This window comes from Canis lupus, chromosome 12 (genome assembly GCF_048164855.1).
Source record: "Canis lupus baileyi chromosome 12, mCanLup2.hap1, whole genome shotgun sequence".
NCBI classification, from domain to species: domain Eukaryota; kingdom Metazoa; phylum Chordata; class Mammalia; order Carnivora; family Canidae; genus Canis; species Canis lupus.
In genome coordinates this window covers 24,375,381-24,436,328 of record NC_132849.1, presented here as the reverse complement: position 1 = coordinate 24,436,328, position 60,948 = coordinate 24,375,381, and the positions used below count along the sequence as shown (strand labels likewise).

The 60,948-nt window shown below is 40.4% G+C and overlaps 1 long non-coding RNA gene across 1 annotated transcript; it reads left to right on the top strand.

Moving 5' to 3' along the window:
• Positions 1 to 4,931: 4,931 nt before the first annotated feature.
• LOC140600672 (uncharacterized) lies at positions 4,932 to 24,091 on the top strand. The gene is made up of 3 exons (XR_012003847.1): positions 4,932 to 5,159; positions 23,525 to 23,644; positions 23,741 to 24,091. It is a non-coding gene; the product is annotated as an uncharacterized lncRNA (long non-coding RNA).
• Positions 24,092 to 60,948: the final 36,857 nt, after the last annotated feature.

Sequence of the window (60,948 nt, the reverse complement as noted above, 5' to 3'; positions counted from 1 at the left end):
GATGATGACGATTATGACGATTATGAAGATGAAGAGGTTGGGCTCAATCCCAGGACCCTGGGATCATGACTTGAGTTGAAGGTAAACACTTAACTGTCAGAGCCACCGAGGCACCCCAAGATTTTTAAAAAATATTTTATTTATTTATTCATGAGAGACATAGACAGAGGGAGAAGCAGGCTCCCCATGGGGAGCCCAATGTGGGACTCAATCCCAGGACCCTGGGATCATAATCTGAGCTGAAGGTGGACGCTCAACCACTTATGCACCCAGGCATCCCCAAGATTTTTTTAAAGTCAAAGAACCATGTGGATCGAAGCCACCATACAAATAAGAATCATTCTTAGATATTTTATTGAGATGCCTTTTGATCCATATAGAGTTAGATTGAGAACCAGCAGGAGAGACAACGCTTATACTCATTTAGGAAAATTTCAGAGTGTCAATTATATGGGACAAATTTATCGAAGAGTTTCCACTCATTGGGGGGAAGAAACAGGAAATGGATTCTTTTTTTTTTTTCTAAACAAGTTACCAGCTCCGCACTCTCCAACCTTTCTGCTTGGTAGCAAGATTCTTTATGGCCTCAATCTGATTTCCTAATTTCTCAGACACTTTCTGTTAACAAAGCAGTCTCAAATCCATTGTGTGAGACTCAGTTTTGATTATTTTAAAACTTCATTCTCATGCTTCAATCAAAGCTATTGTCTCCCCAGTACTTGGAGTTGGATCAGGTGTATGAAGGAAAGAGGAGGCGGAGGTCCCTACCTCCACAGTGACATGACTCCCTTTCCTCTGTGCCCACCTTCACCTTTCATTTAGGTCTTTGCCTGTGGGCTAGTGTAATTATTGCCAGCAAGAGATCCAACACTCAAACTGCTCCTCATGCATAGATGGTCCCTTCTGGCTGACCCTCACCTGGAGGCTCCCCCAAGGAGTCCTCTGCTCAGAGTGCCTATTTGCATTGTGGCTGATTTCAGCGGGCACTTTGAAGAAATAGCTTCTCTCTCTCTCTCTCTTTTTTCTTTAAACTTAGCTGTATCCCTTAGTTGTCAAAACTAGGAAAATTGAGGAGAAACTAATTTCTCTGGAGTTTAATATATTTATTGTTATGTAAGTGTATAATATGTATACATTCATGTATGTATTAAACTTTAGCAAGATCTATCTATCATCATTTATCCTCTATCTACAGTCTTCAATCTTTTTTTTTAAGATTTTATTTATTTATTCATGACAGAGAGAGAGAAAGAGAGAGAGAGAGAGAGAGAGGCAGAGACACAGGCAGAGGGAGAAACAGGCTCTATGCCAGGAGCCCGACGCGGGACTCGATTCTGGGACTCCAGGATTGCGCCCTGGGCCAAAGGCAGGCGCTAAAGCGCTGAGCCAACCAGGGATCCCCTACAGTCTTCAATCTTTATCTAAATCCCAGCATAAGAAATCTTGAAACCCTTTCTCGAGTACAAGTCTTTTCAAACTTCTTTATTTTGAAAAGGGGCTCCCTTTCATTTTACAGAAAAAATCACTTTCATGATGCTATAGTTTCTCTTGTAAATTCAAACCTTTTTCCAGTGTTATTGAGATATAATTGACATCTAACATTGTATAAGTTTAAAGAGTACAGTGTAAAATTTAATATACATATATATTGCAAAATGGCTACTACTGTGAGTTAAGCCATCCATCACCCTGGCATTGGTGGTGGTAGGTTTTCCTGGTATCTAGAACTTAAATATTTTCTAAGCCTTCCTAAGGACCAGCCAGTGCTATTATCTCTTTCTGCTTCTTCTGCTTTTAGAAGCTTTGAGATGGGAAACTGAAGGGACCCCATGAAGGACTGCTTTTTCTTTTTTTTTTTTTGCTGGGACCTACACCCCCACCCCAAACATGGCTATTAGTACTGATAATGTATGTCCTCCTGTAAAGCTTAAAGAGTTAATGAGTACGTCCTCCTGTAAAGCTTAAAGAGTTAATGATTTCTTTGGAGTCTTCCAGCACAATAGATAGCATCTAAGGAGTGGATGGGCAAGATTGTCATACATGTTTTCCAAGACCAAGGACTCCAGATATCACTGGAACCAAGACCCCTGGCTCTGGAGTATAATGGACTAGCAGAGGACTTCTGGAGGACACCTGAGCACTTGTCTTTGCTGGACCAGTTCCTGGATGCCTCAGAAGACACGTACGCCAGACCACTGTCCTCAGTAAGAACCCCAAGACCTCAAGCAAAAATGAGACTCTCTCTCCTTTCCTTTTGGAGTCACCCAGATATTGTCTATTCCTGCATTCTCTATATACTTTCAATAACCTCTCCTCTTACTTCGTCGTGGCTCACATTTGACTTCTTTACCATGCTTAGCCACGGACTCTGTTGGCTGGTTCTGTGGGATTTCCTCTGGGTCCTTGGACCTGGCCTGCCTGCATCAGCTTGGCCTTCCAAAATGCAAGCACGGAAGCACTTTCCGTAAGATTGGCTCCAATTTTAGGCTCAGCTAAGACTTTTCCAAAAAATCTAGAAAAACTGCTTTGCTTTCCCAAGCCCTTAGCAAGGATCCCATTGTTGTGGACTGTCTCCTGCTGTCTCTCAGCAATGTCATTTTTTTCAGTTCAGAATGCCAGAGGCTCCCATTTAGGTGTGTAGCCAAATGTGCCCGACAGCTGCCTTCCCTAAATTGGGCTACAGAAGCTGAAAATCTGCCCAGAGTAGAACTGGGCAGATTTTTGGCTTTAGGGAAATCCTGGAGCAGCTCACAACTTTGCTTCCCCACATGTCTGCAACAGAAGGTGCATGGAATAATGATCAAGTGTTGCTTCCTAGGTGATTTTGTACCGTCTGGACCATGATTGGAGAGGGAGGTTTTCATGATGTTTCCAAAAACGTACATTGTTCTTCGTTTCTTGTAATGAACATCTTTCTGAGGAGAAGGAATCTTCCCAGAGGATGAAGAACCATGGCCTCTGGGCTTGGTTCCAAATATAATTGTGGAGCCACAGAGCAGATACAGCTTTATCATCTTTGGAAGCTCTAAATCTAAATCTGGTCCAAGTGGGCAGTCTCACCTTCTGACCCTAGGGCCAGGCCTCCAGATCGGTTTTTAAATTCCCCTAATGTTAATGATTTGCCTTCATAGTTACAAACTTCTGGGGATGATGGAATGTTCCATCTCTCTCTGCCTCTTAAGAAGGTAAAATGATGTTTTATTCTTTCTTATTAAAGAAGGTAGATACACAGTTCTGAAAATAGCATTTTCCTGCTAATGGCATCAAGATCGGTCTCTTTTCTTAAAATGTAATGATATTTTCTTAGGTGGGGATTCAGCATCAGGGATGGTTTTCAGCAGCCTTTTCCCTTTGATCATTATAATTGAATAATTATTATATACATTCAAATGTTCTATTTATGCTAATGCATTGGTTATAAAGAATGACACAACTATTCAGATTACGCTGGTTGCATTAAGAATGGAAAAAAGGCCGCATCGAGGTAATTTCATTTCATTATTTTTGTAATTATTTCTTCCTCATTAATGCTCTTTGAAATCTTCATATTCAAAGCTAGTGTTTATTGAACAAAATTGCCCTCGTTTAGGCTGCATCATTATTCACAAAGCCCATAAGCCTGGGAAACATTTGAGTATCCACCCTCTCTATGTTTATCAGTTGAGATTGATTTCTTCTCTTGGTAAAAGAGACCCAAACTAAAGAACTTAGAAATTTATTTCTGTCTGACATGGAAGTGTGGAGCATGAGGCAGTCTAAGGCTGGTGTTGTGCTCTATTCTACACCTTGTGAGCAATTCAGGCTCCTTCCAGCATGTTCATTCACTTTTTGTGCCTTATATTGTTAATGTCAATCAATGGCCCAAGATGGTTGCATTGGCTTCAGCTCTCTGGTTTACATTCCAACCTTACAGAAAGGAGGAAGGGCTGAGGCATGCTTTGTGGGTCTACTAGCCTTTAAGAAAGTTCCCTGGAGGTGCAACACATCATTCATTTTTGTTTAGATCTCATCAGCCAGATTTTAGGCATTTGGCCCCATTTAATGGCAAAGGAGCCTGAGAAACAACCCCCCCACCCCTCCCCCCCACCTTTTTTCTCTCTGAGCAGTCATGGACTAAGATAAAACAACAACAACAGCAACAAAAACAAACATAAAACTCAAAAAAAAAAAAAAATCCCCAGGATTCTATCACAATGGAAGACCAGAGAAAGTCTATTGGTAGTCAGCCAGTCGTCTCGGCCTCACTGTCCTCCAGCCTTTGAATGAGCCAGAGGGACGTGGTTGGAGCTTCCTTGAAAAGTAATCTAAATGAGGCCAATGGAGGGTCATTCATATTCTGTCCCCACTGCTGGCCTGATGGGCAGTTCGCCTTGGCTATCTGGGGAAAGACATTTCTTCCTCTCAGCCTGCATTTATTACGGGACCCGTTCATGCTCTTTAAGATGTTAAAGCTTTGAATAAAATGCAAATGTTCTCTGTGAATATTAATGGATTAGCTGGCATAATGTAGTACAAAGAACACAGATGTTAGAATTAGACAGAACCACATGTAATTCTGAGTCTGTCACTTAATAAATGAGTGAATATGGGAATAAATATGAATATCCTGGCCTCAGTTTTCTCATCTATAGAAAAAGTGCAATAATACTTTACTTGTTTTATGTATGCATAAATTATATCACGTTTACAAAGTGCACAGTTGGTGATTAAAAATGATCCCTCCTTTGCCTTTTCCTATTAGCCATGAACATAACAGCTCTAAGAAGATTCTTATATTACCACAGCATTAGGCTTCGAGCAGATGTAACTGATGATGGGTAAGTTTTGATAGGGGATGGCCAGAATTATTCTGGGGCCAAGGGGGAGCTTTCTGACAGAGCTACCTGAGTTGCTATGGTACAAGATTCTAATCAACATTAGGCAGGATTAGAACTCCCAATTGCATCCAGGAGGGTGTTTATTTTGACCTGTTGCTGTGATAGTCTAATTCAGTCATTTTAGCATGGGAGCATTTTGATATAATCTGAAATATAAACCACTCAACTTTCACCTGTTACAAATTGTCAGTCAGCAGGGGAAACCAGCATCCGGAGTGAACGTCAGGGGGTGTTTGAACAGTGGGGTGTGTGGTAAGAGTGAAGGTGAGACTCCAGCATGGGGTAAGGACCAGAGATAGCTCTTGCACATTTTTTCTTTTTTTAATAATAAGGAAAAATCTTGTCATTATTTTTTATCTTGGATACTGAAACACCCAAATCACCTTGTCAAATGAATCATGCCAAAATGTCCTCTTTCAAGTGCAATCTCAGTGCTGAATAAGCATAGCATATATCCTGCTTTGGAAAAAGACAGTCATTTAGGAGATGTGCAGTCTTTTAGAACTTCAGGAAATCATCAGGGAAAATGCAAGGACTTAAGATCCTTCAGAGGAACTTAGAGCAATCAGCATGCTGCACACCCACCATGTGTGCTGATAGTGTTTTTGAGCTTTTGAATTTGGGCATCGGCACGTGCTGTGGTCTAGGGTGGGGTTGGCCATGGGTGATTTTACTCCTCATAAATGACTGTTGTGAAGAATTGCTCCCTTCTTCCTCATTTACTGCGACCATCTCCATGCTGTATATGAGTTCAGTGAAGCAATAATGCACTAACGATGCCTTTCAGAGCTGTGTAAATCCTTTCCTTGATAAACTAGGAGCCTGTGGATGAGATAAATGCTGGAGAAGTGCGGAAGCTATCCAGAATCCTAAAGAAAAAGACTGATATGGGTCATAATAGGCACGTAGAGAAATTCCACTCAGAAGAGTATTTTTTAGGCCTCAGAGTTTTGTGTCATATTATGCTTTACTGTTTAAAAACATTTTGTCTGGCAATGCCTAAAAATTTAAGAGGAAAGAAAAAGAATCAGATAAATGTGACTGTATATCTTATCTTTGTTACAATGCAGTGGTGATTCTCTTTGTGTCAGCTTTGCTGTCCCTAAATAGGGATTTAAGGGGTAAAGTGAGGTAGCCATCATTCAAAGAAATATGGTATATTTTTAAAATTATTGATACATGACACTACACTTATGGAGTTATATCTGAGAAAGCAGTGAAGAGAGGATTTTGAAAAAGAAATACGTTAAACTGTCAGCTCTTACTTATAAGCGTTACAAATAGTTCCTGGATCAGATATATCAATGCCAGGGTCCTGTATCATAATTGTGAGGTGTAAATAAGACATTATGGTAGCAAAAAGTCATGTGACTTTTATGTAGAGAAATAAAAATGACCGATTGTCTACTATAAATTGGGGTGCGGGTATCATGTGAGGCAAATGTTAGGCCAAGAAATAAAATATGTGTAATATACGGTCATAATTTTCTAAGGTTTAAATCTCTCCATAAGGAAGTTGATCTTAAGTGAAACTGTGGATTGAATCTTGAATCCTTAAATTAACTATATGAATTTGCTGAATTTAAAAATGAACTCAAAATACATACTTTCATCCCAACAGAAATAAAACCTATTTTTCTTTTCTTTCTTTTTTCTTTTCTTTTCTTTTCTTTTCTTTTCTTTTCTTTCTTTCCTTTTCTTTCCTTTTCTTTTCTTTCTTTTTTCTTTTTTTCTTTCTTTTCTTTTCTTTTCTTCTTTTCTTTTCTTTCTTTTCTTTTCTTTTCTTTTCTTTTCTTTTCTTTTCTTTCCAACCAGGGAACCAGTTTGAACTGGATCAAGACTTAAATGTATTCAAAGTCCAAAGGTGTAAACAAAGATATGCCTGGGTCAAATAAAAATCCACTTTATCACCTCTTAAGAGGGTCAAACCATCAAAGTATTCTTATGAACAGATATCATTATTGGACAATAGGACAGGAAGAAGCAAGCCCCATCCCCTCCCTTTTATACATTCGACTCTGGTATACCTTGCAGCTTTAGATTTTTCATTCAGTCACATGGCACATTTTTCATTGTAAATATTTGCTTAATATATGACAGATTTCTCATTTCTCTAATATTTGATTTCATCTTGGGCTTTCTTGTTGGTTTTAATTGAAAGTTTCTTCAAGGAAATATGTTGGACTCCCAAGTCTAGATTCATCCATTCATGGAGGACACAGCTTGCTTGTGCCCTGAAATGCTGTGCTTATTGATTGACATGCTGAGGATTTAGACAGGTGTTCTTGCAGAGCGAGGATGCAGAAAGATAGTGGAAGAGAGAAATCTGGAAGCTGATAACGTGCCTCTCTTTACAAATGTTCACATGTGTTGAAGAAATTGATGACAAGCTCAGATTTTTTTTTTTTTTTTTTTAGTATGACTGATGTTCAGTTTAGTTTAGATAGAAGAAGAGCCATCTACTGTCTCTGATTAATCACCAAGGTGACTTGCAGTGAAAAACAGTCTCTGAGAAATTGCTGAGATTGAGAGAATGACAACAGGAGAGACACTTGAATGTCTTCAAAACCACTTTCCAAGCATTCAGACCTTGTCAGAGCCTGCCCTGGTTTTACACTGGGTGAACACTTCTTAGTACTTTCTCTCTCCCCAGCTAACATTCCCACATTTATTTACAGGCTACTTGGTGCTTACATTGGTGTGCCCAGGGTTTGGTATTTGGTGCTACATTATTTTTGTTTTATCTTCCCTTCAAATGCATTGAATTGAATTGAAAAATACTGCCATTAAGACACAGGCACGCACAGGAAAGGAAGGAGCAGGTCTGGCACCGTGAGGCAGGAATTGGGTTTGCTCTGCACTGGGGCTGGGTGTACCCGCAGAAGCGAGATCCAGCTTCTCCCAAAGGGGGTGGGAGCAGAAATGAAGAACATCTGAAATAAAGACTATGAACATTTTTTTAAAAAGGATTTTATTTATTTGAGAGAGAGGGAGAAAGAGAGAGAGAGCGAGCATGAGCAGGTGAGGGGGGTGAGGGCAGTGGGAGGAGCAGAGGGAGAGAGAGAAGCAGGCTCCTACTGAGCAGGAGCCTCACTAGGGCTCGATCCCAGGGTCCTGGGATCATGACCTGAGCTGAAGGCAGATGCTTAAGTGACTGAGCCACCCAGGTGCCCAAGACTATGAAAAGTTTTTAAAACTCCTGGATAAAAGATGCTTAATAAATCTACCACCTTAATTTTGTTTCTATTGGTTTCACTTTCATTTTGTTTTGTGTTTGGTGTGAATATCCCTAACATGTGTGGCTATTTTGATCAAATACTAAAGCTACCCTTTTGGACAAAGGACAGAGTCATGCTTACTCATCATTTTTCTTCCCCTGGTTATGTACCTTGGAATCAGAATGCTGGGCTGATGTGACCATGGGCTTAACCTAATGGCAAACTCTCATGGGCTGTGTTAGAGAGAAATTTGTATTTTGTTATCTTCGTGTTTCCTTGGAAGGAGATGTGTCCTTCCTCCCTGCAGGATGGCGGTGGCATTGGGGTGACCAGTGTGGCTCTCCCTGAGGCATCTTTACTCAGGCCTCTGCTGGGGAGGAGGAATGACTTATTTCATTGGTGAGATTGGTGAAAGGCTAATTTCTGTTGGACCTTATCACCTAGGCAACAAGGCTCAGCATTGAAAAGACAAGTGCCCATCACTTCTGCTCTTGGAGTCTCCATTTTAATGATTAAGCTTGTGAATGGGCTGTACCTTGCACTTTGGACTTTCGTTTAGAAGGTTGATGCTTTGATCTCCATCTTGTCAGTAGTCTTCATGTTTGTGTCTTTACCCTACTATAAGGAAGAGGAGGGGAGTAATTGGTCTTCTCAGTGCATCCTCTGACCAGGTGCTGGCCCAATGGCTGCCTAGGGCTTCCCACTGTTGAGACCTTTCCAGGACTGACCTGCTGTGGCTCCTCAACCATGTTGATTATCAGAATCATTTGGGATGCCCGTCAAGGATACATATTCTTTGTACCAACTCCAGAGCTAAAGAATCAACCCTTCATGGAGTAGGGTACAAAATTCCCTATTTCGAACAAGTTCTGCAGGTAAGTGTGGTGATTGGCCAAGTTTGAGAAGCATCTCCTGAGACTTTCCCCAATATCCTCCTCCATAATGAAAACTTCGCTTTATCTTGTCATATTCTTTCAGGTTGCTATTTAGGAACTGCTCAATGATTCAGGTAGGAACAATTGGCTTAATATATGACAGTTCCAAAAGAGGGTATCTGTGTGTGTCAACAAAGACCTTCTGTAAACAATGCTAGAACTGAAAGAGGGATGCCATTCCAGGCTCTGTGTCAGCCTGAGGCAGTGTACAGGGGTAGCGGTGATAGGAGCCCTCCGAGCATTGTGCAAATCACATCTTGCAGGCCACAGCTTCCTGTAGAACCCACACAGGCCCTCAGCGTGTATTTCAGGGTGACAGTCTTTTCTGCCCATGCTGCTGGACTTGGAATGAGAGAGTAGATGAAATGTAAATCCAAGCACATTTGGGAATGAGCAGTTCGTTCTTTTGAATAGATTGGCATGGAGTAGAAGATGCAGGTGACAGGCCAGGAGCTGGTGACATTCATAAATTATCAGATCCTAAAATTCACATTCTAACAGGATTATTTTAAAGAAGCTTAGCTCTCTTTGGGCGCATAATGTCTTATTCTTTCATCTTAAGCATTCATGTTTGATAAGAACGATCCCTCATGTAAATTCATTTATTGTAATTCAATCCTTCGTAAATTCCCTTGATATGGAGCTACAGAATGTTACTTTTCTTTTTCCTCTTGAGAAAGGTGCTAAAAATGCAATACTGCCTTATGGTATATGAATTCATCCAAAATCCTTGCAACAAATTCTATTGCCTTTTAGAAGCTCTGCCCCTCTCTAACTTGTTTTTCGTCTGCCAAATTATTGTCCACTTTTGAGATTTTATACGTATCTTTAAATTGTATACATATATATTAACTATATACATATACATATGTGAATTGGATTCAACCAAAGTTCTCCAATTGCTCAGTTTACTCCCTTCTCCTTTCCTGAGTAGTCTACCTTTCACTACTTTGATGCTTTTCAGCAATTTTGTTCCTCTCCACGGGATCGAATGCACCTTCAGAGTGACCATTCTAGTTAACCCCATGCCCCTGCCAACCAGAATCATAGTATTGGCAGGGCTGCCAAGAGATGATTGATGTGAGAATTGGTCACTGAACTTCCTGATGCTGACCTTAAGGCTATAAAGGTGTATTGTTTGTCTTTCTCTGGCAATCACAAGCTAAAATTAACATGATATGCCAGGTAGTATTAGTCTTGTGAGTATTTAGTTTATCGATTGAGTTAGTAGACGTCTGCCAGGCATTAAGAGTCTAAGAAAGAAGGGTTCTGGGTGCTTTGCTTTGCTGCAGATGAAGAAGCAGAGGGATTTAATCTGCATGTGAAGTAGTTCTTTCTGTTCTGTTGCACGATCAATGGGATTCGGTGTTCTACTTTGTAGATGGTTTATGCCTGGCAAATGGAGCTGCTCAGCCTTGGAGCCAGTGATGCTGTGTCTTACCAGTGATATGTCTGTAGGACATAGGTTTATTGAAATAGTAGTTGCTATGGGACAGTGAGTGAAGAATTCGGCTGCAAGAAGCAAGCAGAGCAGGAGGCCCTGTGTTTGCTCTGACCTCTGCAGTCTGATTTAGGACCAACGGAAAAATGCTTTGGTGTTCCAAATCCTAACCTCAGAAATTAATTTCTTTGAGATAATATACTTTACTTCCAGGAATTCTATGTGAACATGTTAAGTGTTTATGCTCCCTATGGTGTCAAGTTGTTATTTTTAGCCCTCTGAAATGCATCCTGATCACTCCCCAGGTACTAACAGCATTCTGAGAGCTGAGCCCAAAGATCAGGAAGTCTGAGAGCAGGTAAGAGTGGGATGCCACTGCTTACTTTCTCCTAAGAAAGGCACCTTGGTCCTTTGGCACAGTTGGCAGTAAGTTGCAATGGGCAGTGAGAGTAGTTGCCTGGTATTCAACCCAATAAGCAGATGCTTAAAATGGAGTCCTGAAACGTCTAAAGTCTGTGCTTGACTAATCGTTTTACAAGTCATTTTCTTGGTTCTTGAGAACCCTGTGCTCTCCTCTAATGCTTCCTAGGAAGGGAGTCCCATGGGAAGGCCCTCCTATCCTGGCTGCTTAGACTCATGTTTCTCCTGATGCAACTTCACTCAGGGATTTTTCATAGAGTTTTGGATATCACAATAAATTGCTGTCTGCCCATCCTTACTTAGGAATATGATTTAAATTTTAAAATATTTATACTCTTTTTTACATTGAGCATAAATACCTTTGATGCTGCTCCTTAAATCATAATCATTTTTAAGTAAAGGGAAAGATTAGCCAAAGAGATTGACTTTTAGGATGGACAGCTTACTGGTTTCGAAGGAAAAATGTATTTGTCAAACTACGTAAACATAGCCAGGAGGTATTAGTGACTAACACACTCCTTTACTTTCTACTGTCTTGTTTGTGGAAAGGGATGTGAGCCTTGCTCTTAGGCATGTGGGACAACGCATGGGGCAGTTTTCCACTTATTCTGAACCCCAGATCCTACTTTCAAAGCCCTTGGGTAATTGTATGCCTTGCCATTATGCTTAATGTTTTTTTTTTTTTTTTTTTTTTAAGATTTTATTTATGTATTCATGAGAGACACACAGAGAGACAGAGGCAGAGACACAGGTAGAGGGAGAAGCAGGTTCCATGCAGGGAACCCAATGCAGGACTCGATCCGGGGACTCCAGGAACACACCCTGGGCTGAAGGCAGGCGCTAAACCACTAAGCCACCCAGGCATCCCTGTGCTTAATGTTTTGTAATTTCATCCTTATAATTTCTATGAAAGGCAATCAGGGATTTTATCTTTCTTTTTATAAGTCGCACTGTAAACAGGAATAATGGGTCTTTTCCAGAGAAGGAAACAGAGCACAGATATATGGATTTATACGTGTGTGTGTGTGTGTGTGTGTGTGTAGTCAATTCTATGCTATACTATAAAAAAGGTAAAGGAGATGGAGAGGAGCAACACAGAGACTACAAATAGACAGTTTTGATATACAACTGAGAATGGCAAAGGCTCTAAAGACTGAAAATGTTTATATTCACAGTACATTATAAGAAACTGATAAAGTGGCTCCTACCCAGGACAAGTCAATTTTATTGAAATTAAATTCTCTATAGTCTGCACCTTGAGTTTATAAAACACAGCCATGTAGACTTTTGCAAATAAAATCATAACAAATTCTCCAAAGCAGAAATTATAAGCTTAGAATCATTAATATTACCCTGTATGTTAACTAACTGGGACTTAAATAAAAACTAAAAAAGAGAAAAAACATAAAATGCATTAACATTTGAAATAAAGGGGATCTTTGTCAATTCACCTAAAACAAAACAATACAAAACAAAAGCTTCTGAACATCATATGATTTAAAGATAAGTTAAGATGGAATTTATGCATTGCTTAATACAAAAGGGGAGTAAGGACCTTATATATAGAAACCTATGAAATCAAGTTGAATGTTACTCAAAGAAAAATTCATAGATTTTAATTCATTTATTAGAAACAAAGATTGAAAATCAGTGAGCTAAGTGGCACCTGGGTAGCTCAGTTGATTAAGCATATCTGCCTTTGGCTCAGATCATGATCCCCGGGTTCTAGGATCCAGTCCCCTCTCACCCTCTCTTTCTGCCCCTCCCCCTGTACATGCTCTCTCTCTCTTTCACTCTCTGTTTCAAATAAATAAATAAAATCTTTTTTTAAAGAAAGAAGAAAATAAGTGAGCTAAGATTTCAACTGAAGAAACTAAAAGAGGATAACAAAGTAAATCAAAAGAATCCAGAGGGAAATATTAATGCAGACAAAAGAAATCAGTATAGACAAATGCAGACATCACCAGAATAGAAAATAAAATGTAGAAAATGCTTAGTCCAAATAGAAACTTTTTCTTAGAAATAATCAATGAAATTGTTAAAACTCTGCCAATGTGATCAAGCCAAAAACAATAAACGAATGACAAAAAAAATTAAGAACAAAGAAAGAGGATTTACCTGAAGCTAAAGAAGACATTAAAAATATAGAAGGGCAGGATTTACTTTGGTATGAGAGCATGTGGAGCTCCATAATCACATTCCTCAGTAACAAAAGCAAAGCCAGGGAAAACTTTTTTTTTTTTTTTTTTTTTTTAAGTTTAATGTCTCTGTGCATAACCCGACAGGCAAATAACAAATGAAGAAATAGTTTATTCAAAAAAAATCTACTAAAACTTTATAAGGACTGTGAGAGTCTATGGCATTTGAACAATGGCCCTCTCCCTCATCAACCATACCCCAGCTCAGCTTGAGGAAAGCTCTGTCTTGGATGGTGGTAGCCCAGAAGATGGGGCATGCTCTTCCTTCAGCTTTCAATAAAAGCTTACCTGTCTCACTGAAAACGGCAAACAATGACTATTTCTCATTCCCTCTAACTCCAAATTGAAGAGGTCAAGATCCAGTTGAATGTGGTCTAGAAGTCAAGGGCTTGCTTTCTCCATCTAGCCCCTAACCATGGGATGGAGGCTGTATCCCCCGTGTAAAGAAATGACACCAGTTGGTCTCTCCAACCCACAGAAACAAGCAAAAAGAATGAGAAAAGGTGAATATAAAGGTATATAACAAAATATAAATATATAATTATTCTTCTTTCTTTTCTCAATGTCTCAGATATGAAATTGTATAAACTAAGAATTATAACAATATATTGATGGGTTTGTAATGTACATAGATACAATATGCAGAACAAGAATAGCACAAGAAAGGATAGAAGGGAATAGAGTTATATAGGAGTAACATTTTTATCTCATTGGAATTAAGTTAGTATAAATCTGAAGTCATTTGGTAAGTTAAAAGGACTGTGATAAGCCCTGGAACAGCCATTAAAAAAATGACTTGAAAAAAATCATTCAGGGAATTAAAATATTCCACAAGAACATACTCACTTGAGAAAGGATACAGTAAAGGAGAAAGGAAGGAGCAAAAAAAAAAAAAAAAATGACCTAAGTAAGATACATAGAAAACAAAAAGTAAAATGTCAACTATAAATCCAATTATGTCAATAATAACAATAAATATGGAGGAATTAAACAATATACTCGTAATGCAGAGATTACTAGCATGGATAAATAAAAATGATCCAACCATATGCTATCCACAACAGAAACACTTTAGATTCAGATATAAATAGATTTAAAGCAAAAGGATGGAAGAGAATGTATCATACAAGCAACAATTGTAAGTAAACTAGAGTGCCTATACTAATATCAGACAAAATAGAGTTTAAAATAAACAATGTTTTTAGAGATAAAGAGGAGCATCTTATAATGATAAAAGTTTCAAACTATCAGAAAATTATAATGATCATAAACATATATGCACCTAACAAAATATGTGAAGCAAAAGCTGATTGGATTGAGTGAAGAAGTAGAGAATTTAACAATTAGAGTCAGAGATTTCAATACTTTACTTCAATAATGAATAGAAAACAAGGCAGAAGTAGAAAGCCTGGCAACACTATATACAAGGTAGTCGATATCTCTAGTAGAGCACTCCACTCAGCCATATTAAAGTGCCTGTTATCTCAAGCACACATGGAACATTCTCTAGGATGGACCAACTGCTACACAATAAAACAAGTGCCAATATACTTAAAACGATTGTTATCATACAAAGTATGTTCTCTGATCACAATGGATTGAAATTTGAAATCATTAACAGAAAAAGACCAGGGAAATTCACAAATATGCGGAAATGAACACACTATTAAATAACCAATGGGTCAACAAAGAAATGGCAAGTTGAATTAGAGAACATGTTTGAAATGAAAGCACACGAAGACACAACACACCAAAACTTATGGGCTACAGCTAAATAAAATGGTGCTTAAAGGAAAATTTATAATGATACACATCTATATTGGAAAAGAAGAAAGATCTAAAACCAATAACCTAAACTTCCTTTTTAAGAAAGTAGACAAAGAAGAGAAAATAAAACTCAACTAAGCAGGAGAAAGAAAACAATGATGATCACAACAGAAATAAATGAAATGGAGAATAGAAAAAACAATAGAGAATATTAGCTTAGCCAGAAGTTGGCTTTTCAAAAAGAAGAATAAAAGACACAGATCTTTAGCTAGGCTGACCTAGACAAAAGTGAGAACAATCAAATTAGTAAAATAAAAAGTTAAAGAGGGAACACTACTGCCAAACTTACTGAAGTATGAAGAATGATAAGGGAGTGCTGTTAACAGCTGTATGCCAATGATTTGATGACTCCGACATAATGGACACGTTCCTAGAGAGAAAGATACTACCTAACTTGGCCAGTGAGAAATAGAGAGTCTGCATCTAGAAAAAGATTGAAATAATAATAAAGACTTTCTAGAAAAGAAAAACCTGGGACTGGATGACTTCACTGGTAAGAGCTCCCAAACATGTAAAGAAGAGTTAATACCAATTCTTCACAAACTCTACCAAAAAGTAGAAGAGGAGGAAACACTTTGACTCATTCCATGAAGTATTACCCTGATATCGAAATCAAACAAAAACACTGAAAGGAAACAATAAGGCAATATATCTTATGCAGACAAACATAAAAATCCTCAACAAAATACTAGCAACCGAGATTATGAGCCATGACCAAGTGGTCTAGAATATAGTCCGTGCTGGAGAAACAATAGACTATTGACCAAGAGTTTTATATCTAGTAAAACTATTGCTCACAAATGAATAAGAAATTGGTATTTTGATATTAAAAAAACTTAGAGAATTCTTCAAGGGCTGACCTGCCTTACAAAAAATACTAAAGGAAATCTCAGGCTGAAATGAAAAAAAAAAAAAAACTAGAGGGTAGCTTGAATCCATATGAAGAGATAAGCAGTACGTGGTGTCATCCCCAGCTGCATTCAGATCCCAGGTCAATCATTTTTGACGATGACAGTCACACAATGACTTACCCTCTCTCACCTATCCCTTCATGGACAAAGAATGGTTAATCACACATGCAAACATGGAAATCAACACAGGTAAAGCTCCTGGCAAAATGCTTGGCACATGGTAGGTGTCCAGGAACAAGTGGCTGTGTCTTGCATTTGTTTTTCCATCCTCATGGTGTTTGTTAGCGAGGGTATTTTTTTTTTTTAATTTTTTATTTATTTATGATAGTCACAGAGAGAGGGAGAGAAAGAGAGACAGGCAGAGGGAGAAGCAGGCTCCATGCCGGGAGCCCGATGTGGGATTCGATCCCGGGTCTCCAGGATCGCGCCCTGGGCCAAAGGCAGGCGCCAAACCGCTGTGCCACCCAGGGATCCCTAGCGAGGGTATTTTTCTCCAAGTTCTTGACTTTTCTCTTCTTCCTGAAGGGCAGGAAAGCTTTCCAGCCCTTGGGCATGTAATGTTTAATTTATTTATTCCAGAGCCGAGGAGATCTTTGGAGGATTGCGCTCTAGGCAGTGCCACTGGGGTCCTTCTTTGTCCTTTGCATGAGACAGGTACTCACAGCTGCTGCACCACCCTGCCCCCCAGCCCAGCTGGTGTCAGCCAGAGGCCAGAGGCCAAGAAGCTGCAGCTGCTGTAGTTGATCGCTGCTCCCCCCACTCAGTAGGAGTGGCCTCAGGACTCTCCTGGGGAGAGTGGTGGGGCTGGCAGTTACTACTGCAACCAGTTGGGGGGAGGGGGGTCAGCTCCATGGCTGTTTCTCTACCTGTTCTTCAATCCTGCTTGCCCTATGCATGTCCTCCTCGACGGCCCCAGCTCCATGTATCAGCACTGGTCATCCTGGTCATCCTGAATCAGAAGACACCTGCTCATGGTGTGTACTTTTGGGTCCCTTGAAATTTTGCCTCTGTGATGCTGAAGATAGATGGGTCTATTTGGACATTGCCTTTAAAAAACTCATCTCTTCTTGACAAACCATGAGAGACTCCTAACTGGGAAGCAAACACAGAATTGCAGAAGGGGAAAGGGGTGGGGGGATGGGGTAACTGGGTGACGGACATTAAGGAGGGTGCTTGATGGGATGAGGGCTCGGTGTTATACCATATGTTGGCAAATTGAATTTAAATAAAATATTAAAAAAAACTTCATCTCTTCTCTATCCATACCCTACTGTTTCTTTCACAATAAAATTTTTGTAAATATTTAATGTCTGAGGGGGTTCACACATGGCTGTGAGTTATCTGATCTCATTCTGGCTGGAGCCGAGATTGTGCAAGAATTCCAGGGTGCTTTGGCCTCTCACTGGCCAGAGAATATGAGTTGGACCAACAGCATGGAAAGACTCCGGCTGTAACTGTCAGCCGCTCCAGGACCTGTTAGAAAAACTCGTGTGTATGGAGCATCTGTCTGGAGATAAGGAAATGGGGTTTGGTATTTCCTTTCTGTGCCAATGTCCTTCAAATTAACCTATGCAAAGTAAGAGAACAGACCCCTCTGAAAAATCTTGTTATGTCGCACATTATTTACTCTGCCATTTTCATATTGTTTTCATGCTCCTCACAGGCCGTGAGTTACTCAAGGTTAGGCGCTTCCCTTCCTCTGTGTCTGCAGATGCATCTTCAGATCTACCTGAAAGCAAAAGCTCTGTTTTTTTGCTGGACTGCTAAAAGGTTCTAATGAAAGCAGTGGTTTGCTTTGCTAAAAGTGAAGTTGAAAACCTTTTCATTTTAGTAATGGTTGTAGGTGATAGGAGGGCTTTTCTGCTTTATTGGATCTTACCTAGCAAAACTGGCAGCGGAAACTCTCAGAGCTGTTATTCTGAACCTCACTTTGCCACGTTCAGGCCTCAGGAGGGAGCCGAGGCCGGAGTAAGCAGGGCTGGCAGAGAGAAGACTTGAGTCACTGCTTTGGCATCCAGTGCCCAAGGCAACCATCAATATTTTATCACTGAGCTCAGACACGGCAGTAGATTCTTCCTGGGGGGGTGCTCCAGGCAGGCACTACCTGCTGATGGGAAATGGCAGTGGAGATGAAGTCCGTTTGCCAGTTTACGTGGACTGAGTCCCAGATGTCCTCTAAATCTCCCTTTTTGACTAACCTCTTACTATCCACTCACATTTCTCCTTTTGCCTAATAAATAGGGACCTCTCCAAATCTGAGCATAGTCAGCGGACCCTTTCCCTTAAGATTCTTTTGGTGTTATTATTAACACTTAAAGTGTTACTAATGATTTAATGAGCATTTGTTCAATTATATTTTGCACTGGTTGAGTTCAATAAACCTGGTCTTGCAGTAGACGCGAAGTTTATTTTTTCCTCGAGAAAGTACTTGCACTCAAAAAATGCCACTCGCCCATCTCTAGGAGATACTGCTTCTTTGCCCTCAAAACCTCTTCTTTCTCCCCAACTATCTATACCCCACGTATTCTACAAGACCTAGAACATTCAGGCCTCACCATCCTTTCTGAATTTCTCTCACTACCCCAGCTGTCATGGCTCTCAGTTCTTTCTCCAAAGGGAACCTGGAGGACCATGCTTAGTTGACCTCTTTGGGGGAAAAATATGTAGATTAAAAGCTGGTAGAATCTCTGGTAGTGCTGGAGATAGTACTTGGCATATAGTGGGCTTCTAGTCAATGTCTGCGAAGTGACTGGACAGGTATGTATAGAGATTTACAGTTTATCGAATTTTCTTTCACACACATTGTTTTCCTATTAAATCCTCAAAATGTTTCTGCAGGCAATTATCATTCCAGAAGAGAATTCTGAAGCTCAGAAAGATTGGGTAACTGTTTTGGAGATGCACAGCCAAGTAAGAGGCAGAATTGAGACTCAAACCTTCCAACTCTAAACTCTCATTCCTCCTCCCGCCTCCCTAATGTCCTGGTACTTTCTGGTTATGAGCCATTAAGCTGTGACATGTCATTCACTGCTAGATTCTGGGTTCACGTGGTCTGTACATCTAGATTATAAACTCCTCAAGGGTAAGGTAAATATCTTACTTTTATTCTCCTTGCACCTCTTCTCTCATTATTGTAATAGGTTGGCAATTCTAAAAGCATGCATTGGATATTGTCTGATCACTGGATGCCACAAATCACTGTAAGATTAATTTTTTTAGACTTGCTTTGCCAAAAAACTGATTTGTCTAATGAGGTCATTAAAAAGAAGCATGAAATATATTCAAAAGAGTATGGAATTTTATGCTGCGATGGCAGTATCTGAGCTGCCTGAGCACATATAAAAAACCATTAAAGAAGCTGGTGTGCTTATTAAATCTTACAAAAAATTTTCCTTTAGTCATTGTAATTGAAAAGACTTCAATATAACACTTGCCTGCCAAGAATCACAGATGATCTAGTGGGACAGAGTCTAATAATAAATTCTGGCACTTAGAGATAGGTCCTAATTCTGTAAAGGTCTCTTGCCCCCTTTTCTGAATAAGAATTTTCCCAGCAAAGGAACAATGGTCAGGTAAACCTAATACGTCCCCTTGAACTCATCCGCATTATGCAAATATATAAATATGTATTCTAAAGTAAAATTAATGCTACCTTCTGGGTTATACAACAATTTCTCTGATATCTAATGCTACCAGTTAGCTAACTTCTGGTTGTGATATGGCCCAATTTTGTTCTGTAATATATGGTCTGAAATCATATTCTCATTCAGCAAGAGCTGAGGGCAAAACCATCCCATGGTTAGTCATTATAAAATCTTATGTTCAGCCAAAATCTTACTACTTGTGACTTTAAATCTTTTTATTATATTTTCTTGCTGGAGAAAACGAAAGAAATTCTTTCAAATCTATAACGAATCAATGAATATAAATGCAATTTAGGGAGGCTTTCATGGTTGCCTGTGATGTAGAAGCCATCAGGCTAGGGACAGGTACAAGGGTGAGGGACAGGCATTATCCCTTCAAATAGCTTAGAAGTGGGTATGGAGTTAAGACAAATATGTTTTTTTTTTTTAATATTTTATTTATTTATGACAGATACAGAGAGAGAGAGAGAGAGAGAGGCAGAGACACAGGCAGAGGGAGAAGCAGGCTCCATGCACCGGGAGCCCGATGTGGGATTCGATCCCGGGTCTCCAGGATCACGCCCTGGGCCAAAGGCAGGCGCCAAACCGCTGCGCCACCCAGGGATCCCTGTTTTTAAAGTAAGTTCTGCAAGAGATGTTTAACCACAGGGCAGTAAACAGGAAGGAGAGATTATAGCTGGCTTAAACAATTAGGATAGGCTTCATGAAGGTAGAATTCAGACTGAGTCTTAAATGTGAAATTGGATTTTGAATGACAAGGGAACATCATGGGTGAAGTTAGCAGTGAAAAATCCAGTTTCCCCAATCTCAGTATATGCAAAACAATAGTGGAAAATAATTGGAAATGTAGATGGAGTGATTGGGTGTGTGGGGTCATGATCAACGAGGACTTTGAATCTTTTTGTGTAGACTGTGAGATCTTCTATTGGAAGATTTTTAACCAAGGTACTTCCAGGTGTTGGAAGTCTGGGAGAGATCATAAAATCTGGTTTAAGAGGGACAATTAGAGCCCTAAGGGTGCATAAATTTGGGATATGATTGTATACTTTCAAATACTGAAAGACAGTTTTCATGTCTGGCCAACAGTCAACTTTTGATCCTATGTGAGTATTCTCTGTTGGCTTCCCAAGTTTATCCTCTACCCTTTCCCACCTGCTTAACCCCACATAAACTGACATATATGGACTGATGTTAGTGGGTATGCTTGCTCTTTGATTTCTGGCATTGTCAATGGAAGGTACTGGGTGGAATTCTGGGGCAAGGTGCTAGTGGTCATGGCATTATTCCCCTGGCTCCTCCATGCCATGGCATGGTGCAGATTGGCAGTGGCCAGGCTCCTTTAGCTACAGGACTCACAGGGTTTTGGTAAGACCTTCCCCCACCTTCAGTTCTAGGGGATTGACCTCTGTGGAGGGTTACCTCCCTTGTTGGTTCTCTTACTTCTTTAGATTTTCCTCAGTTGTCCATTTTGAGTGTGTCACATGTTTCCTGAGGGTACCTTTAACTGTTTGTCATTTATCTTGGTTTTAATAGTGACTAAGCTGGGGCAATTTTCCAACTTTCCTCAAAATGAGAAGCCAGAATTGCACATAGGGCTTCAAAAAGTGGTTTAATCACTGAAGAAGAGAGCGGGGTCTCACTCTCATTAGCCTTTAAGCCAGGTTTCTATTAAGGCACAATTAATTTCTTCTTAGAGGAATTGTTTACAGCTAGATTAACATAATATTGTTTACCCAACACTGACCTGTGAAAATAGCTTTGTTCACAAAAAATCTCTGTTGTAGTACAGTTTATTATAATCGGTTTTCTCTGATTTACCACAAAGCCAAGTTTGTCCTAAAAAACCCAAGTTGGACTTGGAGACGGGTGACACATGTGTAATACAGGGTTGGTTCCACTGGGAAACTCATCCCCATTGCCAGGACAGCCAGGGCCCCTTGAGATGCATTCATGGGGACTTATAGAAGAGTTCGTCTTCATTGTCACCTCTGAATTTTCAAATGTTTCAAAAGAAGCTTTTTTTTTTTTTTTTTTCTTTTCTGTTTTGTTTAACTTACATCTTATTACCTCCATGAGGCAGAGAAGGATATTTCCACAGATGTAAATTTCACCTTCTCTGACTTTGCTTCTCCCTCCATCTTGTCCTTGATGCTTCAAATGAAAGCTCTTTTCCCTAGGAGCTGAAATTTCCCCACTTCTCTGAAGGCTTGCTTCCTATGTCTAAGGACCAGGAATGTGTTCTACAATCCTTTTGATGTCCCCCATCACTTGGAATGGAAGAGGCCCTTAGTTTTTCTGGACTGGTGAAAGGATAACAAAGTGGTTTCTTGGATAAAAAACAATTTGAAAATGGGAACTCACATATGCCTTGCTCAGTTAATTGAAGAATTATAAATAAAGTCTTTTAATTTAAGAACTGGAAATATTTCTATTTATATTTCTGTGTGACATTTCTTAGTTGGCTCTTACTGGTCCTTCAGAGCTTATCTCCAGAATATGCCTGGCCTTAATGCATATATTGTGCCTTGACTTCAACTGAGCTAGGATTGGATGTCACTCCTCAGCATACTTAGACCACCTTGGTCACAAGACTTTATACTGCTGAGTTGGTCTCAAGTAGCTTCCATTCCAACCCCCCACCCTCTTTTTTAAAGATTTTATTTATTCATGAGAGACACAGAGAGAGAAAGGCAGTCATAAGCAGAGGGAGAAGCAGGCTCCGCAGGGAGCCCAATATAGGATTCCATACCAGGACCTCCGGATCATGACCTCAGCCAAAGGCAGACACTCAACCATTGAGCCACCCAGACATCCCCATTTTTTCCCCTTTTAAATGATAAACTTCTTGAGGGTATGCACCATCTCCTTTTAACTTTCCTGATATACTTGATGCTAAGCACAGAGCCTGACACATGATAGGTATATAACAAGAGCTTATTGAAAGCAAGAATGAACACAAATGAAGATAAAAACCATTATATGGGCTTCTCTATTTAGGATCTGAGTTTTAGTGTATACAAGAATAGCTGAGAAAAAGCTTTCCAAAAAAATAAAAATAAAATAAATAGAAGAGCATACTCTTGTACTCTGCCCTTCTGTGTCCCTTCTCCCCAGGAGAGATTCTGTTTCATCAAGACTGGGGTAAAGCTCCAGAATGTAAATGTTTGAGAACACACACTAGTGGTTATGGCAGAGGCAAAAGATAAGAATCATTGATCTGATTTCTCCTGGGAGCAAGAGGGGTGCTAGGGAATTTTGCCTCTGGAATTCACTGAAAACTGCAGGAAACTTGAAGCTTCAGATGCCTTGCTTTACTCTGTTTTGTTACAAGTCAGTGTTTGGGAATCAAGAGAACACTTTACTCTTCCCAGTTTGAAATTAATGGTTTTGTGAAGACCTGATGGATTGGCTGAATGGCTTTGCATTACGAACACACTGAAACAAACCATGGTAAGAATTAAAGAACGTTTTGGTGAAAATTTAAAATTCTTAAAAGATTACCCAGGATATCAGGAGCTTTCAGGTTGAGATTTTCCATTTTTTTCTGGGAAAGTTAAAATTTCCCCCTTAACTGGCTGCTCTCAGTGAATTCTTGCCTTTGTGAAGAATTTGCTTGGTCAAGTGACCTACCTCTCTCCACATTATTAATTTTCTCATTTTCGGATTCTTTCCAACAGCAAAGATGCTAAAATATCTCATATCTCTTTTTCAAAAAATTATAGTCTCCACTTAACCCTCCAGCTAATATTCTATTTTTCTGCTCTCATTTATAGCCAAACTTTATGGTAGAAACTTGAAGAACACTATCTGGACTGATGGGGACACATTTAGCACTGCAGTCATAAACAAAAGAAGCGGGTTTTGGAAAGGGCTCAAAGAAGGGATAAGAGTATGATTTATGTAGGCTAGCAGAGCAGCAGTCTAAAAATACTTATTGGACTCACTCAGGGCCTAGAAGTGAGAGTGGTAGACAAATCTAGCCATCAGTTGAAGAGCACAGACTGAAGGGAGACAGGGAAGGAGGACAGTGAATCTGTACTTTTCTTCTAACAGCTTTTCTGTGAAGAGAAGAAAAGATGAAGACACATGCTCAGAGGAACATCAATTTGAAAATTATGTGGCATTATGGAATCTGGGTGAAGATTGGGCCATTGGATTATTTGGAACAGAAGGGTGAGATTACTTAATTAAAATTGGTTGCACTTGACTGTGTGAACTGCACTCTTGTCCTCAGACTCATCAGCTGATTTTCTGATTTTTATGGTCTAGGAGTTGGAAGAGGGATCATGTATACCCCAGAGAGATTCTCTTCTTATGGTACCGGAATAACATTGAGCAACACTAAGTACCTGGTGTTGTCAAGTTCAGAGGGACCTCCATGTGAGATACCGAATTGTCATGGTTGACAAAGGGACGTTGAACATCAGTAACGCCTGAGGTCAATTCTGTCCAGTGCATTCTCCTTCCAATGTGACTACAATACAAGAAATACCATCATTAGAGCTGATTCCAAGAACATGATGTTAACATATTGAATTGTATTAGCTTAGATTTGGAAGAGTTCCTGTAGTGAAGTTAAACCTGTGATCCAGTTTAGAAAACTATTTCACTATCATTATATAAAACCTTAGTTTGAACCTGCCTATGAGATGCTTACTCATTTCCAATTCATTTTTCTTCACGAGGAGAACTAATTGCCATCTGAGTTAACTAGAGCACCTTGCTGTCACTTAACCAAGGGGAGGGTCCTCAGAGAATGTCTCAGATTCAATTGCTGGTTTCACCTCAAGCTAATTATTCCTGTTACCTCTTTAACTTACAGGTACTTTTCTGGGAAATGGATACACTGATCATACTTATCTCATCGAGCCTATGTAAATATATATACATCCACATACATCCACTCATAGGTATTTCTTTCTCTGTCCATCTTTTTTTCTTTCTCTCTAAAGAACCATAAAATCATACTTGAGGCATACTTCCATGGCAGAAACTGTTCTACGTATTTCCCATAAATAAACTCATTTAATTTTCAAGACAGATCTGTGTGTTTAGGTAGCTTCACATATGAAGAAACAGGCACACAAAAGTTAAGTAACTCACTCAGCTGGGATTTGAAGTCAGGCAAAGTAGCTACTGAGTCGGTACTCAATCCTCATGCCACCTTTCCAAGGTAATGCATGTAAAATTCATTGACATTGGGCCTGCCACAGTTTTTTTCCTTTGCACTACTATTATTACTTTAGTCTCACGTTAAACTCTTGTTATGGTTCAGAGTATCTCCCAAAGTGGGAGAAATAAGATCGCCGAAGCTGAGAGACTAGGAGAGGATGATTCTCACTCCCCAGGATACAAACAGTAGTGTGTTTTGGCAATAACCTCTGTCTGCTTCTCCAGCATTTATTTGAGTTTTGTTAAATGTGATTATATGACACACCCCCTAGGGAGAAACTAATTTCTTGGGGTTCTCAGTACAGCATCTAGTATAGCACACACACTTGACAGTTTACTTCCAAAGTGATTATCACACTTGTGTTAATCTATCAGCCAGCAAATGACCCCCAAAGATTCACGGAGACTGAACAATGTGGTGCTAGATCAATATCATATTTCACTTTGTCGGCAATGGATGTCTGGGATAGCTGAGTGGGATGAGAGTTAAATGAACTATCGGATTATTGAGCGGGTTCCCTCTGGAGTCATCCCAGGATTCATCAGATATTAACTAGAAGCCGAATTTTTGTTGACCATGGACCCAGAAGGAGATAAAAAGTCTTTTATTTGATAGCTGATAAAGTATAACTTATGGTCCATGTTGTGATTAATGAGAAGTTTTCCTAGTGATAAAGAAAAGAGCCCTTCTATATTGGGGTAGTAATTGCTTATATGTTGATAGCCCCCTCTAATTCTCTAAGCTTTTGAATGCATTATATTTCCATGAATATTCCCTTTCACCTTGTATACCTTCACTTCTTATTCTTCTCAGCACTTTTGGAGGAAAAATTAGTTTTCCTGGATAATTTTTCTCCTCTTTTTGCTTTGGCACTGGATTGTGAAGGTCAGTTATTTAACAAACATTTCTGTACTATTTTCTCTGAGTTCTGTGGTAAGCAGAGTCAAAAGCACATTACCTATCATCACAGAGCTTATAGTCAAATGGGGAGAGAAAAACAAAAAGTAAGAAATAACTGCATATCTGGGAGCCAGTTTTACTTTGTAAGGTGCCTGATGCTTTGAAAAGGGAAGAAGAGAGTTTGAGAGGTGAAATGATCCACATTTAAGTCACAAGGGGGATGAACAGAGGAGACATTGGTTGGCAAAGAACCAGGGCTCTGTGTGTGTGTGTCTGTGTCCTGTGTGTACTGTGTGCATATATGCTATGTATGTTCGTGTGCTGTGTGTGTGTGCTGTGTGTGTGTGTACATACAGGATGGATCTTAGGAGTTCTATTCCATCAAAATATCTGGGAACTGGCTCATGGCAGAAGGGTGATTAGTCAGGGTAGGATACACCATGCTGCAGAGACAACTCTTAAATCTTCACTGCTTATTATAACAAATGACTTTTCTCGCTCACACTATTTGACCCTTTCAGGTCTGCTGTGGCTTCTACTGCAACATTTCCTTACTTTTGGACTCCCTCTTACAGAGCAGCCACCATCTTGAATGCTGTGAGCTGTTGTATCAGAAGGAAAAAGAGAGTGAGCTTCTTGAACTGGCCATGAAATGCTCTCAGCTAATTGACCAGAACCGGTATTCTTGAAGAGCCAGAGATGAACTGGAAGTATAATATCACCCTGTGCCCCTGAAGGTAGGGAGCTGGAAATATTTGGTGAAAAGCAGAAGAGATAAACTCTAACTACCAAAGAACCTGCAACCGGGAAAATCAACTGCTAGTGAAAGACATTTCAGGCTCTTTTCCCAGCATTGGGGAACAGCAGTGAGCAGTGGTGAGATGCACAGAGGAATAAAAACCAGGACAACCTGATTCTAACCCCAAACCTGCTAGCTGCCTGACCAAGGATATGTCTCTAGGTCAGTTTCCTTATCAAAACTGGTTTTATAGGACTGTTTTGGAAAGTACAGGATACTGATGTTTTGTGGGTAATAAGGGTGAGGAGCCCTTAGAGATTTCCTGTCCTTCTCTTGCCTGCTGTGGTGTCTCCTGCCCTACTCAGTTGGTTGTGGGTTGTGTTTTCTCCAAAGTCAAATGAATGAAAACAGCTGGAGTATTTGTGTCAAGAAATGGTCATGACTGAGTCTTCAAGGAAAAGAAGGTATGAAGCTGAACGGGAGGCCAGCTGGCAGTGGCTCTCATCCAGGGGGCCTGCTGCCCCCTGCCAGATGTGTTTGAACACATGAAGGGACATTTTGGATGTTCACAGTGACCGGGTGCTCTGGTGGCATTTGGCAAGTGTTTACTAAGGGATGCTAATTGTCCTGCCATGCCCAGGACAGTCCTGAACAGTAAAGGATGGTGCCGTTCCAAACACAATATTTGAGGAAACACTGGTAGGAGAGAAGCAGCTGTCAGCACCAAGTGCAGCACTGAGTTCTGTGATTTGAGACAGCTCTGAGCTCCAGAGAAGCTTGCGGTCAGGTTGCCAGATTGAGAATGGGTTTTAGACTTCTTTTTCTACTAGGTGGCAATGCACACAGTGATTGCTCAATTAAATATGTGGCGAGCGAATGCCCCAATTACTGTGTTCCTGGCTCTTGCCTAGCTTGCATGACAGTGTTCCTTCCTTAAGATAGCTAGAGACTTAAAAGGAAGGTTTAGGCAAATTCACAGATGGTATTCTAACAAGTTAAAAAGGACAGAGAGGGACAGCTGGGGCATGTTCCTAAACTCTTTAAGTCAGCATCAGGGCGGCTGGTAGTGCCTCTTGCTTGCATGCTCCTTGATGCCTGGACCGCTGCCAGAGACAAGACTCTTCCAGAGGTGCAGAGCCTGGTCCTAAGTTTGAGTTATTCTTTGGCTTATATACTCTCCCTGCTTGTCTGCTATTGGCCACCTTTCCAAATTCTACTCTTCTCAATGTCAGACTCAGTTCTATTTCAGCAAAGGAACACTGACAGGGTCCTGAATAAACCATGATCTCCTTTAAAATCCCACCTCATCTACCACTGGAAACATTCCTCTGCACTGCCTGTTCTCTTCTGAGAGATCCTAAGCAAAAGATGAGCTCTGTGTTTGGGATAATTTATTCTGCAAGTGGAATGGAGGGTGACGATGAGAGATAAAAACTCCAAAATTTTATATACAGTCAGTTGTGTTATGAAGCTTGCTTTGAAAACACAAATTTTTTCCAACACGCTCGAAATATTAGGGAATGGCTTGAGCACAGGGTGAATGGAGTGTTTGCTTATGGCATGGTTCTGACACAGCAAACACCAGGTGGATGTGGAAACCACTCTGCTGCTCTGAGCCCTGGGGAGTACACAGGGTAGACCCAAACACACCTTCTGGCTCCCGAGGTCACTGCCTGTGTTATGAATCATGTCCATCCACACCGGCCTTTCGACACTTGGTCTGATTTCCAGTAGCCTCCTTCTACCACTGCATGATGACTCGCAGCTATAATCCTCCAACACCTACAGACACAGACAAACTTCAGCTTAACCATGTCAAACGTGTACAGCTGTGTTGCCATTTTTGTTTCCTGGCTTCTGTTTATGTGTCGCTTGCAAAGTTTTTGAATGTGGTGTCCCCAACCCCATTTCTCCCATAGCCCTATATTTTTTATTGCACAATATTGCATGGCCCGGTGATTTTTAGGAATGCTCAGGTACATTCCAGCAGAATTGAATGTGCTTTTTGCAATTCAGATTTTGGGATTCTTGGTCAAGGTTGCTTGCAAGGAGGAGAAGGTGGGGCCCGACTTTTACCTGACTCATCATCCCAGGAAGCCACATTGCATAATAACTAATAAAGACCGTTATCAACAGAGAACAATAAAGGGAAGGTTTGGGGGAAGAAATCCTGCATGTGAAATGACTATGAAATTACTCTTACCTCTGTGAACATGTCTTCTCTGGTCTTTGTGGATCTTTTCCTTTTGTTCCACACAGTGGGGGTGGCAAGGATGGAAGGGGGAAGAGAGATGACTCTTTTCCACTTCTACAGACCTGCCACAAATTCCTCCATGGAACATTTCCTGTGGTGAGTTCTAGATCACTTATTTTAGTTTATGTCTTCAAGGCATGAATCAGAGTTGTTTCTTTACCTATATTCCATACATAACAAAATTCCGGAGTAGTAAGTGATGTTTATGATTTTACTGTAATGGCATCAAGACAATAAACAATAAACATCCTTTTTAGTTTTGCAATAAAATCCCAAACTCATCTTTTCCTTAAATAATAAAACAGTGCAAGTTTGGGAATAGGCTTGTTTTATAATGCAATGAAACTGGGTCCTGTTAGAGAATAATGGAAAAGTCTGAGAGTGAGAGGGGAGGACAGGATTTATTCTGGAGCTAAGGGAATTTCCAGCTCTTTCTTTCTGCCACTCTTGGCTTTTCCTTCCATCTTGAGTATCTATTGTTTACTTGGACAGGGTTGGCCTTGTCTTTACAGACTGGTCAAAAACTCTGTGATTAAGGCAGACATGGCATCAATCCTCCTAGGGAATGTCTAGTTTATAGATGATATTTAAAAACTAAAGAGACTTCAAGATTCAAAGGACTGAACTGTGGATGGTAAAATTCCAGACATTGTAATGGGTGTTTCTGAGTTTTGTCTATGGGTTGAGGGTTTATTAAAATTATACGTGTTTTTAGAGAACAATTCATAGCTTTAGGAAACCCGAAACAAGTACAAAGTGGGTCAGTGGTATTCATTAGGTTCAAGAGGGCAAGTGGAGACCATCGAGTCTGAGCTTTTTGAACTCTGCTTGGGGATTTCCTTGGTGGGTTGGATGCAGAGTAGAAGGCAAATAACCAGGTTTCAGCTTAGATCCACATGCATTTTATGTAACATTTCTTTTAAGAGTTAAGCTACTTAAGGGGTGCCTGGGTGGTACTCCGTTAAATGTCCAACTCTTGGTTTTGACTCAGGCTGTGATCTCAGGGTTGTGATCTCAGGGTTGTGAGATCCACCTCCACGTCGGGCTCTGTGCTCAGCATGACTCCGCCTGGGACTCTATCTCCCTCTCCCTCTGTGCCTCCTGCATATGCTCTCTCTCTCTCTCTCAAATAAATAAATCTTAAAAAAAAAAGAGTGAAGCTGCTTAAAAATATTTACAAACCAGTGGCTTAGTCTCACATTTGTGGGGCTCCTGGCTCAGTGTTTTCTCCATCAATTGTCTTTTGGGAAAGAAGTTCTTTTTAAATTAGAGGACTTCGCTCCTTCGCATCCAGGTGACTCAGAGAAAGGCTTAGTCTTGATGAGTAGGAGAAGGATTAAAGAAACGAACATTTATTGATGGCTCATGATAGGCAGCAAGCTGGGCTGGGAATACTTCCCATCCCTAGAGATGTTTCAGTAACATGAGAAAGCAGATGTTATCACCCCCATTTTGAGGTTGAGTAAACCGAGGCTCAGAGGTTACGTCCCAAGTCCCAGGATTTGGCAGTTAGGAAGCTTTCCTGGAGTCCTGGCCTTTTATCTGAAAACAAAACAAAGCAAAACCAAACAACAACAACACGTATCTTTCACTCGTCACACGGTGTCGAGTTGGGAGCAGGTTAGCAGAAGAGAGCCAAGGCCTTACTGTGTCTGCTGCAAGCTGACCTGAGGCGGAGGCTAAGACATGCTCAGTATTCAGGTGTCTTTGGGGAGAGACGGTCCTATTTGAAAGTTCCCTTGGCTCTTCCAGCTTCACGCGGTGGCTTAGCCACAGCAAACTGCCCCGTGTTTTCAGCCCCCCCCTCCCCCCCCCAGGTCTCTAGGCATCAGTGCACACACACGCTGTCATTCGTCGCCCGCCCAGTGCTATAGGGACTCACGTGTGAGCTGGGGGGTGGCCTTGGCTCAGTCCTCTCCCTCCCAGGAGGCAGGTACTAAGCGTCAGGGAGAGGTGCTGGCGCCCCCGTCTCCGTCTCGCCTGTTACTACCGTCTTCTTTCCCTTTCTGCCCTGCCTTTCCGGCTGCTCCTACAGAGTCGGCCTGGGGTCTCTACCACTAAGGCTCCAGTGTTCGGGTGAACACAGACCTGGGTGGAACATCGTGCTGCGCCCTTGTTGTCTCCTTAGCGCCCAGAAGATGGCAAGAGACACGTCCGATGTCCCCGTGCGCCAGCAGGTTTGTGTAAGGATGACTCATCTTTGAGGTGGTCCCCCCCAAGCCCCCCTGGGGGAGGAGGGAGATGGTATCACACGAGCACTGTCCCCAGTTCTTCGTTCATCTTGCACCAGGGACACTTCTATGGGTTCTTTGCAGAAGCTTGGGGCTCCCAGTGGGTTGTTTGGGGGTCTGAGAAGTTGGAAGTGAAGACAGAAGAGAGTAGTTAAGAGGCCTTTCCTAGGAGAGTGGACTGAAGTGCGGGGCTTCCTTTTCCTCTTCCCACCCCAACGCCAAGGTTCCTTTGGTCACAGAGCCCTGCCACCGGGCCCAGGCAGGGCAGGGGGTGAATGAGGCTTTGTGTGTGAGATTTTGTTACCTACTAGAATTTCTGATAATGAGGTCCGAAAATGCAGCAGAGGGTCACTTCCCTTTTATCTTACCACATTTTATGGCTTTATTTTGTATCAGTTGTTTAGAGATGGTGTCCTTCATTTCCTCCTTTGGTAAGGAAATTGTTTTCCCGTGGCTTATTTAAATTGGATGTGAAGCTACCAGGCCATGGGGAGCACACACATGGATGTAAGTGATATATTAGATGCCTGACTTGTTGAGGGTGATGGAATATATCCAGGGAGTTTAGACAGTGCTCCCTGGCAAGGGCTATTTATTGAAAACTGCTAAAAATCTACAAGATACAAATGGCATCTCTCCCAAAATAGATATCAAAAGCTTCCCGCCTTTTGCTCCTTCTAAGGAAGTGCTAACAGTTTCTTCTGGATCATGGATTGCGCTGTTTACAATAGGTACTCCTTCCCTGAGCTTTTGGTTGCAAAGAGAGAGTGAAGACACTGCTGGCCTTTTTGCTCCTCCTGGTCCTTCAGGGTCTCTCTTCCACTTTCTGCCAGAAGTGAAATGGCTCTCCCCTTCCCGGTGCCCAGCTTCCTGTCCTTGACCCTCTCTGTACTCTATTCCTAAACTCAAGTTTTGTTTGATATGTAGAGAGCAACTTTGGGAGTTTGGAAAACCATTTGCTCCTTCGACACAGCTAGGATTTTAAGATTATGGTTTTACCCTTGATTTGAAAAACCCAATTTGAAACTCAGCACTGAGCAATGACCCCTTTACTTTAGGGTGGATCCTCCCTCTACTGATTCAGTGTGGTGGGGAATGCTGGGCGATGACATTCACAGGGAACGGAGGACATTTCAGTTGAATGTCTCAATATATTATTACTGAAACAGAGTTTATGAGATAACCACATGCTAATTGGTCACCTCTCTGATTTCTGAGAGAATCTATAGGCTTCTCTGAATCCTGAGGCATCTTGCCCTCCAAAAAATGTGATGCCATATTTCTAAAGCTGGAATAATTTGTTTCTGTTACAGTGTTACTCAAATAGGTACACATATAGGCTCCAAGTGCAAATTTCTTGTGTTTTCTTGTGTATAGCTCTGAATGCTATAAACACAACTAGTAACTGGAAAGAACTAGTAAATGGAAAGAATGTATCAATTACGATTGATATTCTAATAACATTCCAAGGAATGCCACTAATTTAATATGGTTGCTAATGTTTTAGATTCGTGTATTGAACTTTTTACAAAATTACAGTTGGGCCCTCTGGGATTCTCTGTGAGAGAGTTATGCTCTGTGAGGTACAGTTATGCTTTTCTGGACTTTATTATTTCTCCAAGTAAGTGGGGATAACCAGGGATTCCCACATTTGCTGTTCATGTTGTGTTTTGTAATCCAGCATCAGGGGCTAGATTGATCTTTATATTTCCTTTCCTCTATATGATTCAGGTCAATGTGGACCAAAAGCAGTGTATAAGGATGCACACAGAACCTCCATGATATAACACAGAATGGCACTAGCACATACTGCTGTTAGAAAGAGGTTTAATGATGTTTCCAAGGAAATACCGTGGGGTCCATATTTCTTTTCAAAGGGACAATGTGCTTTCAGCTCAGAAATCTTCAGGGAAGTTCCCATCACCTAAGATTGTCAGAGAGCCTATAGGGTACAGAAGGAAGGAAGGCTCACAGCGTTTATATGCAGAAAGAGAGACAGAACCGACACCATGACCCCAGAAAGGACAGACATCTTTAGAAGATAAAATGTCTGAAACAGCACAGGAACCTAATTCATATTTGTCAAAAATAATAAATAGCAATTAAAGGAGATGCCAGACACAAAATATTTTTAACAATGTATTTGATAAGGGATCTAAAGAGCAAAATTTAACGGTTGTATAAGAAGAAATAGAGAGGTGCACCTGGGTGGCTCAGTGGATGAGTGTCTGCCTTTGGCTCAAGTCATGATCTCAGGATTCTGGGATTGAGTCCTGCACCAGGTTGCTTCTCCCTCTGCCTATGTCTCTGCCTCTCTATCTCTGTCTCTCATGAATAAATAAATAAAATCTTTTTTTTTAAGAAAGAAGAAATAGAGAATTTCCAAAAGCAAAATGCCAGTTTAGACTAACATAAGGTAGTAATTGTGTGGGGCATGCAAGGGAGGGTCAGAAGAATCTAGACTTTAGAAGAAGAGGAATCTTAGACTACTAACTGTGTATCTTGGTTTGTCTGGCACATAACTGTCTTATGAGTTTTGAGACATCACTTATACTGTGTTTTGAGATAATCACTTATACTGTCCTCTTTCACTCTTAAAATGTTCTGCTTTCAATGGTAAATGGTAATGTCACTCTCCCCTTAGCAAATGTCTAGGAACTATCATAGAGCCTGCATGGAATAAATTGTAAATGAATATTATCAGAATCCTATTCCTGGGGCACCTGGGTGGTTCACTGGTTGAGCATCTGCTTTTGGCTCAGGGCATGATCTCGGGGTCCTGGGATTGAGTCTCTCATCAAGCTCCCCACAGAGAGCCTGCCTCTCCCTCTGCCTATGTCTCTTTCTCTATGTCTCTCATGAATAAATGAATAAAATCTTTAAAAAATCCCATTAAAATATTAATTTTAATAATATATTATTTTTAGCTAGATATAACAAAAATATCTTTTCAACATGTGGTCAACATAAAAGTATTGAGACATTTTCCCCAAATTTTTATTTAAATTCTAGTTAACATATTGAGAATTTTTAAAAATTATTTTATTTATTTATTCATGAGAGACACAGGCAGAGGGGAGAAACAGGCTCCATGCAGGGATCCTGATGTGGGACTCGAGTCTGGGACTCCAGGATAAAGCCCTGGGTGGAAGGCAGGCTCTAAACTGCTGAGCCACCCAGGGATCCCCATTAATGAGAAATTTTACATTCTTTTTCACACACTAAGATTTTGAAATTCAGTGTGCATTTACTTGCAGCACATGTCAATTTACTAGCCACATTTCAAGTGCTCAATAGGCACATGTGGCTAATAATTACTGCAATAGAGAGAACAGCTATGGAATGTAGAATTTGTTGAATATAACTGTATGATGCTAACTGCATGGTGAACAGTGTGTAGCTTCTATTCCATGATGTGGCTTAGTCATTCTTGAGTCATCTGTTGTCATGATAAAACCAGGTTAAAGAATCCCTCAGCATTAGGATTGTTTCTTCATCTTTGGCTCTGCTTTATTCTACTTTAATTTTCAGTCAAGCTCTTCCTTTCCAACAGCAATATGGTCACTAGGGATTCTAGATTTATTCTCCACCAAAGTGAAAGTACCTTACTCTTTCTCAGTAGTTCTAGCAAGTGTCTAGGCAGTGAGTCTGATTTGACCAACTGGGTCACATGCCTATCCCTGATGCAGTCACCAGCTCAGGGGATGGAAAATTCTGACCAGTCACATACCTGCCCCTGGAGCTCTAGAGGAGGGGTTATGTTCCATCGAAACGTGATGAGCAGTGAATGGGGAAAGCCCTTCCCAGGAGAATCCAAGTGCTATTACCAGAAGGGAAATGCATGTAGATGTGAGAAAACATTAGAAGTACAGGGACTATACCTTAGGGGAAAGAGGTATTGCCTAGATATTCCAGGGATATAGGCAGCCTTAAGTAGTTCTGTACCAGCCCCCTACCCTCAACTGCAAGAAATTTGCTAGAGGCCACCAATGAAATCCCTTCTCTATATTTCTCTGTCAATGGACTTTAGTTACTCATACAGATTGTGACCTGTGAGTAAAAGATCCAGTGTCAGCTTCCAGTAGGAAAATTGTGATGAATGTATTAGTTTGTCCTCAAACCAGGGATTCAGGATCTCTGAGGCTGGAAGGGAAAAACATCCATTATATCCAGGTTTCTTTGGGTTCTCTCTCACATTTAATGTAAATGTTAATGCTCCAGAAAGGACCAGGACCAGGACCTGTAACTATGGATATTCAACAATCCACACCTTAAGGGATGGCGATTAGTAGCATCACCAGAGCCTAAAGGGCAAGTGGATCCCAGGCTAGCTATAAGAACCTGATGGACTTTAGGGTATGGTGTAGGCCTTGGCCACATTTGGTGGGGTGAAAAAAAGCTATTCAAAGCAGGTGGGGAATTCTAGAGCATCATGTACTACAGGAATTGGTTAGAACCGTAACAGGATAGGTTGAGCCTGGGCTAAGAAAGGAATCATCAGAGTGGTAATCTTGTTCCTACATGCTGCTGTATCTAACAAAGCTTTGGGAGCTCCATTATTTTGGTGCTACCTGAGGCTTAAGAGAGGAAGCCCAGCTCTGTGAGTGGCAATCCTGAAGAGGTAAGTCCCCACAGTCTTCAGCCAGCAGAAAATCACTATGTCATCTGCTGGGATTGAGGACTGGATATAATTCTCCCATTCACTGAGATCAGCAGAATTCAGCATTTTGCATGCATCCTTCTGAAGAATACACCACTGATGGTGAGAAGATAGTCATTGAAGAAGTTTTGTGCTTTGTGTACTCTTAATCACCACACCCATGCCAAACTCCCTCACTGGTCAGTGTAGTGGGGCTGAGAAACAGAAAGCCTGGATGGAATCCTCACTCTGCCTCCACTGAACTGTATGATTCTGAGATAATCCCTAAAATGTTCTGTACCTCAATTGCTTTATCTGAGAAATGGACATAGTTATAATGCTGGTCTTACTTTATTTTCCTTTTATGAGTTCATTTATTCATTCATACTGGCACTGACTTAGGCATTGGGTATAAGGCAAATTTGGTTCCTGGTCTAATAGAGGAGCTCAAATAAGATATTAGATAAAGTTTATAAAGATAAAGTTTATCCCATAAACCTTAAGATGTAATAGACATGTAAATGGTGATCATGATGATCACGTTATATTAATAATAAAACTTCTTATTTTCTCAGACAGCTATTTATCTCCTAACCTCTCCCCAACAGCATGTTGAACATACAATGTCAGCAGTTTTCCCCCTTTGTAGCTGAGATGACATTTTCTCTGTCCGTCTAGGCAAGCCTTCTGCAGTGTTTGTATTTATAATTGCTCCCACACAGGTTCCTGGGGGGAGACCCCAGGGGCCAGATGTGCCAAGGTTATTAAGAGGCAGCCTCCCTGGCTCTTGTCACTGTGCAATCATCAGCCCCTAGAGCCACACAGGCAAATATGTCACTGATGTGTAATTAATGAAGAGGGAATCTAGCCCCACATTAATACAGACGAATCAAGACCTTGTCAGCCATGAGGGTGTCAATGGGACTTTTGTTCTTTTAGCAATATTTATTGTTACAAAATGCTGCACAGTTGAGTGGGAAAGGAGTGCCTTTGTGGCATTGGTGATGTGGCTGTTTGCAGCAATCCAGGTATCAGCTGGATCCTTCAATTAATTCATGGCTCCATAGGCTGAAGCAGAGCGGAAGCTAGAGGGAACATTCTTCAGTTTAAAATGTGTGAACAGATTCCCTGATTGTGAGCAGTCCTTGGTTTCTGCAAGCCTAGAGGATTTTAAGAACTTTTGTTCACTCCAATGAGAGAAATTTACTGAGAATTCCCTGTATACAGGTGAGAGAACAGGACATTGCTCGTGAGTTCAGGTACTTTACATTCGGTTGATAAGAACTGGGGTTCCCTGCTGCTCAGGCAATCAGAGATTGAAGGAATCTTAGAGCTCATGTTGTCCAACACACTAGGCAGGAATCCTGTCCATGTGATGACTTCTGGATGCTTACCCATATTTTTCCTGTCTATGGTTGGACCAATAGAGCAATGGGTCACAGCATCTAATCCCAATTCCTCACTTTTGGAGAGAAGACAGAGATGGGGGTAAAGAAAAATGAAAGAGGAAAAGTGACATCCTTCCTCCTCTCTGAAGGCTCAAGGAGAGCAAAAAACATGAAAACAACTGGCAAATCCAAAGCAGTCTTACAGTGTATCTCTAAACTACAATCAGTTTTAATTCATGGTCATCAGACCACACATGTTGGGTTGTCTAGTTCTGGGGCATCCCTTAGCCCTGATCCATATCTAAAATTTTATGTTTTAGAGGCAGCTTTACCTGTCTCTGAACAAAACTTCCTGTCTCTCCAGCCCCTTGCTGCTTCTCTTTCATCACACGTATTCTTCAACCTCACCTCTGCTCCCTCCTTCCACTCTCCAGTCATAGCTTTTCTGTCTTTCCTGGGCTATGGTGTATCACTTCAGTCATTGCCTTGCCTTGAGTGTGTCCAATTATCTCACTCCAGGGGCTTTTGTTGCAGCTTCCCCATACATTTCCCACTTTTGATCAATTTGACCGTCTGCTTCTCTGCTTCAGGCCCCAGATGGCTGGATGCTGTAGATAGGGGAAAAGCACATGCGGGTACAGGTGTGGTTTCCAACTTTAGCTAGATTCTCAGTACTGCTCTATGATCTTCCTACAAGGTCCCAGTTGGTATCCTCATCTGTTCATCACAGCAGCAGCTCTTATACAACTCCATCCACTCCTCAAATTCATTCTGCAAAGATGGTCTTGCTTTCTCTTATCACAGAAGAAGTTAAAGCCATTAGCCATGAACTCTCTCATCTCTCTCTCCTTCCTGCTGTAGATCTAATCATGTGACTCATGTCATAAAGGTGTCTTTGTTTGGATTCTCTATAGATCAATGATTCCACTGGGTATAGTTTATTTGGGAGGCGATCCCAGGAAACAGCAGTAGGAGAGTGTGAAGTGGACAGAAAGGAAAGGCAGCCAATAAAAGCTGTGTTATCAAGCAAGTTTTCTCTGTAAGTTGCTGAAGTTCAAGCCTATTGGGAACTCTAGGAGTCTGCATAGAACATGGGCCTTGAGTTATCCCCTTGAGGGATGGAGGGTATTTACACACCATCTCCCATTGGCTTTGACCAAAGGCTGCTCCAGGGGTCATTAATTTTTCAGAACCCCTGGTCTCGTGCAGTTACATTCTCTTGGAAGGGAAAGACCTTGTATTAGCTGGTAAAACCTTTAAAACTTTGAATGATCTACCTAGCTCCTATATATTCTGTTTTCTCTTCTCAATATATAATTTACCTAGAAATATTAGGCCTTTTCCCTAATGTAATGGTTATTTAGTCCTTATGTAAAGATTTTTAGCATAATAAAAGTATCATCCTCAATCAAGCACCTGGCTCCTGCATTTGAAAGCATGGTTTTCAAGAGACTTGTGTGTGTGTGTACATGTGTGCACATACACATTTGCATGGCCTATAAGTCTACAAAAGACTACCTATGGCTTGATCTTGTTTTGGTGTATCTTCTTGGAGGTAATTAGCTGCATTTTTTGGCTCTGTATTTAGTATTGAAGGGAGACAAATGATGATGATGATGATGATGATGATGATGATGATGATGATGATTTATCATTATGATAAAATATCCCTGAGAAATAAAAAATAAATTGGGAAAAATTTAAAAATATTATCTCCCCACATCTTATCTGTCCCCCCTACTTGGTTGCCCATATCACTGATCATACTACTGATGGCTGCTGGCCCCACATGCTGGTTCTAAAATTGATGTCCACCAGCATCCCACCTGATGCCCAGAACTGGCATCACTCATGTTTGGCTCCTTTCTGCTCAGCCTGTTGTCACTAAAGCTGCTCCAGTTCTGAGTTCTCCATGTCTCTCAAGACTTTAGCATAACCATGTTTAGCTTTTGTTTCTACCCTGTATTTCCAGCTTTTGGCCCTGAGAATTAGTCATGAACTCTTGTGGCTTACACTTACTTCTAAGCCTCTGGTTTCCTTAATGTCTATAAAACGTATCCTGGCTGGGCATCTGGGTGGCTCAGTCATTTAAGTGTCTACCTTTGGCTTAGGTCATGATCTCAGGGTCCTGAGATCAAGCCCTGCATCAGGCTCTCTGCTTAGCAGGGAGTCTGCTTCTCTCTCTCCCTCTGCTACTCCCTCTTGTCATTTGTGCTCTTTCTCTCTCTCAAATAAACAAAATCTTTTAAAGAAAATATGTCTAGTCATCCCCACATCCACTGGTGTAGAGTCTCATCACCTCCTGCCTGGCCCCAAGTTGGGACATAAATAAGTGAAGCACATCATACAAAGCACTTTGCACAGTCCTGGTATATCATATATGTTGTCCACCAAACTGAGTCTCATAATCTGTATTCTTTCCATTCTCCAAACTGTTCTAAAGCCTGCTCTAAAATAGTCTTTCCAAAAGCATAAATAAATCACAGAAAAACCTCAGGCACCTCAGTGCCTATAGCATGAAGGCACATCTCCTGAGCACATGCCCAAGACTTCCCATGAATTGGCTTTTGCCTTTCTGCCCAGGCTCATCTCTCCCTTCAGCCTCTTTTTTGCCTACTGTCTGAACTCATGAACTCAGTCTGGCATCTGAGCCCACACATGTTCTGTGACTACACTATGACCTCTTTCCCTTTGCTCCTTCTGCTCTGTGAGCCCTTTCCCTGCTATATGCTCAATTACTCTAGATGGCTTTAGAAGCTTGGCTCAGTCACCTCTTCTCTGGAGCTCTTGTGTTCTCTCAGTAGAATAGGTCACTATGCCTCTCCCAGGTCCTCATATGTAAAAGGTGGATGAGGACAGTAGCAACCACATAGGTGGCTATAGGGGATTAGTGATTATGACATGAAACATGTAACTGCTCCTGTTGCAGAATCAATACTTGATGTATATTAACTTTCTAAATTAATATTTTATAAATCTCTACCATGAAAATCATAACCCATGATTGTTATTAATGTGCACAATTCCCAATGCCTACCGGATATGAACTGTGTCTTATTCATTTTTATGTCACCAGTACTTAGCATTAGGTTAAATAAATGAAGGAAGGAAGCCTATCATTGCTACAAGCTAATACTTATCTAGAAAGTGGTAGGTCAAAAAAATACTCCTCAATTGTTTCACTTAATTCTTAAGTCTTTAAATTAGGGCTGCGAAACTATTCTGTATGATACTACAATGGTGGATACGTGATATTAGGCATTTGTCTAAATTCACTGAGTACAGCATCCTAATGTAAACTATGGACATTAGTTAATAATAACATATCAATATTGAAGCATCAATTGTAACAAATGTGGTACATGAATGCAAGGCATTAATCACAGGAGAAACAGGGTAGAGGAAGGTAAGCGTATATGGGAACTCTACTTGCTATTCAGTTGTTCTCTAAACCAACACTGCTCCGAAAAATAATTTAAAAGAAAGTTGCTTCGTGAAGCAGTGAAGGCTAGTGGACTGTATTACCTAAAAATTAGAATAACTTGTGTGAATGGTGCAAGGCCACGCAACGAAATCAGTTGGAGATAGGATTCAAGTTTTCCTATGTTGCACTTTCCATAGTTAGTACAGGATAGATTTTAATCTCTGTTCTTTTTCGTTTTGGTGAGGAATCAAGCAACCTCATCATTGATATTCTCCTTTCTGCACTTTTGGTAAGTAAGTCTTAGGTGGAGTGGAGTTTATTAGGGACTGTATGAGAATACCCTTCACAAGACTAATTTAGAGTCTTTATGACTCAGTAGAGGCTGTCAATCCTAAGTTATTTGACGTTTAATTCCTGCTGATGTAAATTTTATATGACAAATAGTTTCATTTAATTGTGTCACCTCTGGCTTATATACACCATAAAAGGTTTCAGTTTTAACAGCCAGCAACAAAAGAGCCCTGGATGAGAGGAATAATGTCGAGAAAACTTGCAAGGGCATGACTGGCTGGGGAAGATCTCTGGGTGGGAAGATCTCTGGAAGGAGGCTGGGCTTGGGGCAGAAGTATACCTGCAGCTGTGTTTGTCCTGAGTGCCTGGACAGGTAAGGGTGCTACTTCCTTTTGAGATTTTCACTGATACACTTTCCTTCTGGCAGTGAGTCCATCCACCTGCCCCTCCTCTGGCTCTTCCTTTCCACTGATGGATTTTCCACAAAGGTTACTTGCTTTGTAAAAGCTCTGGCATAAACTAATAGCAATTTCATAATAAAATGAGAATTCCCTAACTTTGAATCTTTGTTTCTCCATATAAAATCAGTATGCTTAGTCACGATGTCATAACTGAATCCCATTAAATATTGGGAAGTGCTGGGACACCTGGGTGGCTCAGCGGTTGAGCACCTATCCCTGGCTCAGGGCGTGATCTGCGGTCTCAGGATCAAGTCCCCCATAAGGCTCCCTGCCTGGAGCCTGCTTCTCCCTCTGCCTATGTCTCTGCCTTTCTCTCTCTCTGTCTTTCATGAATAAATAAATAAAATCCTTTAAAATAAATATTGGGAAGTGCTGATTTGTTTCTATGTATCAACAATTTATTGAGCATCTACCATATGCTAGGTTCTGTGGTAGATACTGTGGAAAATGAGTGGTCTCAATCCTGAAGAAGCTGTCAGTTTACTGGGAAAATCCAATATACCTATATAATGGGACAATAGAATAGTAAAAGGCATATATGGGAACAGCATTTCTGGCTTATTAAGGACTTTCATGTGTCTGTTGCAACAACACTCTCTAGGGGAGTAGAGAGTATATTTCTCCCATTTAATTGGTAATGACTCTGAGATCCATGGTGTGATAGCTGGACTTGTACTTCCCAGAGCTGGTGGTCTGTTTTCATCACATTTTGTGCATATGCTTCTATACACACACTACAAAGTCTTCTGATAAAATAGGAGTTCTTTTAAGATGTTAATAACACAAAATATATACTACTTCTTTGTATGCCACTGGTGACAGTGCTTTGGTCCTGATGATGGGCAATTTGTACATTTCTAATTATAAGGAAATTGAAATAGAGACTGGCTAATATAGGTTCATTCTATGTAATAAAATATTTGTTAATATCCCTCTAACCAAATGTGTTTTTTATTAGGGTACAGTGTATATTAGATCTTTCTCATTTTGAATATTTTTAATATTCCTCCACAGTAACATCCTTGCTTATTTTATTAAAGGATTTTATTTATTTATTTGACAGAGAGAGAGCACACACATATATACAAGCAGGGGGAGGGGCAGAGGGAAAGGGAGAAGCAGATTCCCTGGCTAGTGGGGCTCCACAGGGACTGGACTGCAGAACCCTAAGCAGAAGTTAGAACTGAGTGGAAAGGACCTGAGCAGATCATGACCTGAGCTGAAATCAGATGCTTAACTGACTGAGTCACCCAGGGCACCCCCTTCCTCCCCCCCCCCCCACTGAGTCATAGGAACCCCTCCTATTGACAAAGGAAACACCTTATTTATAAACAATCCCTTTATTCAACCCTTCTTAAATTATCCTAATCTGAGTGTGCCTTTTGCTTCCAATTGGGACACTATTTTATCTATGTTGGATCCTTAAAGAGTCTCTGTACTTTGAAAGGTCCGTGCTCCATATACCTGCCTCTCTCTGGCTTATCCTTTCTAATAATAGATATTTTCTAAAATAAAAATAAGCACAGTGAGCTTGGAAGGAAAACCCAGGCCATATGAGGGCTAGAAAAAGTATATGAGGTGAATGATGGGGTAGGAGTGGAGGTGGGCAGGGCTGGAGATGAGAGAAAAGGTAAGAAGTCTCTGTTCCTTTTCTTTGGGTGACTTACAGTGTCTTTGGAGGACATTTTGAGAAACACAGAAGAAATTTTCCCTGGAAAGATCTATTGCTAAAATGTATATATATGTATATTAGGGAAATAGAGCATAGTGTAGTGCAGTGGGAAGAGACTAGGGATAAATTTGTGATCCACTGGGTTTGGTAGACTTATCTATAAAGTGCCATGTGCCCTTAATATAGAATAAGCATCTCTATTATTATTAGTGGTTGAATTATATTTTAGACATGTAGAAATATATTTTCCCTAGTGAAAAAAAATTTTTTGTGGGGGGACTTCATTTGTATCATATATAGAGGAAGTATGGATTAATATTTACCCTGAGAATTAAGTTCTTCTCCCAAAGTCATCAAGACCAGACTCTCCAGGGTTGGGACAACCTCAGCTGATATTAGCCTACCACAAGAGAAGTTTTTGGAATCAGGATTCCGGAACTGAGGACCCCACATTGTATCATTAAATGCATCTCTTAGCAAAAAGTTTATTAAGTAACTGAGTGCCTGCTGTATTTTTGCAAGACTCTGTATTCGGTACTTCAGATATAAAAAATAAATAGGTAATGGTCTTTTCAAATTCAAGGAGACTGCAGCCCAGTTAGCGAGAAAGGATAAGAGGTGATCTAGCAAGATCGTAATTCATGTCCTCTTAGCCTTTGCCTTCCCGGTGCTAACATAGATCCCAGTCCATTGTAGGCATCATAAAAGCTCGCTGAATTTGAAAATATTGCTAACTAGCAATGCCAGGCATAAGAGGCAAAGGCACAAAGTGCAATGGAAATTCAAAGGAGAGAGAGCACCTCGTGGCCTTAAAAGTTTTATAAAGTTGGAAGAAATTATTTTGGATCTTGATAGATGTATAGATTTCAGTAGGTTTAGAGGGGGTGAGGACAACACTTCAGGGGACTAATTATTTGCTTGGTATAGATTCATTGAAATCAAATTACGAGATAAAGTGGTATGAATTTTAATAGGAAGTGATTTACAGACACAAACTTACATAGTCTTAATTTTATTAGGACTTGAGTTACATACACCATGGAGAAGATTGTGTGTGTGTGTGTGTGTGTGTGTGTATAATAATTATTATTATTTTTAATGCAACCAACAATATGTGAAAGTACTGTTTCACCATAACACAACTAGCATAGTGTGTTATCTTTGAAAAATATTGGGGCAAAAGGAGAACACTGGAGGAAAGTGGATTATGGGAAGAGGATGTATGACACAGAAAAAGAGGCTGGGGGCGGGGGCCGCGGGGTTGGTGCTATTTTTGGCTTGTGTAGGTGTCAGGAGCCAGTAGTTTATTGGTTAAAAGAAGACCAGGCTTCTCCATTTATTAGTCATTTGATTTTGAGCAAAGCACTTTACCCATTTGTATCTCAGTTGACTCACTAGCAAAATAGGACTGCTGTGGAATTTAAGTGAGATGTTACACTTAACATGAATGGAATGGTGTCTGGCACTGTTGTAGGATTGTGACAGGAGGCAGTATTTTTTTCTGTTGCTTTATCTCATGTTGTTGGTGGAAAAGGTGGTTATGTGTTGTTTTATAAGGATGAGAGGGCTGAAGGTCAGTGTTGTCAGCAGGGATAAAAGGGAGGTAATGGTCTCTACATTTTTAAAAATAAAATAGATTTATAGTCTACAGTAAAAAAAAAAAAAAAAGTTGGAGAATGCCCCAGGGGTTGTTGGAGGAATGGTTAACATCCTCCTAAATCTCCTAAGTCTTGGGGCAGCAGAATTCCTTTAAATGCAAAGTGACTCTTGGAAAGGAAGTATAGCAGGAATCAGGGCAAAAAGTTAACATTTTTTTTTTTATTAGTTCAGAGGTTTAGTGATTCATCAGTTCCATATAACACCCAGTGCTCATCACACCAAATACCCTCCTTAGTGCCTGTCACCCAGTTACCCTTCCCCCCCACCCACTTGTCCTTCAGCAACCCTCAGTTTGTTTCCTAGGGTTCAACGTCTCTTTTGATTTGCCTCTTTCTCAATTTTCATCTTATTTTATTTTTCCATCCCTTCACCTATGTTCATCTGTTTTGTTTCTTAAATTCCACATATGAGTGTGATCATCCAGTATTTGTAGTTCTCTGACTGACTTATGTCGCTTAGCATAATACCCTCTGGCTTCATCCATGGTGTTGCAAATGTGTATATATATATACATATATATATCTCACATCTTCTTTACCCATTCATCTATCATAAAAGCTATCTATGAAAAACCCACAGCAAATATCATCCTTAATGGGGAAGAACTGAGAATTATTCCCCAAAGGTCAGGAACTCAATAACGATGTCCACTCTCACCACTGTTATACAGCATAGTATTGGAAGTCCTAGCCTCAGCTATCAGACAACAAGCAGTTAACTTTGCTGCAGAGATTCTGACTCACTGGAAGGAGAGGAAAAATCTAGACTGGCTTTTTGAACTCAGGTCAAACATGACTCTTTCTGGTAGGCAGCTGGGGTACAGCCTGACTTCTGCCTTTCACAAAACCCAGGAGTCCCTACGTGCCCATCACAGTCTTGGCTTAATCTTGATTTTCTGCTCCTTTATGTGGAAGTTTATATGGGTGTCGTCTGTTTTGATGGGCTTTGCTCCATAAGGTGAGCTTATGAGCTTTGCAAAAATAGCCTTGTTTTTAGTAACCATGGGTTCCTCCATTTTTCATTCTTCTTTATCTGTTTGGTCTGTGGCCTTTTTTTTCTTCTTGGTGTGGCCTGATGAGAACAAGTGAATATTTCCTGGCAAGTTTTAGCCCAGAGTTTACAGCTTCTGCTATGTTTCAGATTATTCTATACTTTGTCTGAAGCTGCAGCAGTGTGAGGCCTGTGTGTCATGATGATTTGGGCACAGGCTGAAAGACATCTACCCTCTGTGTACCCAGAGACAGAAGTGCCCAAAGAGCCCAAGTCCAGATTCAAGGTACACATGTCCATTGGAATGGGAAAAGAGCTTCCAAACATTGAATTTGGCACAAAGGACCCTCTCTCCTTAGATGAGACTAAATTGCAGAATCCATCAAACAATTATTTGGCTGTGGTCACCTCAGTCATGGATGAGTTTATAACATTTACTCCCTTGTAGGTGTTTTAGCAGAACAGGCCACTTCTGACAAAGGGACAGGAGCCAGGAAACATCTGGGACTTGAGTAGGAGGTGAGAATGTGCAATACTGTCACAGGGGGCTCTGGGGAACTAAAGAAAGTGCTTGAGCACACTCTCTGCTTGGTTTTGTCTGTGATGGTGGTGGTGGTTGGAAAGAAGAAGCTTGTAAAGGTAAAGGGAGTTTGGGAAAATCATCACAGGTTTTTGCTGACAACCTTGCTTATACAGTGTTGGGTTATTCACCAATATCCATCAATCAGAGCAAGAGGATGTGGAGAGAAAGCCAGTGTGGAAGGGGCAGTGCTGAGATTCCCAATGAATATTTCTTTCCTTACCAGCCCATTGGAGGGGAGCAGGTTCAAGCACACACACACACATGCAAATAACTTAAGAGATATTGGATGGTACAATGATTTTTTCCTTTCACAGAACAAAAATGAATCCCTCATATCTTTCCATTACTTGGTGAGTTGTGTCAGTGGTGGTTCTCAAATTGTTGTTATGTGGGCTCGGTGGATCTAGGAATGGGGTCAAAATTTATTTTCAAGTGTTTGAGGCATAACCCATTGCATATCCATTAAAGAGAAAAAAAAAAGATACAGTTGCTTTTTCAACATCCACACTAACTAGATTAACTTTCTTACGTGCTTGCGAGCATTCTTTATACACCTCTGATTCCAAACCTCTTTTTCCAGTTTTTCCTTTCCTGTCCAATCTCACAAATCCAGCTCACATTTTGCCTTCTCTACCATTTCTTCTTCTAAGCATACAGATTGATGTTCCTTCAGCTCTAATTATTGTTTTCTGAGTATGTTCCAGTTTGTTCACTTCCTTCTTGAAGTGTGATGCTCAAATTTAACACAATACATCAGATGTGATCAAATTGACGTTAGCTAAAAATAAAACAACAATTATTTTCCAATTTTCAATATTGTGTTTCTGTTTATGGCATTGAAGATGAGCCACAATCTGCAATGAGTTCTATATCCCCTAAAATTTCTGAGTCTTTTCTCTTTAACTGCTACTGGGCCCAGCCTGTTTGTGCAGTAGACTATTTAGAGCCAACTGTAGAAATTTGCATTTATCTTTGTAAAAATGACATCTTGTAAGATTCAGCTCATCACCATAGCCTGTTAAGAGACATTTGAAGCTGGATTACAAGAAATTAATTTTCTTTTCAGCCTAATGTCATTCGTGCAGTTGATATGCACAGCTAGGAATTCATAAACATGTTGAAAAAGACATAACTGAAGACATACTCAAGTCCAGGATGGCTGTGCTGATTCCAAAAGCTTCTGTCCCAAGCCTAATCCAGGCCCACAGGGATCACTCAGCTCAGGTCTGCTCCCAACATTAAGCTTCCAGGGGCTCCTCTACTTGAGCCTTCTGCTGTCCATCCTGACCAACTTTTCTGTCCTTTTCAGATCCTTCATTCCTGGAAAAGACTGGAATGTCCCCTTTCTAAGCTTTACCTTTCCTTGTGGTTGGTCACATGATTCAAGCCCACATTAATTAATGTCTCCTATTCCTGGATCACTCTTTGGCCCTGGTTTATATTCCTCATTACTAAAATAATTATTACACTAGCAATCGTTAATGTTGCTTGAGCCTTTAATATGTACCTGGCGCTATGCTGAGTGTATTATATACATTGTCTAATTTATCTTCACAGAATGTCTATGTGCTCTTATTATTGCCCCATTCTGTAAATGAGAAATCTGATGCCTAGAAACTTTAAGTCACTGGTTCAAGCTCACCTTGCTGTGTCATGGCTTGAATATAGGTCTATCTGGGTCTTTACAAGTTGCCCCCTTTTTGGGTTGTAATGTCTTTGAGGGCGGAGACTGGTGTTAAATGTCTCTGTTATTCTACCTTACAGAGTACTGAGAGTGAAGGTGCAGTGGTTCTTAGTATGTATGTATTGAGTTAAGGAGTAAATTAATAAATGAAACAGATGTTTTACAATATTCTTTTTCTTTCTGATAGTATGTAAACAACTGGAGACTTTTTCAGGCTAAGAGAGATGACAATATAGACTTGTCTGGAATACTGCATGTCTTAATTTGCTAGAGTTGCCAGAAAGTACCACAGACTGGGGAACTTAAGAACCGAAGTTTACCCTATGACCCAGCAATTGCACTGCTGGGGATTTACCCCAAAGATACAGATGCAGTGAAATGGCAGGACACCTGCACCCCAGTGGTTATAGCAGCAATGTCCACAATAGCCAAACTGTGGAAGGAGCCTCGGTGTCCATCGAAAGATGAATGGATAAAGAAGCTGTGGTCTATGTATACAATGGAATATTACTCAGCCATTAGAAATGACGAATACCCACCATTTACTTTGATGTGGTTGGAACTGGAGGGTATTATGCTGAGTGAAGTAAGTCAATCGGAGAAGGACAAACATTATATGGTCTCATTCACTTGGGGAATATTAAAAATTGGAAAAGGGAATAAAGGGGAAAGGAGAGAAAATGAGTGGAAAATATCAGTGAGGATGACAGAATATGAGAGACATCTAATTCTGGGAAATGAACAAGGAGTGGTGGGAAGGGAGGTGGGTGGGGAGTTGGGGTGACTGGGTGACAGACACTGGGGGGGCTCTTGATAGGATAAGCACTGGGTGTTATGCTATATGCTGGCAAATAGAACTCCAATAAAAAAATATACAAAAATAAAAAAAGGAAAGTAAGGGGCATGTCTGGGAACAAGCACCAGGGGGTCTTAGGTGCATGCTCAGTGGGGTGCAGAACAGAAGAGCCAATATTCCTGTGGACTTCCTTCCATACACCTGAGCAAGCCGTGGACCATGAACACTTCCCACCCCAAGTCCTCATCTTGTTATTGACATCCTGGGCAGATGCAACATGCTTAGTTATTCCCCATGAGAAATAAAAATTAAATTAAAACAATAAAAAAAAAAAGAGAACGGAAGTTTATTTTCTCATGATTCTGGAGGCTAGAAGTCCAAGATCCAGCTGTTAGCAGAGTTGTTTTTTTCTGAGGTCTCTGTCACCTTGGCTTGTAGATGGCTGTCCTCTCCCTGTGTCTTCACCTGGTCTTCCTTCTGTATGTGTCTGTGTCCTGAACTCTTCTTCTTCTTAGCAGACTGGTCATGTTGGATTAGGGCTCACTCAATGATCTCATTTAACTGCTGTCACCTCTTTAAAAACCCTATTTCCATGGGATCCCTGGGTGGCTCAGTGGTTTGGTGCTTGCCTTCGGCCCCTGGCGTAATCCTGAGTCCCAGGATCAAGTCCCACGTCCGGCTCCCTGCATGGCGCCTGCTTCTCCCTCTGCCTGTGTCACTGCCTCTCTCTCTGTGTCTCTCATGAATAAATAAATAAAATCTTAAAAAAAAATAAAAACCCTATTTCCAAATATAGTCACATTATGAGGTTCTGGGAGGTAGGGTTTCAATATATGAATTTTGGGAGGACACAGTTGAATCCATAACACTAGCAAACAGAATTCAGTGAGCATCATGAAAGTTCCAGGGTGTGTATTCTTGGAATCTTTCACCAAGTTGGTGCTAATAGATTTGTTATAAGCTAGAGGAAAAATCAATCTTCCCTTTGGACATATTTTTCTCAGCAGTTTGATCTTTTCTTCTTAATCAAGTCAAAAGTATTTTAGATATTTGGGGGTCTTTGTTCCTTTTCTAAAAGTAAAATCAATGAAGTTAATAGGGTGAAATAGGGTAAGTCTATTGAATGAGAAGGATCTAATTAAGAGGCGAATTTTTTCCCTGCATATTGTTTCCTTAATTTGGCTCTCTTTGCATACTTTACTTAAAAGCATTTAAAGTTAACATTTGACAAAGTTGACATGTAAGATGTTGAAAAGTGATTTTGGGATAGGCATGCCTAGATTTTTATTGTTACTCTATTATCAGCTGCCAGGTTGAACCTTATTACTTCTTACTCTGTCATTAGCCTATGCCACTCACATATTCAGGAGCTGTCAATGTTTTGTGATTTCAAGGGTACCTAGGGAACGATGGCTGCTATCCTACTCTGAAACTCCAACCTGTTATTTTAACTTTGATTCCAGTTAAAGAACAAATACCCTGGGAGGGTTATGCTAAGACTTAATCTTAGGCTGCTCATAGAGCTCTAGAATCCAGTCAGTTGTGTTTCTCATGGCTTCTTCATGGTTCACTTTGTGAACCATCAATTCATAGTCACTTAATTTTCTCTTTTAGGACACCCACAGAACACTTTGATTTATCCCATGGAATTTAGTGCCCCAGGCCATCCTGTTGACCAGGATAGGACTTGTGCTTGGAAGGAGTTAGATTTGCTTCATGATATGTTTGGGAGGCTCCAAATCTTTCTGTTTTGTATCTGGCACTGCTCAACCCCTCCCCAGAGAATATCTGAAAAATTGGCAATTCAGACTCTTCCTGAGTTTCCAGCTTCCCACTACTTCATAAAGAAAGTCTTCCTACTTAGGGCAGATGCAGCCACTACAGTATTCTTAAATTGAGCCCAAAGATTCCTCCTATTGGCCCCAGTTCTGGCAGTATGTAGAATAAACCATTCTAATGTTTTTTTCCTTTCTTATTCTATTTTCTATTTTGCTGTTTTTCTTTTGCTGGGAAGCAGCATATGTCTCAGTCAGCTGAGATACAGACCATGACCTCCCTTACAAACAAAAATAAATACTGCCTTTCTTAGACTTTTTCCTCCTTCACATCTGCCCTTGACATTCTTTTAATGTATATTTCAGATGGAGGACTACACCGCCTGTGTGAGAAAGTGGCAGCTGGTGCAGATCACTGACACCTGGAAACCTGCTCCATGCACCAACGAGAGCGTGTTCTGCTGAGCTTGATAGGTTTTCTACTCACCTTTTGGAATTGGAGAATGCCATGGTTTGAGGGAAGGCTGTGAGGAACACATGTGCTGAAATGTCCAGGAAGGGCCTTGTGATTATCCAAAGTCTGCTTGCCTGTCTACAATCCAAAAGCATTGTAGATGGTGGGAAACCAGGGATCTTCAGCATGAAGAAGTCCAAACTTCCATTTTTTTGTGTGTAAAATGAGGTGAATGGTTACCTGTGAACCAGAGGCAGAGGTGATCTCGGAAATTTCAGTTCTTATTTGCATCTCAAACAGGCCTTGGAAATATATATACATATAGCATTTTGTGTATTCTAAGCTTATTGCAATGCATTTCAGATACATTCAAGATCACAGAGGAGGATAGATTCATCATCCAAGGATATTCCATGACAAGCACAAATACAAGCATTGTCAGCTGATTCCACCCTGAGCTTTGAGATGTGAGTAAAACTAACATCCCATTGAACATCCTGTGGGAAATACAGTGCCCTACCTGAGATTTCTGTGAATTCCTGGGAATTTCTTTGTCACAGGCATGTCTGAAGCAGAGCACCTGTCCCCCTAAGTCCTCACTCTTCCTCAGTCTCATTTCTCTGTTCTATTCCTTTGGCTTTATGCTTATCTAGCTCTAGAGCTCAGCACTTTCCCATTGCCTTTCCTCCAAATCATGCACACAAAGCATTTAAAAATGTCACAGATTCTATGGAAGCACTGCAGAGCAGATAAGATAATTTATAGTAACATAAATAAATTTAAGTGGGTTATGAGATGTCCTTGTTCTTAAAGGCTCTTCAGTTACCCCGTCACTGGGAATTTCTGACTGGTCACTTCACCTGTGGAGCAAACCATCTGCCATATTTCTTTGCCTTTCTCTCTTCCTTTCTCATCCCACCTCCTTTCCCTGCTTCCAGTTCCCCTAATTCCTGTTCATTTCTCATATAAAACCAGTTATTGATCAGTTTGATCCGCCACCATCTTGTAAACTATGGCCTAACCTACTATACTCAAAGGGGCTTTTCTACACAGTTTAGGCTCTCTTTAGAATAAACCTAAGCACAGATAATTCCCTTATGGGAACTCCCTAAATCTTATCTTCACCCTCTACATATTACTTATATCCTGAACAGTATTTTACTGGAAAGTTTGTGGCTGCTGGTGCTAGAGTTATTGATATATCAGGCTCCCTCTAGACCAGGAGGTCTATTAGGGCTGAGAACTTCTGTGTTATTACCTGTGCATGCACAGGGCCTTGTGGAGCCCCAGAGCAAAAGGGATACTTGGGGTATATTAAACCTGACTTGGTCATTATGGAATTGTTATATCATGTTGTACACTTGGAACTAATATAACACTGTATGTTAATTATACTTCAATTAAAAAAAGACAAAAGAATGACTTGGTCATTGTTCTTCTGGATCTGCATGGTGGTTATCACTTCTTAATAGTTTGAGCTGCACACTTACAAGTTGCTCATTCTTTTGTTTGTATTACATTTCACTAAGTCTGCTTTTTAGGAAGTGACTTGGACAAGATGACACAGTTGTTAAGTGACAGGCTTGGGTCTGTGGACTTGTGGTGAGGGGTGTCCCCCCTCAAACTGAGCTGCTTCTCCAAAGACTAGAGTGGGTTGGCTGCCTTCTCTAAGACACAGTGAAAGTAAATCGAGAGGATAGTTGAACACTCAGGAAGTCATAAGTAAGTGGCATCTGAGCATATATGATGGGCACTATTTTTGAGGTGGGAGGACAGCTCCCCAGAGATGGTGATACTTCATGTCCAGAAGCAGAGCTGGGCCACCATATTGGCGAGGAAGAGGGACAGTGCAAGAGCTAAAGATCCTGGGTGACACAGGAGGGGACACAGGGTGAGTGATCACATCTCATGAATGGATATCCTGGGTTTGGCTGGTCATTCAAACCAAGTATCAAACTCAGACCCCAGGAGCTGAGGCTAACCTTAGGGCTCTGGCTTAATTCTCAGACTCACCTGGTCCTGCTGCTGCTGCTGACCTCTTTGCATTTGAGACTGTTGTGACAAGGCTGGCCTGCTGCTGAGGGGCACCAACTACAGGAGTTGGAAAAGGCACCAGAAGGTGACAGAGGCCTAGATTTTATTAGCTCTTGGGCCTCAACTTAGTTGGCTCCTTTTTTCTTCTTTTACCTCATTTCCTAGTTGTTACACAGTCTACCTACCATCTGGAGGCTAGACTGCCATTTGGATGGTGACGACTGTGTCAGGTGCTAGAAGTAGAATTCCTGTGCTCATCACACACCTGGAAGGTGTCTAACTTCATCAGGTGCTCATCATGTCCTCCAGGGTCATTGCAGACTTGTAGGGAAAAGGCAGAAGTGCTTGCCTACGGATTTTTCTGGTAGGTTTCCAGGCTTATCTACTGACTTGTCCCTTACAGCCTTCACTCAGCTGTGTCAGCCACCAACCCCCAACTTGGCTTGCAGCTGTCTCTTGGACTTTCTCTTCTCTCTTCTTCATCCTGTTCCCAAATCTTCCTTCATGCTTTGGAAGAATTATACCTTTCCTTCTGAGACTTGCTTATAAACTAAGAAGCCATTCCATATTCTCTCAGTGGCCATTGCCTTTCTCACCTATGCCTCAGCACAGACTGTTGTCTTCATCATCCTACTTATTACATGCTGCTCTGAGGTCAGCTTTTAGTGAGCATTTAATATGTTACTCCTGTAAATATTAGTACTATGATGTTGCTAATGTTGGTTACATTGTGCTAAACTATTTACTACCTATCTCTTTTATTCCTCTCAAAAATTCTATCAGGCTGGTATTGTTTTAAGTCTTATTTTACAAGATGGGTAAACTGAGTTTTAAAGATTAAGTGCGTGCAGGGGCACCTGGGTGGCTCAGTTGGTTAAGTATCTTACTCTTGATTTTGGCTCAGGGTTGTGAGATCCAGCCCTGCATGGGGCTCTGTGCTCAGCAGGAGTCTGCTTGAGATTCTCTTCCTCTCCTCAGTCCCTTCCCTTGCTTGCTCTCTTTCTCTCTCAAAATAAATAAATTAATCCTTAAAACAAAAGATTCAGTGGGTACAGATATGGGCTATCAACCTAGACAGTCTTGTCTACCTCAGGGGCTGGGAGGTCATGGGATACAGGAGTATGTTTTATGAGATTTATGAGTATCTTTTTTGTACCCACTATTGCTGTTTCTGTATGGTACTATGACCTTGCTTCTGAATTTGCATAATGTTTATTGGATTGTTTTGTTTGACTTATGTAAATGAAACATGCAGACTTAGGAAAATGCAGTGATCAATAGCTCCAGTGAAAATGATTGCTTGTTTAAATGTAAAATGTACAGTTTTGGTCATTGGAACCAAGGCTGCCTCTAGGGTGTATGGAGATGAGCTAGTACTTTTTGTGGGGTTCTTATCTGGGTAAACACTTTGAGTCACCCCAAACCAGCTTGTCAGCTCTATTCTTGCAGGCCAGTCTTGTGCAATTCCATTAAAGGAAAATTACCTTGGAGGATTAGGAACATGCTGGTCCAGAAGGGAACTGGAGCTCAGATGGGACTCCATCAGACTCAGTGTACCTCATCTAGCTCTGGTCTGGCCCTCATGGTCCCATCACCAGAAGGGGACTTAGGAAATATAGAGGAAGATGCTCCCAAGCTTGGGAGTGCCCAGAGGGGGCAGAGCTGAATCCTACTGGCCTAGGTCTAAAGTGTGATACTGGCTAGAAATCTATAATAGGCAAATAATGGCTCAGATAATTGCACCAGAAGGCTTGATAGACATAGCCCAAACTCTATCCTGTGTAGGCATTTAATATATCTCAGGACAACTTGGTATTTTAACCCTAAGTTTATAATTGATTTCTTGCTTTCTCACTCATAAACTCTGTGACTGGACTGGCAGCTAAATTCTCTGCACCTGCTTCCTCATGAATGTAATGGGCAGTGATGGCATCCTGCCAAGGTCACGTGCATAGGTGCTGTTATCATCATAATAGCCTGCACTTATGAATCATTATGTGCCAGGTACTAGTCTAAATGTGTTACATGGATTAGCTCATTTACACCGCACCACAACCCACTGAGGTGGGTTTTTTTATTCTCTTTTAATACATGAAAAAATGAGGTATGGAATGGTACTCTATTTGGACCTGTGAGTCTAATGCTAGGGCCTAAGCACACAACCATCATGCCATATCACCTGGCTCAGTTCCTCTCAGCACTGGGTGCACAGTAGAATTGCTTGAGGAGCCAGTGACCGGGCACTCCCTTCCCAGCCCCAAATTCCAATTTAATAGGGGCATAGGCATCAATCCTTTGAACAGCTGCCCAGGCAATTCACATGGCAGCTAGTGCTGAGTATTAATAGAGAGCAGGCATACGGTGAACTTGTGTTGAGTCTCAGTCAGGGGGAGTCACACCTGACATCACCAAATGAGCAAATGTGCCTGAGTGCACTTTAAAACCAAGTACTCCACATGTATACGAAATTAGATTTGATATTTGCTAAGCCAGTACTTACCCAGGGTCTTCTTTGTTCATACCACTAACTAGAAAAATAAATTGGTACAGAGCATCTCTTAAGCAGGAGCAGGGGAGGGCAGGATGGGCAGGTGATGAGATGGGGAAGGTGGTCTGCTGCAGAGGGGATGAGCAGCTTATCACTGACCATAGTTAGCAGTGTGCAGGCATGATGAGAAGAAAAAGCAGACTGACTTGTGGTTTGCTTCATTATTATTTAAGAATTTTCTGTCATCTTGTCCCATTCACATGCTACCACTTAATATGTCACTGCTGTTGCTTTTAAGTATATCACCAAAGTGATAAATTAAATGTATATAAAAATAAAATTATTTACTATCAATATATGTAAATAATATACACTATATAATATGTTAAGATTATATTTCTCTGTAAATCATCCATATATTTATACTAAATAAAGAAATATATGAATAAAGTTGCATAAATTAAAAATATTTATATTTTTCTAAGGATTATTATCCCCATTTTACAAATGAAAAACTTGAAACAGATTAAGTCACTCACTCAATGCTAGGAAACTAGTAGTAAGTGGAAGACATTTGCTGTACATTTACTGTGTAGTTCACCTAACTTATTTCTTTTGATTCAACAATCCTTTGAAGAGGTACTATTAGTCTTTTTTTTTTTTTTTTAATAAAAGGCATAGGAGAAGGATAAAACCAAGTCCAAGGCATAGGATGTCAAAGTAATTTTTTTTAAGCTTCTCCCAATCAGTAAGTGGCTGAGCCAAAAGTTGGCCCCAGCTGATTGGCACCTGACATTTATTCTTACACATATTCCATACCACCTCTTATGAAGGAGGAGGTACAACCCAAATATCTTTTCTCAGTATACTGCCCCCCTTTACTCTCTTTACTTTCCTCTCTGATTATTCCTATCCTGTCTTCAATTTCTAGATCCCTATTGATTGAAGGAAACTATAATATGTCACTCCAAAATATGCTAATATGGTGTAAGGAATATCTTGATCTCAAGGCAACTTAGAAGAAGTAGATTCAAGGAAAGCTCGCTGCCCTCCTTCTATTTGCCTAAAAACGGGACATACAGTTTCAAAGGTGTCCCTCCTCCTTTCTCCACCAGGAGGGACAAAAGTTAATCACCAGAGGAGACAATTTTAGACTCATATCAGTCTTGAGATGGGAAGCAGAGGAATCTGCATAATGAGCTTCACTAAGTAACCTTTATCAGTTTCCTGCATATTTACTTCCCTACACTTTGCCATCCTTGAAAGCCTAGAAACTCTTTCCTTTGTCTTGTCATTTCTCCACAGATTTGTTTTTGTTGAAGATGCTGAATATAAGCCTGAATTCTAAGCTACCTCTTTGAGCTACTCTTCTCTGAGTTTCTCCCAAGTATATATGGAATACACATGTTAACGAACCTGTTTGTTTTTCTCTTGTTAACCTGTCTTTTCTTATAGAGCACCATCAAGAGTCTATGGTGGGTAGAGGACACATTTTCCTTCACTGTACCAAATGATGCACACAGCTTATTGTGTTTCTCTTTAATTCTATGATATGAGCACTTCTTCCTGGTTCGGCCATGAGTACCTCACTCAACAAGTCTGAAATTAGACTCCTGCACTTGCCCCGACATCTGCATTCTTCTTGTGTCAAGAGTCTGGCTAACTGTATCAGTGTCCACCAGTCTGCTACACTAGACTCCCACTTTCCACCTGGGAATTGTTTTGTCATCTCCCCAGGCAGGAACGTGACTATAGAGCATATATAGCTAGTATCTGAGCTCACCCTCTCTATCTCCTGGGTGCTTCTTTGCTTCTACACTCCTAAATTCTTTCAAAAAAGACTACCATACTGGAGAGAACTTGAAACTAAAGTTGGTGGCTGTGTCCTTGGAGACTTAGCGAATCTCCCTCTTAGATCCTTTCAACTGCAAATTGGGATAATGTTAAGACTCTGATGGAGGTCATGAGGTGGAAAAGTCTGGTAGATAAGTAATCATCATTAAGAGGACATGCTTCCTTGAAGGAGAGGGCAGGTGTATTTATTCTGCCTGTCTTTCTAGATTCAGAGTGAGCTGGAGGCCTGGAGTTTGGAAAATCTCATTTCATCTGTGATTGGAATTGAAAGGTTGATGTGATGACTGATATGGACTAAGTTGTGTCTTCTGCAAATTTATATGCTGCTAAACCTCTAATATGACTGTACATGGAAATTGGGCCATTAAAGAGGTCATTAGGTTAAATAAGATCATACAGGTAGGGCTCTAATCCAAAATGACTGGTGTCCTTATAAGAAAACAGATAGGCACTGGGGGTGCATGTGTCCATGTGAGGACACAGGCAGAGGCAGCCATCTAGCCTTTTTGGAGAGATTAGCTTCCGGAAAAACCAAACTTACTGATCCCTTGGTCTTGAACTTCCAGCCCCCAAAACCATGAAAACATAAATTTCTGTTGTTTCAGCCATCTAGTCTGGGGTGTTTTGTTATGGCAGTCCTAGCAAACTAATACAACTACTTTTGCACTATAAAATTTATTTAAAAGTGAGTGTTTCCTATGTGTTCATTTGATCAAGACTCCATAATAGCATGTATATGAGAAACATTCAAGTCTTGGCTATCCCCAAAGTGACTTTCATTACTTCATTTTAAGAATGAAATGATCACCTCAATTTGCATGCAAAGAATTTTATCACTTTGGCCCAACTTGCATAAACAGCTTTCATCTTTCTGGAAGGAAAAAGAAATCAATTTTCTCTTTGTACAGCACTTTTGGTCTTTTGTGTCTTCTAAGAGGCTTGACCCTTTAAAGAGACTTTGATGTTTGTCTCAATTTTATTTTTGTTATTAAACCTTTCTGCCTGGCAGGGATACTCAGTGGAGGCTTATGCCATACTCTCCCTCTTAATTGGACCTGATATTGAGTGACAGATCAAATGATCTTAAATTAATAACAATGACAAATTGCCTTCAAATGGCACTTGTACATAAAAGGAAACACTTCCATTAAACAAATGTTATGTCATCAAGAAACCCATTAATAGCTCTGCCAGTGATCATAGCTGTGTAATTTTTCTCATCAGTGTTAATAACCAGCAAAGTTATAATTGCATATGGAGCTTAATTAAAATTTTCTATCCTATTAATGAGTGTCCATGCTTCAGATCTCCCATCAAATGGAGTGCAAAATTTAGGCCATTTTTCTTGAGGTCCAAGCTCTTAGAAGACATGAACAGGTACAGACAATATGCTGTGATTATTAACCACTGGTTATTAGAGGTGGAATTGGTCTTAAATATTATTTAAGCTAACTCTAGTATTTTAAGCTGATTTTTATTTTATATATTTGTATCTCTTACATGCAACATAATATAAATGACAAAGAAAAATTGCCTGTTTCCTAAGTAAATAAATCATTAACTGAGCAAGTAAATCTACCTTCCTACTCTTCATTTTTACATCCTCTTACTATCCATTGATATACATATTGTGGCACAGATGGAGCAGATGCACAACAGACCTACCTTCCCTTCTTCCTGAGCATTACATACTCACCTGCATTCTTCCTGAGCATTACAATACTCACCTGCATTACATCTTCCAGCCCCCTTCATCTAGGTTCTGTCAGGGACCACGTGACTCATTCCTGCCAAACTCCTTGAGCAGAAGCCATGTTTGTCACTTTCAAGTGGAGAAGGTTAAGGGCAGGTAAGCCTTCTCCACTTCACATTTCTTCCATCTGCCTTTCACATAAGGAGGATACAGAGGACGAGGCAACCAAAAAGTGATGGGAACACTGGTTGGAAAGATCCTGGGTCCCTAAATAACTGTGTGGAGTAGAGACCAACCACCCACCACTTGCCCACTGGTCTAAATTAGACTATGATGTGAGGTGAGAGATTAAGCTTTTATTAATTTCAGCTACTGAGGTTTTGAGATTATTTTTTTATAGCATGTGGCCTGCCTTAATGCATATATTTAACCTAATTGCATAGGTAGTTATAATTTTTTCCTACCAAAAAAATTTGGCATCACTAGATATAGAGTTTCTACATGCTATACAGTCTTTTCTGTGATATAGAATTACGATTCAAATTACTGAATAATATTCTATGTTAAGTATATGTCAAATAAACATCATTTTAAAAATATCGTGCAGATCATTTCTTGTGTTTTCCTCTTTATGAACTATCCTCATATATAATAGATTTCCTTAAAATTGTGTTGACAAATTAACTTTTTATAATCATGTCAGTTTGCAGTGCCCCTGGCCATTATAAGAGTATAAGTAAAATTAACCTTTCTAAAATTGAGAATTTTTGTACTTTTAAAATTTACTTGACAATAAATGATACCTTGTATGTAAATACATTGTATATATAACATATATATAAACACATGATATTTAAACTCTTGTTACGTAAAGTGTATATATGTGTGTGTATATATATATATACTTTATATAACAAATATGCATGCATATTTATACACGTTTTATAATTTGTGCTTCTTTAATAACTGGTGAATTTTATACTTTCCATATATGTTTGCTTATACAAACATATTTACTCCTTTCACACTGAGAATGTAATCCTGTCCACTGGGGAGCATACGATCCTTCAATTTAGCAGATGACACAACTGAGAATGGAGGGCATTACTGAAGGAGGCAATGTTAAGATTATAACTGAGTATCAGAATATAGATCTTACCATTTAAATACAGGGATTTTTTTTATATAGCAAAACCTCCAAGTTTATGAAATATGATATGTCATTCTGGTCATTATGACTGTCATCTTGGAAAGAATGATCATGACATAAATAAAACATGCACCTCACCCTGTATCATTCCCTGTCATTTAATAGACAAGTTGAATTCAATAGAGACATGATATTTGAGCAGTAGTAGATGATCCTGAAGAACTTACCTAGGGAAGAAGCAGAAGAGAATGCTGAAAAGACAAGCTAGAGCTGGGAAAACTGAATTCAATTAGCAAGTACTGAATTCCTACTAGGTGCCAGGCTCTCCCATAAATACAGGCTGAATGAATTTTTACCAGATAAAAGCTTTGTTTGAACTCTTAATCAAATAAGAGAGAGTATAGTTTAGTGAAGAAGTCAAGAGGTTTTTAATTGGCCTGAAGCAGGAGACTCAAGTCTAAATTTGGTAATATTGGACAAACTACCTCATTATAACTTTCCCCATACATAAATTCAAGATAATTATAGCAATGGGTTTGTTGGGAAGAAAACCTGGGAGATAAGATCTGCAAAGATTGTAATACCCTCATTGGTGCAAATTGTGCCCACTAAAATACTAGTTATTAAGTGTCATTAACTGGGAAGACCAACTGTGAAAAGAGTATAATACAGCATGACCAAATGCAACAGTAAAAAACACACAAAAAATAGTCCAGAAGAGACCTGTAGATATATTGTTAATCTGAAAATGAATTGAATTATTGATACTAATTCTTTACCTTCCCATGTCCATGGCCTGTGCCATGTAATTTATTCAGTTACTGCCATAATTAAATTAAAATAGTATCTATTCCCCTGAAAGAAGAAAATCCATTGTAGCAATAATTAAAATGATAGATTTTTAGAAAGTGACAAAAAAGCACAAAATTAAACAAAGTTAATTGTCATTAATTTCACACCAAAATGAGTGATGCACTATCCTAGGGTTTTTGCTTTCTACCTATAATTTCTATGACCAATCCCTCCTTCCCTTACCATTTAATTCTGTATATAGTCAACGAGTTTCTCTCTTTAGATCTCTTAGGGCTCTTGAACAGATTTTCATCCTTTTTAAGTTATAGTAAAAAGATCATTGGACTGGGAAT